Raw genomic sequence first — 71,356 nt, forward strand, 5'->3', positions numbered from 1 at the left:
CCATCTACAAGGCACAAGTCAGGAGTGTGATGGAATACTCTCCACTTGCCTGGATGAGTGCAGCTCCAACAACACTCAAGAAGCTTGACACCATTCAGGATAAAGCAGCCCGCTTGATTGGCACTCCATCCAGCACCGGCGCACTGCGGCTGCAGTGTGTACCATCTACAAGATGCACTGCAGCAACTCGCCAAAGCTCCTTCAACAGCACCTTCCAAACCCACGACCTCTACCACTTAGAAGGACAAGGGCAGCAGACGCATGGAAACATCACCACCTACAAGTTCCCCTCCAAGCCACACACCATCCTGACTTGGACCTGTATCGCCGTTCCAGGATTTTGGCCCAGCGACAGTGAAGGAAGTCCCTTCCTAACAGCATTGTGGGTGTACCTACACCATATGGACTGCAGCGGTTCAAGAAGGCAGCTCACCACCATCTTCTCAAGGGCAATAAGGAATGGGCACTAAATGCAGGCCTAGCCAGCCAGCAACGCCCACATCCCATCAACGAATTTTAAAAGAATGTGGAGGGGGTGGGTGTCGCTTGAAATGTGGAGGGGGTGGGTGTCCCTTGAAATGTGGAGGGGGTGGGTGTCCCTTGAAATGTGGAGGGGGTGGGTGTCCCTTGAAATGTGGAGGGGGTGGGTGTCCCTTGAAATGTGGAGGGGGTGGGTGTCCCTTGAAATGTGGAGGGGGTGGGTGTCCCTTGAAATGTGGAGGGGGTGGGTGTCCCTTGAAATGTGGAGGGGGTGGGTGTCCCTTGAAATGTGGAGGGGGTGGGTGTCCCTTGAAATGTGGAGGGGGTGGGTGTCCCTTGAAATGTGGAGGGGGTGGGTGTCCCTTGAAATGTGGAGGGGGTGGGTGTCCCTTGAAATGTGGAGGGGGTGGGTGTCCCTTGAAATGTGGAGGGGGTGGGTGTCCCTTGAAATGTGGAGGGGGTGGGTGTCCCTTGAAATGTGGAGGGGGTGGGTGTCCCTTGAAATGTGGAGGGGGTGGGTGTCCCTTGAAATGTGGAGGGGGTGGGTGTCCCTTGAAATGTGGAGGCGGTGGGTGTCCCTTGAAATGTGGAGGGGGTGGGTGTCCCTTGAAATGTGGAGGGGGTGGGTGTCCCTTGAAATGTGGAGGGGGCGGGTGTCCCTTGAAATGTGGAGGGGGCGGGTGTCCCTTGAAATGTGGAGGGGGCGGGTGTCCCTTGAAATGTGGAGGGGGCGGGTGTCCCTTGAAATGTGGAGGGGGTGGGTGTCCCTTGAAATGTGGAGGGGGTGGGTGTCCCTTGAAATGTGGAGGGCGCGGGTTTCCGTTTAAATGGAGGGGGCGGGTTTACCTTTAAATGTGGAGGTGGTGGGTGTCCCTTTAAATGTGGAGGGCGCGGGTTTCCGTTTAAATGGAGGGGGCGGGTTTACCTTTAAATGTGGAGGTGGTGGGTGTCCCTTTAAATGTGGAGGTGGTGGGTGTCCCTTTAAATATGGAGAGGCGGGGCCGCGCATGCTCATTCGGGCCTCACCGCAACACGAGGCTGCCAGTGCGCCTGCGCGGGGCCTCCGGGGAGCAAACGGAAGACGGGCCCGAGGAAGAGGCGGAATCAGCGGCCGGGGTAAAGTAAAGTGTTGGGGAATCGATTTAAATTGAAGTGAGGGGGGAACGGAGAGCGAGATTATAAAGTAAAATACGAGAAAAACCAAACCTGAGAGTCGGGCGGGCGGGACCTCCGCGGACACCGAACGGAAGGATTGATCCGCGCGGGGTGGCGGAGTGAGCCGGAGCAATGTGATTCTGACTGACGGGAGCTCTGACCAATAGGAAGAGGGCTGAGCTGGGAGGACTGAACTGGGCGGCCTGGTCCTCCAACCAATGGTGGCGTGGCAAGGGGGCGGGGCCTCCTCTCCAGCTCAGGTGCGCTGGGGCCGATTGTGACGCGCTGTCCCCAGGTGAGAGCAGCTCAGTCAGCACAGAGCTGGGGCTAGAATCTGGGAGAGGGGCCGCAGGCAGCGGGCCTGGCAAAGGGGCACAAGCTTCACAATACAAGCTGCTTTCAAATGCACAATTGTTTCCTACAGACAACCTGGGTCACTCTGCAAAAAAAAAAAAACTGTTTAACAATTCATCATAACTCCCCTGCTTTAGGAGAGGCGTAGAGTGCAAAAGCAAGGAAGTTATGATGAAACTGTGCAAAAGACTGGAGTCAGCTGTGGCTTAGTGGATAGCAGAGTCAGAAGGTTGTGGGTTCAAATCCTGCCCCAGGGACTTGAGCATATAAAGCGAGGCTGACACTCCAGTGCGGTGCTGAGGGAGCGCCACACTGTCGGAGGGGCAGTACTGAGGGAGCACCGCACTGTCGGAGGGGCAGTACTGAGGGAGCGCTGCAGTGTCGGAGGTGCCGTCCTACGGATGAGAAGTTAAACCGAGGCCCCCGTCTGCCCCCTCAGGTGGATGTAAAAGATCCCGTGGTGCTATTTCGAAGAAGTTATCCCCGGTGTTTTGAGCCCAATATTTATCCCTCAATCAACATGACGAAAAAACAGATTATCTGGTCATTATCACATTGCTGTTTGTGGGAGCTTGCTGTGTGCAAATTGGCTGCCACGTTTCCCACATTACAACAGTGACTACACTTCAAAAGTACTTCATTGGCTGTAAAGCGCTTTGGGACGTCTGGTGGTCGTGAAAGGCAGTTAAGAAGGCAAATGGTATGCTGGCCTTCATTACAAGAGGATTTGAGTACAGGAGTAAAGAAGTCTTACTCCAATTATATCTTCTTCTTCTTAGGCAGTCCCTCGGAACCGAGGATGACTTGCTTACACATTAAAAATGAGTTCTCAGGTGTAAGGGTAAACCAGGAGAGCTACTTCTCCCCAAGACAGACCCTCTGATATAAAGGGTCGACTGGATCCATGTTTATCTGCAATTTAAACAGAGGTCTGGTCGTCTTCCGAGCTCTTTCCCCTAGGGGAGAGGGTAGAATGGGGGTCTTTAGTGTTAAATGGTTTCACCTGGGTCCATTGCTTCCATCGCATACCCATCGGTTCCTGTAGACAAACACACGTATCACTTGTCATTAATACAGTACATGGCCCCATCCAACGGGCCCCATTCCCTTTCTTCCAATAACTTGCGTCATTACTTGTTGACCTATTCTAGGCAACTCATCTGGTTTAAGTCCAGCATTCTGCCTTTCTAGATCTTTAATCTGTTGTTGGTTCCTTACTACTTTATTTAGCGCTTGTACCTCCTGATTTAGTTGTACTAAGTATCGCCTTAATCTATCTTGTACTGGTCCTGGTCATAAATACATACTTTGGTTCTGTCTTCACAAAGGAGGACACAAATAACCTCCCAGAGATGTCGGGGGAACATAGGGTCTAATGAAAGGGAGGAACTGAATGAAATCAGTATTTGTAGGGAAATGGTGTTAGGGAAATTGATGGGATTGAAGGCTGATAAATCCCCAGGGCCTGATAATCTACATCCTAGGGTACTTAAGGAAGTGGCCCTAGAAATAGTAGATGCATTGCTGGTCATCTTCCAAAATTCGATAGACTCTGGAACAGTACCCATGGATTGGCAGGTAGCTAATGTTACCCCACTATTCAAAAAGGGTGGTAGAGAGAAAATGGGGAATTATAGACCGGTAAGCCTGACATCGGTAGTGGGGAAAATGCTAGAGTCCATTTTAAAGGATGTAATAGCAGAGCACTTGGAAAACAGTGACAGGATCGGACAAAGTCAACATGGAGGGTCCCTAAACTTACATAGAAACATAGAAGATAGGAGCAGGAGTAGGCCATTTGGCCCCTCGAGCCTGCTCCGCCATTCAATGTTCAAGTTTCTGGAGTGGGACTTGAACCCACAACTTTGTGCCTCAGAGGCGAGAGTGCGACCCACTGAGCCACTGGCTGACACTAAAGAACAAGCAGTTCTGACGAAAGGTCATTGACCTGAAATGTTAACTCTGTTTCTCTCGCCACAGATGCTGCCTGACCTGCTGAGTATTTCCAGCATTTTCTGTTTTTATTAAAGAAACGAGGGAGTGACTGCTGACAGGAGGAATGTTGGGTCGTCCTGCACATGCGCACCTCCTTGGCGGCTGAGGCGAAACATCGACTCGTCCCCACCTGAGCCGCGCACGCGTACCAGATGTTGCGGCTCCGCATGCGCGCCCGATGTTCCAACCGCGGGGTTTTTTGTGCTGATCATGCGCATTGTGGACCGATTGGGACGGGCGATTGTGGAGCAGGAGGGAGAGCGCGGGGGCCATGAGCACATGTGCGGGACTCAGCGTCAACAGAGCGCTTTCTGCAGCTTGTGGGTATTGCAGCCGCCATTACTGCTGATCCTTTCAACCAACCTGTGCAGCAGCTGGAGCCTGAAAATCAGCTTCACTGCCCCTAGGTTCGGAAAGGGGAAAATTAAACAACAGTTTGCCTCTGATCCTTTTCTGATCTCAATTTACAGGGTTATAGAAGTGGAGCAGTTACAGGCGGGAAGCTCAGACCAAACATTACGTCAACATCTGACAGAGTCGCTGGATTCATCAGGACCTGAATATCATCGGCCTTTGCACATGGAAGGAGAAAGCAGCGATCGCAGCGATGACAAACCGCACACGTGTTCGGTGTGTGGACGCGGATTCAGCCGATCGCCTGACCTGGCGAGACACATACACCATCACACCGGGGAGAAACCGGGTAAAGGTGGGGACGGTGGGAAGGGATTCAGTTCCCCGTCTATGTTGGAAGTTCAACGGCGCAGTAGCACCAGGGACAGTCCGTTCACCTGCTGCGTGTGTGGAAAGGGATTTGTTTGTTCATCCCACCTGCAAATACACCAGCGAGTTCACACTGGGGAGAGACCATTTCAGTGTTCTGACTGTGGGAAGAGCTTTAAAAGCCCCGGGGAACTGAAGGCACACCAGCTTGTTCACACTGATGAGAGACCATGTCAATGCTCTGACTGTGGGAAGAGCTTTAAAAGTGCCAGGGAACTGAAGGAACACCAGTTTGTTCACAAAGATGAGAGACCATTTCAGTGTCCTAACTGTGGGAAGAGCTTTAAAAGCCCCCAGTATCTGAAGCAACACCAGCGAGCTCACACTGATGAGAGGCCGTTTAAATGTTCTGACTGTGGGAAGAGCTTTAAAAGCTCCGGGGATCTGAAGCAACACCAGCGAGCTCACACTGATGAGAGACCCTTTAAATGTTCTGACTGTGGGAAGATCTTTAAAAGCTCCAGGGAGCTGAAGAGACACCAACACCTACACACTGGAGAGAGACCATTCACCTGCTCCGTGTGTGGGAAGGGATTCACTCAGTCATCCAACCTGCTGGCACACCAGCGAGTTCACACTGACGAGAGACCCTTTAAATGTTCTGACTGTGGGAAGAGCTTTAAAACCTCTGGGGATCTGAAGCAACACCAGCGAGTTCACACTGATGAGAGACCGTTTACATGTTCTGTCTGTGGGATGAGCTTTAAAAGCGCTGGGATTTTGAATGGACACCAGCGAGTTCACACTGGGGAGAGGGAGTTCACCTGCTCCGTGTGTGGGAAGGGATTCACTCAGTCATCCCACCTGCTGACACACCAGCAAGTTCACACTGATGAGAAACCATTTAAAAGTTCTGACTGGTAAGACATTTATATGTTCAAAGGGCCTGAAGAGACACCAGCTGGAGAGTGAAGGAAAGAGACTGTTCACCTGCTCAGTGTGTGGCAAAGGATTCACTCGGTCATCGCACCTACTGAGACACCAGCGAGTTCACATTGTTCTGTAGCGCAGAGCCCCGCAGACAGCTGGGGTGACATGAACATGGAATGGATGAATGTTTTATAAATCTTGTACTGCTGTTTAATCTTTAAGACTGTTGTGCTGATGATTCCCTTCGATTGACTGTTCATGGTGTTACATAGAATGTACAGCATAGAAACAGGCCATTCGGCCCAACTGGTCCATGCCAGTGTTTATGCCCCACACCCACCCTACTTCAGTTAACCCGATCAACATCTCCTCCCATTCCTTTCTCCCTTGTGTGGCTTCCCCATAAATCCATCTGTGCTGTTCACCTCAACTACTCCTTGTGGCAGCGAGTTCCCCATTCTCACCATTCTCTGGGTAAAAAAGTTTCTCCTGAATTCCCTCCTGGATTTATTAGTGACTTTTATATTTATAGCCACATAAATATGATGAGATTCTGTTAAGCTGACCAGTATGTTGTTGTACTTTGTCTTTTTCTGATGAATGAAACATTACTGAGCCCCTGTACCCGTGTTATGGGATGAAGTGCCAGACAAGTGAAGGCACAACGTCTGGGTGTGAATCTAATAATAACCTCACGGACCGTATAGGTGTGATAACCAGACGGGCTTGTGGTTATAGTCTGGTCACAGATGGACTAAATTCCCTGAATTATCAGGAGTTCAGGAGGTGGTCAACAGACGGGTCCAAACAATCCCATTTCCTGAGCGGTAACCAAGCTTGTGTATAAGAACAGGCCACTTAAGCCGTTATCGGTTGGAACAGACTCGAGAAGATCGCGCGCGAATCCACTGTACTTCTATTCTCCAGATTGAGGGAATTATCACCCGATCTGTGTTATGCAGCGACCTTAATAAAGTCTGGAGAGACAATTTGTGTTCTTGTGAGCTTGATTATCTGGTATCTGAAACCCTAGGACTCCGGATCATTAGAGTCAACCTCAGTGTGTGGAAAGGGATTCCCTGGTGTATCCCACCCGCTGACACACCAGAGTGTCCACATTGTGACTGCGGTGGGTCGATTACACTGTTTCCGATGCCTTTAATCACATCCAGGACTGAACCATGTTAATTCAGGCAACTGGGGATTGTTAATATTAAGAGCCCCCAATAACTGGGCTGGATTTAAAGATTATTCCCTGTTCTCTCAGTACTAGTGAGCAGAGAGAAGCTGATGTTATAGAATCATAGAGCACAGTAGGATGCCTTTCGGCCCATCGTGCTGGTGCTGGCTCTCTGAAAGAGCGATGCAATTAGTCCCACTGCCCTGCTCTTTCCCCACAGCCCTGCAAATTTCTGCTTTTAGTATATATCCAATTCCCTTTTGAAAGTTACGATTGAATCTGCTTCCACCTCCCATTCAGGCAGTGCATTCCAGATCATCACAATTCGCTGTGTAAAAAAAAGTCTCCTCATTTCCTCTCTAGATTCTTTTGCCAATGATCTGAAATCTGTGTCCTCTTGTTACCGACCCTCCTGCCAGTGACAACAGCTTCTCCTTGTTTGCTCGATCAAAACCCCACATAAGTTTCAGCACCTCGATCACAGCTCCACTTAACCGTCTCTGCTCCAAGTTATATTGCCGTTGTTTTGTGAATTTTTGCTGTGATCGAGGTGCTGGATGTCCGTGCCTGGGGAATGGGACATTCTATCCTCGTGAGCACCGAGTGTCAGCATCCAGCAATCTCTGGTCAGGGACTGTCTTTTTAAACTGCCTCACCTGAGCTTCTTGACTCCCTGATTTCATTATTAATCATTTCAGAGTTTTTGCAGAGTGACCAAGGCTGAACAGCTAAATGTGAGGTATTATATTTTGGTAGGAAGAATGGGGAGGTCACTTATCACTTGGAGGGTGCGACTCGAGGTGGGGTAGAGGAACAAAGGGATCTCGGAGTACAAATACACAAATCACTAAAAGTTGCGACACAGGTTAGCAAGGCCATAAAAAAGCAAACCAAGCACTAGGGTTTATTTCCAGAGGGATAGAATTGAAAAGTAGTGAAGTTATGCTAAACCTGTATCGAACATTGGTTAGACCACACTTAGAGTACTGCGTACAGTTCTGGTCACCATATTATAAAAAGGATATAGAGGCACTGGAGAGGGTGCAGAGAAGATTTACAAGGATGATACCAGAAATGCGAGGGTATACATATCAGGAAAGGATGAACAGGCTGGGTCTCTTTTCTCTTGAAAACAGAAGGCTGAGGGGTGACCTAATAGAGGTCTTTAAAATTATGAAAAACGTTGATAGAGTGGATACAGAGAGAATGTTTCCACTTGTGGGGAAGAGCATAACTAGAGGCCATCAATATAAGATAGTCACCAAGAAATCCAATAGGGAATTCAGAAGAAACTTCTTTACCCAGAGAGTGGTGAGAATGTGGAACTCGCTGCCACAGGGAGTGGTTGAAGCGAATAGTATCGATGCATTTAAGGGGAGGCTAGACAAACATATGAGGGAGAAGGGAATCGAGGGTTATGCTGATAGATTTAGATGAGGAAAGACGGGAGGAGGCTCGAGTGGAGCATAAACACTGGCATGGACTGGTTGGGCCGAATGGCCTGTTTCTGTGCCGTATATCCGATGTAATCCTATGTCAAGTATCCCAGCTGGCTTAGCTCCAGGCACTTTAGCTCAGTGGGCAGCACTCTCACCTCTGAGTCAGAAGGTCGTGGGTTCAAGTCCCAGTCCAGAGACTTGAGCATAAAAATCTAGGCTGACACTCCAGTACTGAGAGAGTGCTGCACTGTCAGAGGTGCCGTCTTTCGGATGAGATGTTAAACCGAGGTCCCCGTCTGCTCTTTCAGGTGGATGTAAAAGATCCCATGGCACGACATTGAAGAAGAGCAGGGGAGTTCTCCCCGGTGTCCTGGGGCCAATATTTATTCCTCAATCAACATCACTGAAATAGATTATCTGGTCATTGTCACATTGCTGTTTGTGGGAGCTTGCTGTGCGCCAGTTGGCTGCTGCGTTTCCTACATTACAACAGTGACTACACTTCAGAAGTACTTCATTGGCTGTAAAGCGCTCTGGGACATCCTGAGGTTGTGAAAGGTGCTATATAAATGCAAGTCTTTCTTTCTCAGCAAGAGGGCGAGTGTCAGTGGTTGGAGGGAGGAGCTCAGTGTTGTCACTGGGTGGACACAGACAGATTGAAGCTAAAAGACAGAGAATGCTGAAGTTTGGAATGATAACACCCAAAGTCAGGAGATGAGCCCTTTGCCTAGATAAGGGAGGTGGTTGCTAAGAGACCCACAGACCTAATAACACTGCAAACTGCTCAGGCAGTAGACTTGTTGCAACATGTGAGGTCCCGAGTGAGTTGGTGCCCAGACAACGGAGTCTTGGGCATTCCTGAGAGAGACAAACTGGTTCTGTAACCGGGAGAACAGGTTGAGGGAGTCACCCTGTGGGACAGCTCGTCTGAGGTGTTAACACAGAGTCAGCTTGGGAATGGGATGATCAATGAATCATAGAATCATAGAAATTTACAGCACAGAAGGAGGCCATTCGGCCCATCTTGTCCGTGCCGGCCGACAAAGAGCTATCCACCCTAATCCCACTTTCCAGCACTTGGTCCGTAGCCTTGTAGGTTATGGCACTTCAAGTACATATCTGTTAGGGTGAAAATTATATAGCTTAAAGCAGCAACATAAAGAATTAAAGAATGTATTGTAAGAAGTGAACTTGTAAATAAGAAACAAGACAAAACAAACTCAGCTTAAGAGGGGGCGGCTCAGCTCGGGACACAACCTGTAATTCCCCCTTAGGCTTTACAACATTCGCTGCCCTCATTTTGTGTTAAATTCACAAAGCTTCCATCTTTGTCCCATGAGGATTCCCCATAGTGTGTCTAAGTGCTGTTGTGGTGGGCAAGGGGCAGGAATTAACTGTTTCTGTCTGTTCCCATTAAAACCATTGTGCTTGACATTAATTGAATTGAGGAATAGTCGACATTTTTAAGTAGTTTCTTGCCAGATTGAGGGTAGGCAAGATAATTGATAGAAGGCCTCCAATCAAATTACATCAGTGCCCTTCAGCCAGTCAGATTAATGTGTTCAAATGAGGCAAAATAAAATTAACAGTTATTGAATGTGGGAAACACGAAATATTTCACATTTATTCAGTGGTGCAGCCTTCTGCAAACTATTTGCTGGAAGTCCTTTGGATGTATTAATGTAATTCTACTATTCTATGATGCAGAGTCGATGAATCAGAATTGTGTGTATTGATGAGTTACAGTAATTGGTAGCTGCAAAACTGCCCATTTTGTAATTAACCATTAAAAAGTGCCCAAAGTTCTGGAAGGTTCCATATCATTTAATGTTGCCAAACTAGTATCCTGTGAGGACCGGGGAGTTGTTGCTGGGGGAGCGAGATTGGTTGAAGACACCTGTGTGTAATATTTTGCGAGAATGTATAAAAGAAGTTTCAATACCTTGTTGCTAAGGGAACGTGATTGGGTGAGGACAAGAGAATTGTTGCTGGGGGAGAATGTTGTCAATTTCTGTCCTGGACTCTCAGTGATGGCTTTTGGAAACTCCTTTCACCGGCTGTGAGAAGGGCAGGATTGACAGACGGGGAAACTCAAACCAAACTTCACATCGAGATCTCAGAGAGTCACTCCATTCATCAGGACCTGAAATTCATCGGCCTTTTGAGTGCGGAAGGAGAAATGTTTGGGAGGTAAGTAGCACGGAGTCCAGTTCTATGGAGTACTGCGTCTACAGAGTACTTAACTCGGGAATTGGGTGAGTGAGCGAATTCGATGAGGTGGGGGTAAGAGGGGCTGCTTGATACGTGAAAAAATATAAACAACTGGGATTTAATTAGGACTGTGGGCGAAGTTACAGTAAAGACCTAAAGCATATAGCTAAATGTAATAAATTAAACAAGGTTATTACCTAGATTAAAAACTATTAATAGACAATTGGGTATTTCAAAACTTGAAAACCTAATTAGTTAAATAAAATACAATAGAGATGGCCGGGCAGGTGATGTGTTGCAGCTGTAGCATGTGGGAGCTGGTGGAGCCCAGTGTGATCCACAGCAACCACACAGAGTCATAGAGGCACAGAAGGAGGCCATTCGGCCCATCGAGTCCATGCCAGCTCTCTGTAGAGCAATCCAGTCAGTCCCACTCCCCCGCTCTATCCCCGTAGCCCTGCAAGTTTATTTCCCTCAAGTGTCTATCCAGTCTCCCCTTGAAAACATTGAGTGTCTCCGCTTCCACCACTTCCGTCGGCAGCGAGTTCCAGGTCCTCATCACTCGCTGCGTAAAAAAGTTTTTCCTCACATCCCGCCCTGTATCTCTTACCCAAAACCTTAAATCTGTGTCCCCTAGTCCTTGTACCATCAACTAGTGGGCACAGCCTTTCACCGTCTAGCCTATCCAAACCCGTCATAATCCTGTACACCTCTGTCAAATCACCCCTCAACCTCCTTTGCTCTAATGAAAACAAATCCAGCTTCTCCAACCTGTCCTTGTAGCTAAGATCCCCCATCCCCGGAACCATTCTGGTAAATCTCCTCTGCACCCACTCAAGGGCCTTCACATCCTTCCTAAAGTGTGGTGACCAGAAGTGTCTGCAACTCGAGGAACTTCGGCTCAGAGTTAGTCATAAAGTTATACAGCACAGAAAGAGGCCCTTCGGCCCATCGTGTCCGCGCCGGCCATCAAGCCCAGTCTATTCTAATCCCATTTTCCAGCACTGGGTCCGTAGCCTTGTATGCTATGGTGTTTCAAGTGCTCATCTAAATGCTTCTTGAATGTTGTTAGGGTTCCTGCCTCTACCACCCTTTCAGGCAGTGAGTTCCAGATTCCAACCACCCTCTGGGTGAAAAAGTTTTTCCTCAAATCCCCTCTAAACCTCCTGCCCCTTACTTTGAAACTATGCCCCCTGGTTATTGACCCCTCTACTAAGGGAAAAAGTTCCTTTCTATCTCCCCTATCTATAACCCTCATAATTTTGTACACCTCAATCAGGTCCCCCCTCAGCCTTCTCTGCTCCAATGAAAACAACCCCAGCCTGTCCAGTCTCTCTTCATATCTGAAGCGCTCCAGCCCAGGTAACATCCTGGTGAATCTCCTCTGCACCCTCTCCAATGCAATCGCATCCTTCCTATATTGTGGCTACCAGAACTGCACACAGTACTCCAGCTGTGGCCTAACTAGCATTTTGTACAGCTCCATCATAACCTCCCTGCTCTTATATTCTATGCCTCGGCTATTGAAACCAAGTATCCCATATGCCTTTTTAACCACCTTATCCACCTGTCCTGCTGCCTTCAGGGATCTATGTACATGCACACCAAGGTCCCTCTGATCCTCTGTCCTTCCTAGGGTCCTACCATTCATTGTGTATTCCCTTGCCTTGTTAGTCCTCCCAAAATGCATCACCTCACACTTTTCAGGGTTAAATTCCATTTGCCACTGTTCTGCCCATCTGACCAACCCATCTATATCGTCCTGTAGCCTGAGGCTTCTCTCCTTGCTATTTACCACTCCACCAATTTTTGTGTCATCTGCGAACTTACTGATCATACCGCCGACATTCATATCTAAATCATTAATGTACACGACAAACAGCAAAGGACCCAGCACCGATCCCTGCGGTACACCACTGGACACAGGCTTCCAGTCACAAAAACAACCTTCAACCATCACCCTCTACCTCCTGCCACTAAGCCAATTTTGGATCCAATGTGCCAAATTGCCCTGGATCCCATGGGTTCTTACCTTCTTGACCAATCTCCCATGTGGGACTTTGTCAAAAGCCTTACTAAAGTCCATGTAGACTACATCAACTGCACTACCCTCATCCACACACCTAGTCACCCCCTCTCAAAATTCAATCAAATTGGTTAGACATGATCTCCCCCTGACAAAGCCATGCTGACTATCCTTGATTAATCCTTGCCTCTCTAAGTGGAGACTAATTCTGTCCCTCAGAATTTTTTCCAATAATTTCCCTACCACTGATGTTAGGCTCACTGGCCTGTAATTCCCTGGTTTATCCCTACTACCCTTGTTGAATAATGGTACTACGTTAGCTGTCCTCCAGTCCTCCGGCACCTCCACTGTGGCCAGAGAGGTTCTGAAAATTTGTGTCAGTGCCCCTGCAATCTCCTCCCTTGCCTCACACAGCAGCCTGGGATACATCTCGTCTGGGCCTGGGGGTTTATCCACTTTTAAGCCCGCTAAAACCACTAGTACCTCCTCCCTCTCAATACTAATTTGTTCAAGTATATCACAATCCCCCCTGCCTGATTTCTATGCCTGCATCGTCCTTCTCCATAGTGAACACAGATGCAAAATATTAATTTAAAACCTCACCTTCATCTTCTGGCTCTACACACAGATTGCCACTTTGGTCCCTAATGGGCTCTACTCTTTCCCTGGTTATCCTCTTGCCCTTAATATACTAATAAAACACCTTGGGATTTTCCTTTATTTTGCCTGCCAGTGTTTTTTCATGACCCCTCTTCGTTCTCCTAATTTCTTTTTTAAGTACCCCCCTGCACTTTCTATACTCCTCTAGGGCTTCCAGTGTTTTTAGTCCTTTGTATCTGCCAAAAGCCCCCCTTTTTTTCCTAATCCATTCTTGTATGTCCCTTGACATCCAGGGTTCCCTGGGCTTGTTGGTCCCACCCTTGACCTTTACAGGAACATGTTGGCGTTGTACTCTCTCTATTTCCTTTCTGAAAGACTCCCACTGCTCTGATGTGGATTGTCCTACAAGTAGTTGATCCCAGTCCACTTTGGCCAGATCCTGCCTTATCATATTAAAAATCGGCCTTCCCCCAATTTAGATCCTTTATTTCCAGTCCATCTTTGTCCTTTTCCATAACTACTTTAAATCTCACCGAATTATGGTCACTGTCACCAAAATGCTCACCTACTAACCCTTCTACCACGTGCCCTGCTACATTCCCTCGAATTAGGTCCAGTACCGCCCCTCTCTTGTAGGACTTTCTACATGTTGGCTGAAAAAGCTCTCCTGGATGCACTTTAAGAATTCCACACCCTCTAAGCCTTTCACACTCTGACTATCCCAGTTAATATTGGGGAAGTTGAAATCCCCAACAATTACTACCCTATTATTTCTACACCTCTGAGATTTGCCGACATATCTGTTCCTCTATCTCCCCCTTACTGTATGGGGGCCTATAGTACACTCCCAGCAAAGTGCTTGCCCCCTTTTTGTTTTTAAGTTCTACCCATATGGCCTCATTAGAGGAACCTGCTAAGGTATCATCCCTCCTTATAGCAGAAATTGACTCCTTGATTAATATTACTAACCTGATTTTTGGTCAACTCTTGGCGTATTCACGTTTAATAAGTCTCCGGGAGAAGGAGTCGCTTCACTTGTACTGGTTCCTGGGGCCTGATCACCTTCCCCAGGAGCAGGGCCTTGACCCTGACTTTATTCACTTGTACTGGTTCCTGTGGCCTGTTCACCTTCCCCAGGAGCACGGCCTTGATTCTGGGGGTGTTTTATTGCACCGCATGGTGTACTTGAGAAGAGCCCCATCAGGGCGAGTGCGGGAGGGTCAGGGGGCGCGTGCGGGGGGGTCAGGGGGCGCGTGCGGGAGGGTCAGGGGGCGCGTGCGGGAGGGTCAGGGGGCGCGTGCGGGAGGGTCAGGGGGCGCGTGCGGGAGGGTCAGGGGGCGCGTGCGGGAGGGTCAGGGGCGAGTGCGGGAGGGTCAGGGGGCGAGTGTGGGAGGGTCAGGGGGCGAGTGCGGGAGGGTCAGGGGGCGAGTGCGGGAGGGTCAGGGGGCGAGTGCGGGAGCGTCCATCTCCAGGACATGTGTGTCTGAGTCAATGGGACTCTCTCTGACCTTTCTCCCCGGTCCATCTCCAGGACCAGTGTGTATCTGAGTCAATGGGACTCTCTCTGACCTTTCTCCACAGTCCATCTCCAGGACCAGTGTGTATCTGAGTCAACGGGACTCTCTCTGACCTATTTCCCCAGTCCATCTCCAGGACCAGTTTGTATCTGAGTCAATGGGACTCTCTCTGACCTTTCACCCCAGTCCATCTCCAGGACCAGTGTGTATCTGAGTCAATGGGGCTCTCTCTGACCTTTCTCCCCAGTCGATCTCCAGGACCAGTGTGCATCTGAGTCAATGGGACTCTCTCTGACCTTTCCCCCCAGTACATCTCCAGGACCAGTGTGTATCTGAGTCAATGGGACTCTGACCTTTCTCCCCAGTCCATCTCCAGGACCAGAGTGTATCTGAGTCAATGGGACTCTCTCTGACCTTTCTCCCCAGTCCATCTCCAGGACCAGTGTGTAGCTGAGTCAATGGGACTCTCTCTGACCTTTCTCCCCAGTCCATCACCAGGACCAGTGTGTATCTGAGTCAATGGGACTCTCTTTGACCTTGTTCCACAGTCGATCTCTGGAAGCTCTTTGAATCGGAAGGGTTCTCTCCGGTTGGTGCTCTCACAATCCTGTGCTGGTTCATCTGCTGTTGTTCCTCAGTCTACAATCCCTGTTTACTTCGAGCTGAGCACCTTCCTCAATCACACCATCTCTCACCGGGACATCTAATTGTGGCAAAGCAGAAAATAAGAACAATATTGAAAACGTGAAATAATATAATGTAGACTTTTAATCTGCTTACTAATAATTCAATTTCAAGGCCGAGTATTTGTTTGATTTTGTGCCTTTCCTCAGATCCCCAGTTGCGGGGCTGTGTGTTTAGTTTGGAGATTTTCCTCAGATCCCCAGTTGCGGGGCTGTGTGTTTAGTTTGGGGATTTTCCTCAGATCCCCAGTTGCGGGGCTGTGTGTGTAGTTTGGAGATTTTCCTCAGATCCCCAGTTGCGGGGCTGTGTGTTTAGTTTGGAGATTTTCCTCAGATCCCCAGTTGCGGGGCTGTGTGTTTAGTTTGGAGATTTTCCTCAGATCCCCAGTTGCGGGGCTGTGTGCTTAGTTTGGAGATTTTCCTCACTACATTTCCGGCCTCCTGAGACTCCCCCATTCTCACTGCTCTGGGCGGAAATGCTCCATTTTCTGTGCGGAGTTACTGCCCGGAGCGGTGACCCTGTGACCCTCCCTCGCTGTGATCTAAACTCGGGGCTGAGCAGCCGTTGTCGGGCCGGGTGCTGAATGGAGCCGAGTTCCCTCAGTCACAGAACAGGCCCTGTAACCCGGGCAACAAGCCTGTTTCTGACCGGCCCAGCACACAGCAAACCCATGATCAGCAGGGGAGCAGCACTGCGCCTGCGCGGGAGAGAGAGAGAGAGAGAGAAAGGGACGGCACTGCGCCTGTGCCGGAGGGCGAGAAAGGGAGCGGCACTGCGCCTGCACAGGAGGGCAGGGGAGCGGCACTGCGCCTGCGCGGGAGAGAGAGAGATAGAGAGAGCAAGGGCACGGCACTGCGCCTGCGCGGGAGTGCGTAAGGGAGCGGAACTGTGCCTGCGCCGGAGTGCAAGGAGCGGCACTGCGCCTGCATGGAAGAGAGAAAGGGAGCGGCACTGCGCCTGCGCGGGAAAGAGTAAGGGAGCGGCACTGCGCCTGCGCGGGAAAGAGTAAGGGAGCGGCACTGCGCCTGCGCCGGAGTGCAAGGAGCGGCACTGCGCCTGCGCGGGAGTGCAAGTCTGCGTCACAGCGCCTGCGCGGGAGAGAGAAAGGGAGTGGTACTGCACCTGCGCGGGAGAGCGATGTCGCACGAACGCATCACTATCGCTCCCAGTGGTGGGAGGACTACATCGGAACATATTGTCAGGAGGAGGCCATTCAGCCCCTCCAGCCTGTTCCACCAGCCCATTCCATTCACTCCACCTGATTTCAAGAAAGGGTTGAGCATACTGGATACAGCAAACACCTGACAACTAGCCGCGCCTCTAGCCAAGCTGTTCCAGTACAGCTACAACGCTGGCATCTATCCGACAATGTGGAAAACTGCCCAGGTATGTCCTGTCCACAAAAAGCAGGACAAATCTAACCTGGCCAATTACCGCCCCATCAGTCTACCCTCAATGATCAGCAAAGTGATAGAAGGTCTCATCGACAGTGCTGTCAAGCAGCACTTACTCACCAATAACCTGCTCAATGATGCCCAGTTTGGGTTCCGCCAAGACAGTTCGGCTCCCAACCTCATTACAGCCTTGGTCCAAACATGGACAAAGGAGCTGAATACCAGAGGTGAGGGGCAAATGTAAGAAGTCACACAACACCAGGTTATAGTCCAACAGTTTTATTTGAAATCACAAGCTTTCGGAGCGCTGCTCCTTCGTCAGGTGAAGGGGAGGTGAGGGGAGGTGAGAGTGACTGCCCTCGGCATCAAGGCTGCATTTGACCAACTGTGGCATCAAGGAGCCCTAGTAAAACTGAAGTCAATGGGAATCGGTTGGGGGGGGGCGGGGAGGAACCTCCACTGGCTGGAGTCATACCTAGCACAAAGGAAGATTGGCTGTGGTGATTGAAGGTCAATCATCTCAGCCCCAAGACATCGCTGCAGGAGTTCCTCAGGGCAGTGTCCTAGGCCCAACCATCTTCAGCTGCTTCATCAACGACCTTCCCTCCAACAAGAGGTCAGAAATGGGGATGTTCGCTGATGACTGCAGCGAGGTGATTTACTTCCTATGTTACCTTACACTGTACACACACAGCCCGAGAATGGCCTCTCCCTTCCCCCACTCACTCCATGTTCCGGAAATATTTCCTGCTTCAATCTGTCTCGTACAAACAGCCCCGACTGCCGCTGAACTTACCCGACACAAGGCCCATCTGCGGACACAGTCCTAGTGCGATGTGCTGCTGTGAGGAGGCTGCTGTTTGTTCCCTTACTCGGGCCCGTGCTATCTCCACTCCCTGATGTGGTCAGCGATCTTCAGCCTAGCACAGAGGAAACGGCCCCCGCTGGCAGAGCTTGGGGAGGGGAGCTTGCAGGATCCTTCCTGTCGCTTTAAACAGTGTGGAGAGAGGGGGAGGAGCAGGCAAGTGTTTATCACGCATGCTCAGACCTCTCTCCTGACGCAAATTAAAAGAAGCAACAGCAAAAAAAACACTTTGAACTTATATAGCACATTTAAATGAATAAATCGTCCCAATGAGCTTGAAAGGAGCGTTATCAAAGAAACATTGTCACCGAGACAGATAAGGAGATATTAGGAGAGGGGAAAGCAACCCTGGACACACGTCAGTTGCTGCCGGTGAGTGTGAGAGTGATGCGAATCCTGTCCCTCAGAGCGATTTGTTTCCCCATACTGTATGGAAGGATGGAGAGGAACAGGTTCTGTCAATCTCTGACACTGAACTGCTGCTGAGCGGGGAGTTTAATCAGTCTCTGCCTGTCTCCGGTGGGTGAGTAGGCGACAGATACCAGACAAGTTCCCGGGCCTGTGTGACTGTCACCCCCTGTGTCTTTCTCTGTGCCTTGTGTACAGGATCAATCCCCAGTCCCTCTATCCCCCAGCCCTGCCTGTTATATCTGGATCGACGCTGAACCTCTCAGTTTTCGGTCTATTGAAACCAAGTTCAAGGCATGTGTGGTGAACAGAATGTCTCACTATTTCTGTGAATAATACTATCATCTAAAAGCAGGCTAGGATCCACACAGCCAAACTGTGACACGTTCCTGCCCCGAAATCTCGGTAACAGACTGCGTGGACCGCTTGGCTCAGAGTACGACCATTCAGACTGATACAGTCTCTCTGTCTCTCTCTCTCTGGTTGCTGTCTCTGGGTGTTGAGAATGGAATGCACAGGACACCAGTTGCTCTGTTCTGTTCCTCAGTTTTGGGGAGAGAGAGACAGAGAGAGGCGGTGAGATCATCATTTCTATTTTCATATAAATCAAACTTATTCCTGCCTGCGAACAATATAATACCTTCAAACCAGATATGGGTGAACACAGCCAGAGCTGTGATTGGCTCCTGCCCCTGAATCTGGGGAACAGACACTGTGAGGAGCGCCGGCCTCAAGAGTGTTTAACACTGACTGAGCTGGGAAACTCCAACTAACCCCGAGAATCGGCAGCACAGGCCGAGCGGAGAGGAAAACCTGTCCTGTGAACTGTAAATCTGGGAACAGATTGTGCTGTGAATGAGCAGAGTGAACATTATGTCAGCGAGAGTGTGTTAAAGGGGCGGGCGGGTTAGACTAATGTCACTGTGTTTGTGTGCCCGCTCTCATCGCCGGATTTCAGAGACCCTCTTGTGTAAAATTCAAAGATTTCCCTGTCATAGGATCGCCCTGCTCCCCCCTGATGTGGGAATTAAATGTGAAGTTTTAGTTGATTTCAAATTTCAGTCGAAAAACAGTGAACATGTCCGCGATCGGGTGAGAGAGCGCGATCAGTGCAGCAAAGAAACGGTTTTAAATCGAAATTGCTGTCTTGAATTCTGATGAAACTTTCTCGACAGCAAACATCCCGGTCTTCGAGACAGAAAGAGACCAATCTGGGAATGTGGAGTGCCCGAGTTTAATTGTAATCGGAGAGTTAATGAGGAGAGAGAAACAGAGAGAGGCTGGAGGGGCCGGGAGCTGACAGCAGGATGTCTCCGCCCCGTCCGCTCGCTGCCTTTAAGTTGCTCTGTGCCGCCGCCTCTCGTTTCATTTCTGACCCAGCTCTGACTGTCAGAGAGATTTTCTACAGAGTCGCCGACATGACCGAGACTGCAGCCGCCAAAATGGCTCCTCCTGCCGCCGCTCAAACCAAGGCCCCCAGCAAGAAGAAGAAGGCGGCTCCCCACTCCAAGCCAGCCGGTCTCACGTTGGGCGAACAGAAACTCAAGGTTGTGGCGAGTGGCAGCGATCGCAAGGGGATGTCCCTGGTTGCGATAAAGAAGGCTCTGGCTGCCAACGGCGCCGACGTGCTGAAGCTCCGGTCCCAGATCAGGTTAAGTATCAAGATGAAAGTGGGAAACGGCTCCCTGGAGCAGAACAAGGGCACGGGCGCCACGGGTTCCTTCAGGCTTGCTAAGAAGGAATCCCAGCGGAAAGAGGGAAAGAAGGTGAAGAAACCAGCAGCCAAGAAATCTGCAGTAAAGAAACCGGCAGCCAAGAAATCTCCAGCCAAGAAACCAGCAGCCAAGAAATCTCCAGCCAAGAAACCAGCAGCCAAGAAATCTCCAGCCAAGAAACCAGCAGCCAAGAAATCTCCAGCCAAGAAACCAGCAGCCAAGAAATCTCCAGCCAAGAAACCAGCAGCCAAGAAAACAATCACCAAGAAGGCAGCAACGTCTAAAAAGACAGCGAAAGCGGCGGCTGGGAAGAAGGTGGTGGTGAAGAAGCCCAAGAGCCCCAAGAAGGCCACAGGCAGAAAGGTGAAGGCGGCCAAGAAGGTGGAAAAACCCAAGGCCAAGCCCAAATCAGCAAAGTCTCAGAAAGCAGCGAGCAAAATAAAATAAAAAGGACAACTGTAGTGTATGTACCTTTAAGAGGAACTATGTTTTTGAAGCCCCTGTATACTGTAGTACCAGTAGTAACCACTCGGGTATATAAGCCTGTATAGCGTCTTGTGTAGTTAGTTCACCTCCAGACTTTGTTCAGTAAACACTTGTTAAATCAACTCCTGCATTCCGTGTCTCCATTAACACATGGATCTAACAACAACTTGTAAACATCTGAACCCAAAGGCTCTTCTCAGAGCCACCCATATCTTTCCAAAAAGAGGTGATCGCGGAATCATATGATCCATGTCCCGGGGCCGGGCTCAGATTCCAGATTGAAATCATTTCAAATGAACCCCGGCTCCCTGGTGACTCGCTGATTTTCGCTGCACCCACCCCTCCCCCAGTGTTTGCAATAAAACAGAGAGAGAATGGGATGTCCGGGCCGGGCCTCACTCTAACTGGGGGGGTGTTCGACTCCAGTCTCAGTTCATGGTCATTTTCAGTTCACAGGTTCAGGGTGAAAGTCTCTGAGACGCTGACACTGGCGGAGATACCCCACATCACAACTCGAACCCCAACACATGAGATTCTCCAAATCAACTGGAATAAGGTGTTTGTAAACTGCTGAACCCGTCTGTGAGGGGAAGTGTGGGGAGATAGAATAAGGTCAGAGATTGACATGGAAGGAGACGGGTCGACTTGTGATCGAAGGGACTGTATATAGGCGGGAATATTACCGATTGTTAATTGTAACAGGATCTTACTTAAAATATTCTGGTTTCAGGGAACCCTTGAATATGAAGCCCGAGTCTGTAAGGGTTTGTGCGGAGCGCTGTGTTTCGGTTCTACTGTCAATAAACGGTTTGAAATTGGCGGTTGCAGATAGCTGGAGGTGGATAATTGCTTTACAAATAGATTCAGTCCCACACTCTGATACAGTAGCAGATACTAGCAGAAATGGAATTAATTTCAAACTAACATCAAGTGCCAGAGTCTGATAGATGCAGTAAGAATCCCACTTTCATAAACCGAGTAAGTAGCAGATACATGCGGAATTCTTCGGTGAAAGACAGTCCGAGAGACTGACAGATTCAGCACTAATATGACACTAACATGCAGTCCCAGAGACTGAAAAATACAGAATGAAACTCACACTCAGTACCAGGGACTGACATCTTAGACTTAGACTTGCACAACATCCCAGTGAATGACAGATACGGAATGAATCCCACACTACACTCAGTACCAGAGACTGACAGATCCAGAATTAATCTTAGACATGCACACCATCCCAGTGAATGACAGATACAGAATGAATCTCAAACTCGCACATCCCAGTGACAGACAGATACAAAATTAATGTCACACACACATACACTACCAGAGAATGACAGATTCTGAATGAATTCCAACACTGACACACGGTACCAGAGTCTGACGGATACAGATGGAATCCCACCCTGACACATGGTATCAGTGACGGACAGGAAATGAATGGATCCCACACGCACATACTGTAACAGAGACTGAGATTGGTAATGATTCCAACACTTACATAAATCACCAGAGACTGAATAATACAGAACTATTCCAATACACACACTCACAGTACTAGAGACGGGCAGATACTGAACTAAAGTGGTGGAGACCACACTGCAAGACATGAATATAGTGCACTGGTTGGAGGAAGTACATCTAAATTGCTGTCTCGTCCGGAAGAAGTGCTTGGGACCCCAGATAATGGTCTGGGAATTGGTGCATGGATATATGCTCTTGCAATTACCTTTCTGACTACAGGGGGCGTGCTGGTGACAAAATCTCAATCTGATTGGATACATAAAGAAGCCAATCATAGAGATGCAGAACAACGGAATTTGACATCACTCTTCAGCAGCCAATCACAACCATTGCCTTCACCCATCCCTCATTAGCATAGGACTGTGGGGCTGCCTATATATTCCGAGCCCGGCGCGGGTTTGCGTCGTTTTGTGTTTGAAATCGAGTTTGAGAATGGTTGATGAAAAGAAACCAGTTGCCAAGAAGGGCGCCAAGAAAACCGTCAGTAAACCGGCAGCGAAGGGCGGCAAGAAGCGCAGAAAGTCGAGGAAGGAGAGTTACTCCATCTACATCTACAAAGTGATGAAGCAGGTTCACCCCGACACCGGCATCTCCTCCAAGGCCATGGGCATCATGAACTCGTTTGTGAATGAGATTTTTGAGCGCATCGCGGGTGAGGTTTCCCGCCTGGCCCATTACAACAAGTGGCACACCATCAGCTCCCGGGAGATCCAGACCGCCGTGCGCCTGCTGCTGCCCGGGGAGCTGGCCAAGCACGCCGTGTCGGAAGGGACAAAGGCGGTGACCAAATACACCAGCTCCAAGTAAAACTCCACGCTGTCCTGAAAGAACAAACCCAAAACACAACGGCTCTTTTAAGAGCTACCCAAAATCTCTCTGAAAGAGCTACACAAACTCATCTCTCTTTAGACACAATTTACTGTAATTATTTCCGTAACAAGTGTGTTTTGAGAACGTTTGAAGTTCCAGCCGTAGATTTAGTTTTGAATTCTCAGATAAGCACTTTCACTGCCCGGATCAACCTTAGCGTCGCTGTTGTATTTCCCGTCCAGTAAAGTACAAACACGGTCCCTGATCGCTCTTTCCCTTTGATCTCAGACCCATTCACTTGCAGCGCCTTCCGACAAATTAAAAGCTTGTTTTCGAGATGAGACTCTGATTTCAGTCACCTCAATCTCTGCAAAAACATTTTCATTTTTTTCAATGCCAGTTGGGAGTCAATCCTTTTATTAACCAGAGAATTCCTGCAGTGTAACAACCCAGAATGGGGTTTCTTAGAGACCAGAACGCGGTCAGTTTGAACACTCTGTCCCTCTTCTCCTCTCACAGCAGGACTCCCAGATTTGGTTTCACTCCCGCAGCAGCGCCTGTGCAAAGGATCACTCGATAATCTGAATCCTCACTTTTACAGAGATTGAGCTGGAATGTGTCCCGTTACAGAATCAATGGGGATTTAATCCCACCCGTTAAAGTTCGATATTGAACCCGGAATTAATCCTGATTGTAACAGCCTGGAATTTGCAAGGGAGAGATGGAAGAAGACAAAAGGAATAAAAAACTGTCTGGAAATCTTTGGCTAATAGTTAATTTATTAACTTAATTCGCTGGGTTAGGAAAATATTGGCGAGCTTTTTGAAATTAAAAATCGTTGGCAGTCTGACTGTTGAGGACAGTTATTTCCACACACTTGCCATTGGCGGAAAAACAGACTGTGATTGGTCACCGGAGAACACCAATGGAATTCACCACAGAGCGACCAATCACAAGTTTGCTGTCTGCATTCCTCCAGAAGGTAGAAGGGCGGCAGATGTGGGCGGAGTTTATCATTATTTCTTTCAACGAGTGGATTTTGGAAATGTCTGGAAGAGGAAAAACCAGCGGTAAAGCTCGGGCCAAGACCAAATCCCGCTCATCCTGGGCCGGACTGCAGTTCCCTGTGGGCCGTGTTCACAGGCTCCTGCGAAAGGGCAACTACGCTGAACGTGTGGGTGCCGGAGCTCTGGTCTACATGGCTGCTGTGCTCGAGTATCTGACCGCTGAAATCCTGGAGCTGGCCGGCAACGCGGCCCGCGACAACAAGACCACCCGCATCATCCCCAGACACCTGCAGCTGGCCATCCGCAACGACAAGAAGCTCAACAAGCTGCTGGGAAAGGTGACCATCGCTCAGGGCGGGGTACTGCCTAATATCCAGGCGGTGCTGCTTCCCAAGAAAACCAGCACTGCCAGCTCCAAGAGCAAGTAAAGTGGACAAGGTTCAATCTAATAACCCAAAGGCTCTTTTCAGAGCCACCCACTGTATCTGTGAAAGGGCTGCTTACTATTTAGCCATTTTCGGTAAACTGTCTGTCCAACATGTAGAAATCCAGATCCAGAAACACTGCAGCGGGCTTGCTGTGAGCGAATATTCAGATCAGTGATTCAATATAGATGAGGACTGGCTTCAGAGAAAAACAAAACACACGGAACCCTAACGTGAGCGCAGCACTCAATGAACACGTTGTTAGGAGAGCCGAATATGAACGGATGTTAAGAACCGAGTATAAAGTGAGTGAGCGGCTACCATTCCTTATTGGGACAATAATTCCATAGGGAGAACGATATACACCCTGACCCATACAAACATTCCCTTTTTATTTGGGAGACAGGATCTAACCAGAATTGCAGCTCTGGTTAATTTTTAAATATTTCAAATAGTAACTGAAGTTCCCACCTGTCCCTGCATTAAGAGCTGGTTTTAAAGGTGAGTATCAGACTTCAGGCACCTCGTTCTCTCTCTCGGATCGATCCCGGTATGTGGAGTTGGATCAATTCTCTCTCTCCCGCACAGTCGCAGTGACGCTCCCTTGCTCTCACGCAGGCGCAGTGCCGCTCCTTGCCCTCTCACGCAGGCGCAGTGCCGCCCCTTGCGCTCCCGCGCAGGCGCAGTGCCGCTCCCTTGCCTCTTTCTCCCGCGCAGGCGCAGTGCCGCTCCCTTGCCCTCCCGCGCAGGCGCAGTGCCGCTACCTTTCTCGCTCCCTCCGGCGCAGGCGCAGTGCCGCTCCCGTTCTCCAATTCCAATTCCAATTCAAATGCTTTATTGGCATGAAAGTTTACAGAGAACCATATTGCCAAAGCTTACATAGCAAAAAGGTACAGTTTTCCAACATTCTGTAGGTGTCAATCGATTTGACATTTGTTGGGTACATACAATATTATTTTTAAACAATATTAATTTTAAACAGTCTTTCTACTTCATTTGGTACGTTCAATATTAATTTTAAACAGTCTTAATTTTAAACAGTCCTCAGGTTGTGACATGTTGTTACATATTTGGCCCCAAGGTCTCCTTCTCCCAGGACTAATCTCAATTTTGACAGGTCATCCAATTCCTTGAAATCTGGGGTTGTTTGGCTTAGCTTGTTGAATAATATATTTCTTGATGTGTTGAATTTTTCGCATTTTAGGAGGAAATGCATTTCTGTTTCAACCTCGCCGGCCAGACATTGGTCGCATATTCTATTCTCTCTAGGCTGCCAGGATTTCTTGTATCTGCCTTTTTCAATTTCCAGTTGGTGGTCGCTTAGTCTGTACCTGGTGAGGGTCTGTCTCTGTTTTGTGTCTCTGATGGTCGTGAGGTAGTCTGCCAGTTTATATTCTCTTTTTAGGGCCCGGTAACATTCTAATCTGCTTTGGCTTTCGGTTATTTTGTTCCAATGTTCCAGGTAGGTTTCTTTGCATTGTTTAATGATTTGGTTCACTCGGATTGGTGTTTGGACGGCTGTGTTGGTCTGGGGCTGGTCAGGGTCCGGCTGAGTATTTAGTTTCTCTCTCTCTCTCTCTCTCCCGCACAGTCGCAGTGACGCTCCCTTGCTCTCACTCCGGCGCAGGCGCAGTGCCGCTCCTTGCCTTCTCACGCAGGCGCAGTGCCGCTCCTTGCGCTCCCACGCAGGCGCAGTGCCGCTCCTTGCCCTCCCACGCAGGCGCAGTGCCGCTCCCTTGCCTCTTTCTCCCGCGCAGGCGCAGTGCCGCTCCCTTTCTCGCTCCCTCCGGCGCAGGCGCAGTGCCGCTCCCTTTCTCTCTCTCTCTCTCTCTCCCTCCCGAGCAGGCGCAGTGCCGCTCCCTTTCTCTCTCTCTCTCTCTCTCTCTCCCGAGCAGGCGCAGTGCCGCTCCACTGCTGATCCTGGGTTTGCTGTGTGCTGGGCCGGGCGGCGCCGGCCGCTCGGAAACAGGCTGGTTGCCCGGATTACAGGGCCCGCTCTGTGACTGAGGGAACTCGGCCCGACAGAGGCTGCTCAGCCCCGAGTTTAGATCACAGCGAGGGAGGCTCACAGGGTCACCGCTCCGGTTAGTAACTCCGCACAGAAAATGGCGCATTTCCGCCCAGAGCAGTGAGAATGGGGGAGTCTCAGGAGGCCGGAAATTCACAGTGAGTAAAATCTCCAAACTAAACACACAGCCCCGCAACTGGGGATCTGAGGAAAATCTCCAAACTGAACACACAGCCCCGCAACTGGGGATCTGAGGAAAATCTCCAAACTAAACACACAGCCCCGCAACTGGGGATCTGAGGAAAATCTCCAAACTAAACACACAGCCCCGCAACTGGGGATCTGAGGAAAATCCCCAAACTAAACACACAGCCCCGCAACTGGGGATCTGAGGAAAATCTCCAAACTAAACACACAGCCCCGCAACTGGGGATCTGAGGAAAATCTCCAAACTGAACACACAGCCCTGCAACTGGGGATCTGAGGAAAATCTCCAAACTAAACACACAGCCCCGCAACTGGGGATCTGAGGAAAATCTCCAAACTAAACACACAACCCCGCAACTGGGGATCTGAGGAAAATCTCCAAACTAAACACACAGCCCCGCAACTGGGGATCTGAGGAAAATCTCCAAACTAAACACACAGCCCGGCAACTGGGGATCTGAGCAAAATCTCCAAACTGAACACACAGCCCCGCAACTGGGGATCTGAGGAAAGGCACAAAATCAAACAAATACTCGGCCTTGAAATTGAATTATTAGTAAGCAGATTGAAAGTCTACATTATATTATTTCACGCTTTCAATATTGTTCTTATTTTCTGCTTTGTCACAATTAGATGTCCCGGTGAGAGATGGTGTGATTGAGGAAGGTGCTCAGCTCGAAGTAAACAGGGATTGTAGACTGAGGAACGACAGCAGGTGAACCAGCACAGTATTGTGAGAGCACCAACCGGAGAGAACCCTTCCGATTCAAAGAGCTTCCAGAGATCGACTGTGGAACAAGGTAAGAGAAAGTCCCATTGACTCAGATACACACTGGTCCTGGTGATGGACTGGGGAGAAAGGTCAGAGATTCCCATTGACTCAGATACACACTGGTCCTGGAGATGGACTGGGGAGAAAGGTCAGAGAGAGTCCTATTGACTCAGATACATACTGGTCCTGGAGATGGACTGGGGAGAAAGGTCAGAGAGAGTCCCATTGACTCAGATACACACTGGTCCTTGAGATGGACTGGGGAGAAAGGTCAGAGAGAGTCCCATTGACTCAGATACGCACTGGTCCTGGAGATGTACTGGGAGAAAGGTCAGAGAGAGTCCTATTGACTCAGATACACTCTGGTCCTGGAGATGGACTGGGGAGAAAGGTCAGAGAGAGTCCCATTGACTCAGATACACACTGGTCCTTGAGATGGACTGGGGAGAAAGGTCAGAGAGAGTCCCATTGACTCAGATACGCACTGGTCCTGGAGATGTACTGGGAGAAAGGTCAGAGAGAGTCCTATTGACTCAGATACACACTGGTCCTGGAGATGGAACGGGGAGAAAGGTCAGAGAGAGCCCCATTGACTCAGATACACACTGGTCCTGGAGATGGACTGGGGAGAAAGGTCAGAGAGAGTCCCATTGACTCAGATACACACTGGTCCTGGAGATGGACTGGGGAGAAAGGTCAGAGAGAGTCCCATTGACTCAGATACACACTGGTCCTGGAGATGGACTGGGGAGAAAGGTCAGAGAGAGTCCCATTGACTCAGATACACACTGGTCCTGGAGATGGACTGGGGAGAAAGGTCAGAGAGAGTGCCATTGACTCAGATACATACTGGTCCTGGAGATGGACTGGAGAGAAAGGTCAGAGAGAGTCCCATTGACTCAGATACACACTGGTCCTTGAGATGGACTGGGGAGAAAGGTCAGAGAGAGCCCCATTGACTCAGATACACACTGGTCCTGGAGATGGACTGGGGAGAAAGGTCAGAGAGAGTCCCATTGACTCAGATACACACTAGTTCTGTAGATGGACTGGAGAGAAAGGTCAGAGAGAGTCCCATTGACCCAGATACACACTGGTCCTGGAGATGGACTGGGGACAAAGGTCAGAGAGAGTCCCATTGACTCAGATACACACTGGTCCTGGAGATGGACTGGGGAGAAAGGTCAGAGAGAGTCCCATTGACTCAGATACACTCTGGTCCTGGAGATGGACTGGGGAGAAAGGTCAGAGAGAGTCCCATTGACTCAGATACACACTGGTCCTGGAGATGGACTGGGGAGAAAGGTCAGAGAGAGTCCCATTGACTCAGATACGCACTGGTCCTGGAGATGTACTGGGAGAAAGGTCAGAGAGAGTCCTATTGACTCAGATACACACTGGTCCTGGAGATGGACTGGGGAGAAAGGTCAGAGAGAGTCCCATTGACTCAGATACGCACTGGTCCTGGAGATGTACTGGGAGAAAGGTCAGAGAGAGTCCCATTGACTCAGATACACTCTGGTCCTGGAGATGGACTGGGGAGAAAGGTCAGAGAGAGTCCCATTGACTCAGATACACACTGGTCCTGGAGATGGACTGGGGAGAAAGGTCAGAGAGAGTCCCATTGACTCAGATACGCACTGGTCCTGGAGATGTACTGGGAGAAAGGTCAGAGAGAGTCCCATTGACTCAGATACACTCTGGTCCTGGAGATGGACTGGGGAGAAAGGTCAGAGAGAGCCCCATTGACTCAGATACACACTGGTCCTGGAGATGGACTGGGGAGAAAGGTCAGAGAGTCCCATTGACTCAGATACACACTGGTCCTGGAGATGGACTTGGGAGAAAGGTCAGAGAGAGTCCCATTGACTCAGATACACACTGGTCCTGGAGATGGACGCTCCCGCACTCGCCCCCTGACCCTCCCGCACTCGCCCCCTGACCCTCCCGCACTCGCCCCCTGACCCTCCCGCACTCGCCCCCTGACCCTCCTGCACTCGCCCTGATGGGGCTCTTCTCAAGTACACCATGCGGTGCAATAAAACACCCCCAGAATCAAGGCCCTGCTCCTGGGGAAGGTGATCAGGAACCAGTACAAGTGAATAAAGTCAGGGTCAAGGCCCTGCTCCTGGGGAAGGTGATCAGGCCCCAGGAACCAGTTCAAGTGAAGCGACTCCTTCTCCCGGAGACTTATTAAACGTGAATACGCCAAGAGTTGACCAAAAATCAGGTTTGTAATATTAATCAAGGAGTCAATTTCTGCTATAAGGAGGGATGATACCTTAGCAGGTTCCTCTAATGAGGCCATATGGGTAGAACTTAAAAACAAAAAGGGGGCAAGCACTTTGCTGGGAGTGTACTATAGGCCCCCATACAGTAAGGGGGAGATAGAGGAACAGATATGTAGGCAAATCTCAGAGGTGTAGAAATAATAGGGTAGTAATTGTTGGGGATTTCAACTTCCCCAATATTAACTGGGATAGTCAGAGTGTGAAAGGCTTAGAGGGTGTGGAATTCTTAAAGTGCATCCAGGAGAGCTTTTTCAGCCAACATGTAGAAAGTCCTACAAGAGAGGGGCGGTACTGGACCTAATTCGAGGGAATGTAGCAGGGCACGTGGTAGAAGGGTTAGTAGGAGAGCATTTTGGTGACAGTGACCATAATTCGGTGAGATTTAAAGTAGTTATGGAAAAGGACAAAGATGGACTGGAAATAAAGGATCTAAATTGGGGGAAGGCCGATTTTAATATGATAAGGCAGGATCTGGCCAAAGTGGACTGGGATCAACTACTTGTAGGAAAATCCACATCAGAGCAGTGGGAGTCTTTCAGAAAGGAAATAGAGAGAGTACAACGCCAACATGTTCCTGTAAAGGTCAAGGGTGGGACCAACAAGCCCAGGGAACCCTGGATGTCAAGGGACATACAAGAATGGATTAGGAAAAAAAGGGAGGCTTTTGGCAGATACAAAGGACTAAAAACACGAGAAGCCCTAGAGGAGAATAGAAAGTGCAGGGGGGTACTTAAAAAAGAAATTAGGAGAACGAAGAGGGGTCATGAAAAAACACTGGCAGGCAAAATAAAGGAAAATCCCAAGGTGTTTTATTAGTATATTAAGGGCAAGAGGATAACCAGGGAAAGAGTAGAGCCCATTAGGGACCAAAGTGGCAATCTGTGTGTAGAGCCAGAAGATGAAGGTGAGGTTTTAAATTAATATTTTGCATCTGTGTTCACTATGGAGAAGGACGATGCAGGCATAGAAATCAGGCAGGGGGGATTGTGATATACTTGAACAAATTAGTATTGAGAGGGAGGAGGTACTAGTGGTTTTAGCAGGCTTAAAAGTGGATAAACCCCCAGGCCCAGACGAGATGTATCCCAGCCTGCTGTGTGAGGCAAGGGAGGAGATTGCAGGGGCTCTGACACAAATTTTCAGAACCTCTCTGACCACAGGGGAGGTGCCAGAGGACTGGAGAACAGCTAACGTAGTACCATTATTCAAGAAGGGTAGTAGTAGGGATAAACCAGGGAATTACAGGCCAGTGAGCCGAACATCAGTGGTAGGGAAATTATTGGAAAAAATTCTGAGGGACAGAATTAGTCTCCACTTGGAGAGGCAAGGATTAATCAAGGATAGTCAGCATGGCATTGTCAGGGGGAGATCATGTCTAACCAATTTGACTGAATTTTTCAATGGGGGTGACTAGGTGTGTGGATGAGGGCAGTCCAGTTGATGTAGTCTACATGGACTTCAGTCAGGCTTTTGACAAAGTCCCACATGGGAGACTGGTCAAGAAGGTAAGAGCCCATGGGATCCAGGGCAATTTGGCACATTGGATCCAAAATTGGCTTAGTGGCAGGAGGCAGAGGGTGATGGTCGAAGGCTGTTTTTGTGACTGGAAGCCTGTGTCCACTGGTGTAACGCAGGGATCGGTGCTCGGTCCCTTGCTGTTTGTAGTGTACATTAAGGATTTAGATATGAATGTAGGCGGTATGATCAGTAAGTTCGCAGATGACATGAAAATTGGTGGAGTGGTAAATAGCGAGGAGGGAAGCCTCAGGCTACAGGAGAATATAGATGGGTTGGTTGGATGGGCAGCACAGTGGCAAATGGAATTTAACCCTGAAAAGTGTGAGGTGATGCATTTTGGGAGGACTAACAAGGGAATACACAATGAATGGTAGAACCCTAGGAAGGACAGAGGATCAGAGGGACCTTGGTGTGCATGTACATAGATCCTTGAGGGCAGCAGGACAGCGAGAAGGCATATGGGATACTTGCCTTCATTAGCCGAGGCATAGAATATAAGAGCAGGGGGGTTATGATGGAGCTGTACAAAATGCTAGTTAGGCCACAGCTTGAATACTGTGTGCAGTTCTGCTCACCACACTATAGGAAGGATGTGATTGCATTGGAGAGGGTGCAGAGGAGATTCACCAGGATGTTACCTGGGCTGGAGCGCTTCAGCTATGAAGAGAGACTGGGGTTGTTTTCCTTAGAGCAGAGAAGGCTGAGGGGGACCTGATTGAGGTGTACAAAATTATGAGGGGAATAGATAGGGTAGATAGAAAAGAACATTTCCCCTTAGTAGAGGGGTCAATAGCCAGGGGGCATAGATTCAAGGTAAGGGGCAGGAGGTTTAGAGGGGATTGGAGGAAAAGCTTTTTCACCCAGAGGGTGGTTGGAATCTGGAACTCACTGCCTGAAAGGGTGGTAGAGGCAGGAACCCTCACAACATTCAAGAAGCATTTAGATGAGCACTTGAAACGCCATAGCATACAAGGCTATGGACCAAGTGCTGGAAAATGGGATTAGAATAGACAGGGCTTGGTGGCCGGCGTGGGCACGATGGGCCGAAGGGCCTCTTTCTGTGCTGTATAAATCAATGACTCTATGGTAGCACTCTTGCCTCTGAGGCGTAAGGTTGTGGGTTCAAGTCCCACTCCAGAGACTTGAGCACAAAAATCCAGGCTGACACTCCAGTGCAGTACTGAGGCAGTGTCAGAGGTGGCGTCTTTCGGATGAGACATTAAACTGAGGCCCTGTCTGCTCTCTCAGGTGGATGTAAAAGATCCCATGACATTATTTTGAGAAAGAAAGACTTGCATTTATATAATGCTTTCATGACCAGCAGACGTCTTGAAGTGCTTTACAGCCAATGAAGTACTTTTGAGGTGTAGTCACTGTTGTAATGTGGGAAAGAGCAGGGGAAATATCCCCGGTGTCCGAGCCAATGTTTATCTCTCAATCAATGTAACAAAAGGATAATAGCAAAATACTGCGGATGCTGGAAGTCTGAAATAACAACAGGAAATGCTGGAAACACTCAGCAGGCCAGGCAACATCCGTAGAGAGAGAAACAGAGTTAACAAAAAGATAGATTATCTGGTCATTATCACATTGCTGTTTGTGGGAGCTTGCTGTGCGCTATTTGACTGCTGCATTTCTTACATTACAACAGTGACTACACTTCAAAAGTACTTCATTGGCTGTAAAGCACTTTGGGTCGTCCGGTGGTGGTGCAAGGCGCTATAGAAATGCAAGTCTTTCTTTCTTCACTGGTCTCACCAGCGACCTCTTCTGGCTGATGGTTGATTGACAGACGGGCTGGAGGAGCGAGCCGGCGGCGGGTCCTCCAACCAATCGGGTAGCCCGAGGGGCGGCACTAGCGGCGGCTGATTGTCTGATCCGCAGGGCAGCGAGTTTCTCCAGTCCCTTGTTCGGGGCCCGGGGAGGCTGTGGGCCTTTATTCCCCGCATTGGACACAAGGCTCTTTGGCTCACAACACACTTGGTCAGGTTTTAATAGAGACTTTTTAAATTCATCAATAAAAGCAGATAAACCTGGTGCTTCTGTGGAACAAACTTTCTAATATTTTACAGAATCATAGAATGGTTACAGCACAGAAGGAGGCCATTCGGCCCGTCGAGCCTGTGCCGGCTCTCTGCAAGACCACTTCAGCTAGTCCCACTCCCCGCCCTTTCCCCGTAACCCTGCAATTCTTTTTCATTCAGGTACTTATCCAATTCCCTTTTGAAAGCGGTGATTGAATCTGCCTCCACCACCCTTTCAGGCAGTGCATTCCAGATCCTAACCACTCGCTGCGTAAATTTTTTTTTCCTCATAGAGTCATAGTCATAGAGTTTTACAGCACAGAAAGAGGCCCTTCGGCCCATCGTGCCTGCGCTGCCCATCCATCCCTGTCCAGTCTAATCCCATTTTCCAGCATTTGGTCCATAGCCTTGTATGCATTGGCATTCCAAGTGCTCATCCAAATGCTTCTTGAATGTTGTGAGGGTTCCTGCCTCTACCACCCTTTCAGGCAGTGAGTTCCAGATTCCAACCACCCTCTGGGTGAAAAAGTTCCTCCTCAAATCCCCTCTAAATCTCCTGCCCCTTACCCTGAATCTATGCCCCCTTGTTATTGACCCCCCTACTAAGGGGAAAAGTTCCTCTTTGTCTACCCTATCTATGCCCCTCATCATTTTGTATACCTCAATCAGGTCCCCCCTCAGCCTTCTTTGCTCCAAGGAAAACAACCCCAGCCTGTTTAGTCTTTCTTCATAGCTGAGGCGCTCCATCCCAGGTAACATCCTGGTGAATCTTCTCTGCACCCTCTCCAAAGCAATCACATCCTTCCTATAGTGAGGCGACCAGAACTGCACACAGTACTCCAGCTGTGGCCTCACCAGCGTTTTGTACAGCTCCATCATAACCTCCCTGCTCTTATATTCTATGCCTCGGCTAATGAAGGCAAGTATCCCATATGCCTTTTTAACCACCTTATCTACCTGTTCCGCTGCCTTCAGGGATCTATGTACATGTACACCAAGGTCCCTCTGACCCTCTGTACTTCCTAGGGTCCTACCACTCATTGTGTATTCCCTTGCCTTATTTGTCCGTCCAAAATGCATCACCTCGCACTTTTCAGGGTTAAATTCCATTTGCCACTTTTCCGCCCATCTGACCAACCCGTTTATATCGTCCTGTAGCCTGAGGCTTTCCTCCTCGCAATTGACCACCCCACCAATTTTCGTGTCATCTGCGAACTTGCTGATCATACCTTTTACATTCTCATCCAAATCATCTATGTAGATCACAAACAACAAGGGACCCAGCACCGATCCCTGAGGTACCCCACTGGACACAGGCTTCCAGTCACAAAAGCAACCTTCGACCATCACCCTCTGCCTCCTGCCACTCAGCCAGTTTAGGATCCAACGCGCCAAGGCACCCTGGATCCCATGGGCTCTTACCTTCTTGACCAGTCTCCTGTGCGGGACTTTGTCAAAGACTTTACTGAAGTCCATGTAAACCACATCCACAGCATTTCCCTCATCCACCCCCCTAGTCACCCCCTCGAAAAATTCAATCAGATTTGTCAGACATGATTTACCCTTGACAAAGCCATGCTGACTATCCCCGATTAATCCTTGCCTCTCCAAGTGGAGACTAATTTTGTCCCTCAGAATTTTTTCCAATAATTTCCCTACCACAGATGTTAGGCTCACTGGCCTGTAATTCCCTGGTTTATCCCTGCTACCCTTCTTGTATAATGGTACTACATTAGCTGTTCTCCAGTCCTCTGGTACATCCCCTGTGGCCAGAGAGGTTCTGAAAATTTGTGTCAGAGCCCCTGCAATCTCCTCCTTTGCCTCCCACAGCAGCCTGGGATACATCTCGTCCGGGCCTGGGGATTTATCCACTTTTTGGCCTGCTAAAACCGCTAGCACCTCCTCCCTCTCGATGCTAATATGTTCAAGTATGTCACAGTCCCCTTGCCCGATTTCTATGTCTGCATCGTCTTTCTCCATAGTGAACACAGATGCAAAAAATTCATTTAAAACCCCGCCTACATCATCTGGCTCTACACACAGATTGCCACTTTGGTCCCTAATGGGCCCTACCCTTTCCCTGGTTATCCTCTTGCCCTTAATATACTTATAAAACATCTTAGGATTTTCCTTTATTTTGCTCGCCAGTGTTATTTCATGGCCCCTCCTCGCCCTCCTAATTTCTTTTTTAAGTATGCCCCTGCACTTTTTATACTCCTCTAGGGCTTCTTCCGTCTTTAGTTTTTTGTAACTGCCAAAAGCCCCCCTTTTATTCCTAATGCATTTTTGTATATCCCTTGTCATCCAAGGTTCCCTTTGCTTGTTGGTCCTACCCTTGACCTTTACAGGAACATGTTGGCGCTGTACTCTCTCTATTTCCCTTCTGAAAGTCTCCCACTGTTTTGATGTGGATTTTCCTATAAGTAGCTGCTCCCAGTCCACTTTGGCCAGATCCTGCCTTATCATATTAAAATCGGCCTTCCCCCAATTTAGAACCCTTATTTCCGGGCCGTCTTTGTCTTTTTCCATGACCACCTTAAATCTCACCGAATTATGGTCACTGTCGCCAAAATGCTCTCCTACTGATACTTCCACCACTTGCCCGGCTACATTCCCCAGAATTAGGTCCAGTACCGCCCCCTCTCTTGTAGGACTTTCTACATGTTGGCTCAAAAAGCTCTCCTGGATGCACTTTAAGAATTCTGCACCCTCTAAGCCTTTCACACTCTGACTATCCCAATTTATATTGGGGAAGTTGAAATCCCCCACTATTATTACCCTATTATTTTCGCACTTCTCTGAGATTTGCCTACATATCTGTTCCTCTATCTCCCCCTGACTGTTTGGGGGCCTATAGTACACTCCCAGCAAAGTGCTTGCCCCCTTTTTGTTTTTAAGTTCTACCCATATGGCCTCATTAGAGGAACCCGCTAATATATCGTCCCTCCTTACAGCAGTAATTGACTCTTTAATTAATATTGCAACACCCCCTCCCCTTTTACACCCCCCTCTGTCTCGCCTGAAGATTCTATACCCCGGAATATTGAGCTGCCAGTCCTGACCCTCCCTCAACCATGTCTCCGTGATAGCAACAATATCGTACTCCCATGTGTTCAACAACAACTTCAGTTCATCCACCTTATTTGCAAGACTCCTTGCATTAAAATAAATGCCTTCCAGCTCTGCCATATTCCCTTTTGCCTTCACATATTTGCTCTGCCTTCCCAGCTGACTTGTTTTTTCCTCTGTATTTGGCTGTAAATCACCCCCTACTATAGCTCCACTCTGTACCCCATCCCCCTGCCAAGTTAGTTTAAACCCCCCCCAGCAGTGCTAGCAAACCTCCCCGCAAGGATATTGGTTCCCCTCTGGTTCAGGTGTAAACCGTCCGACTTGTACAAGTCCCACCTTTCCCAGAAGCAGACCCAGTGATCCAGGAAACTAAAGCCCTCCCCCCTGCACCATCCCTTTAGCCACGCATTCATCTGTTCTATCTTCCTATTCCTATACCCACTAGCACGTGGCACGGGGAGTAATCCAGAGATTACAACCTTTGAGGTCCTGCTCTTTAATCCTTCACCTAGCTCCTTAAATTCTTGCTGCAGGACCTCATCCCTCTTTTTACCTATGTCGTTGGTACCAATGTGGACCACGACCTCTGGCTGTTCACCCTCCCCCTCCAGAATGCCCTGCAGCCGCTCAGTGATATCCTTGACCCTGGCACCAGGGAGGCAACAAACCATCCTGGATTCACGTCTACGGCCACAGAAACGCCTATCTGTTCCCCTTACTATAGAATCCCCTACCACTATTGCTCTCCCACTCTTTTTCCCCCCTTCCTGGGCAGCAGGAGCACCCCCAGTGCCAGCAAGTTGGCTGCTGCTGCCTTCCCCTGGTGAGTCATCCCCCCCAACAGTATCCAAAGCGGTATACTTGTTTGAGAGGGGAATGGTCACAGGGGTCTCCTGCACTACCTGCCTGCTTCTATTGCTCCGCCTGGTGGTCACCCATTTCCTGTCTTCCTGTGCAGCCCTTCCCTGCGGTGTGACCAACTCACTAAACGTGCTATCCACGACCCTCTCAGCATCGTGAATGCTCAACAACCCATCCACCCGCAGCTCCAGCGCCTCAATGCGGTCTGCTAGTAGCTGCAGATGGATGCATCTCTGGCACACGTGGTCATCAGGGGCACCGGGGTCCCTGAATTCCCACATAGAGCAAGAGGAGCATATCACGGGGCTGGGCTCACCTGGCATGACCTTCCCTTTACTTAATTTAAATTAATTTACTACCACCAATTAAAAATATCTCTAAGGCGCTTGTATAGTCTACCAACAGTCCCTGCTACACCAGAAAAGACCCTAGTAACTATAAACTACAGAGTTAAAGTTTAAAAAAGAGAAATACTCACCAACCAATCACTTACCTGCTCCCTGGTGACGTCACACTCTGATTACTTTTTACCTCTCTCCTCTGCTGTTGATTTGGTCGGGCCTCACCTCGCACTGCCGCCGATTTTAAGCTCTGCCGGTCACTGCCCCTTCACAGGTCCGATGCTCTGATCGGGCCTCACCTTGCACTGCCGCCGCTTTTAAGCTCTGCCGGTCACTGCCCCTTCACAGGTCCGATGCTCTGATCGGGCCTCACCTCGCAACTTCGTTCTTTCGTTCTTCTGCCAATCACCTTAAATCTGTGTCCTCTGGTTCGCGACCCTACCGCCAGTGGGAACAGTTTCTACTCTGTCCAGACCCATCATGATTTTGAACACCTCTATCAAATCTCCTCTCTACCTTCTCTGCTGTAAGGAGAACCACCCCAGCTTCTCGAGTCTATCCACATAACTGAAGTCCCTCATCCCTTATCCCTGGAACCACTCTTGTAAATCTTTTCTGCACCATCTCTAAGGCCTTCACATCCTTCCTAAAGTGCGGTGCCCAGAATTGAACACAATACTCCAGATGAGACCGAACAAGTGTTTTATAAAGGTTCATCATAACTTCCTTGCCTTTGGACTCTGCCTCTATTTATAAAGTCCAGGATCCCATATGCTTTTTTAACTGCTTTCTCAACCTGCCCTGCCACCTTCAACGATTTGTGCACACATACCCCCAGGTCTCTCTGTTCATGCACCCACTTTAGAATTGTACCCTTTAGTTTATATTGCCTCACTTGGTTCTTCCTACCAAAATGTATCACTTTGCACTTTTCTGCATTAAATTTCAGCTCCCATGTGTCTGCCCATTCCACCAACCTGTCTATGTCTTCTTGAAATCTATCACTATCCTCCTCACTGTTCACTACACTTCCAAGTTTTCTGTCATCTGCAAATTTTGAAATTGTGCCCTGTACCCCAAGTCTAAGTCATTAATATATATCAAGTAAAGCAGTGGTCCTAGTACCGATCCCTGGGGAACACCACTGTATACCTTCCTCCAGTCCGAAAAACAACCATTCACCACTACTCTCTGTTTCCTGTCACTTTGCCAATTTTGTATCCATGTTGCCACTGTCCCTTTTATTCCATGGGCTTCAACTTTGCTGGCAAGCCTATCATGTGGCACTTGTTGAACGCCTTTTGGAAATCCATGTGCACCACGTTAACCGCATTGCCCTCATCAACCCTCTCTGTTACCTCATCAAAAACCTCAATCAGAATCAGAGCGGCCGGGCCCAGCGGACGTGCGGCCAGAGCCCCGGCACCAGGAAACCCAGAGTGCAGCGCCTCCCCCATCCGAGCCGCCGCTTCCCGGTTTCTTCAGCCGGTTCCACCAAGTCCGACTCGGGCCAAAGGACAGGAGCCAGGCTCCCAGAATGGCCCACGGCCCCGGGCGGCATGCGCACTCTCAGCGGGGAAATCAGCGCATTGGATAGAGCGGTTTCTGGGGCACGGGGGATTGTGGGTGCTGCGGCCGCCATTAGTCAGCGGCTGTCGGGAAGGGTTTTATTTCAGGCTGACGGAAGGTAGGTCCCTGGCCGCCTGTGGAGGTCTTTTTGTTGCTTCATTGTTGAGGATGTAACTGGGAAAATAGATAAGGGAGAACCAGTGGATGTGATGTATTTGGACTTTCAGAAGGCTTTCGATAAGGTCCCGCATAAGAGATTAGCGTGTAAAGTTAAGGCACATGGGATTGGGGGCAAGGTATTGACTTGGATAGAGAACTGGTTGGCAGACAGAAAGCAAAGAGTTGGAATAAACGGGTCTTTTTCCGAGCGGCAGGCAGTGACTAGTGGGGTACCGCAGGGATCGGTCCTTGGACCCCAGCTATTCACAATATATATATTAATGATCTAGACAAGGGAACTAGATGTAATATCTCCAAATTTGCAGACGACACAAAGCTGGGTGGGCGTGTGTGCTGTGAGGAGGATGCCGAGAAACTACAGGATGATTTGGACAGGTTGGGTGATTGGGCAGAAGCATGGCAGATGCAATATAACGTGGATAAATGTGAGGTTATCCACTTTGGTGGCCAAAACAGGAAGGCAGATTATCATCTGAATGGCAATAGATTGGGAGAAGGGGAAGTGCAACGAGACCTGGGTGTCCTTGTGCACCAGTCACTGAAGGTAAGCATGCAGGTGCAGTAGGCGGTTAAGAAGGCAAATGGTATGTTGGCCTTCATAGCGAGAGGGTTTGAGTACAGGAACAAGGATGTCTTGCTGCAATTGTACAGGGCCTTGGTGAGACCACATCTTGAGTATTGTGTGGAGTTTTGGTCGCCTTATCTGAGGAAGGATGTTCCTCCCGTGGAAGGAGTTCAGTGAAGATTCACCAGGCTGATACCTGGGATGGCAGGAATGACGTATGAGGAGAGATTGGGACGATTGGGCTTGTACTCGCTGGAGTTTAGAAGAATGAGAGGGGATCTCATTGAAACTTATAAAATTCTGACAGGACTGGACAGACTAGATGCAGGAAGGATGTTCCCGATGGTCGGGGAGTCCAGAACCAGGGGTCACAGTCTAAGGATAAGGGGTAGGCCATTTAGGACAGAAATGAGGAGGAATTTCTTCACCCAGAGAGTGGTGAACCTGTGGAATTCTCTACCACAGAAGGCAGTAGAGGCCAATACATTAAATATAGTCAAGAAGGAGTTGGATATATTTCTTAAGGCTAAAGGGATCAAGGGGTATGGGGAGAAAGCAGGGACCGGGTACTGAACTTGGATGATCAGCCATGATCGCATTGAATGGTGGAGCAGGCTCAAGGGGCCGAATGGCCTACTCCTGCTCCTATCTTCTGTGTTTCTATGCTTCAGTTTGAGCTGGAGTGGAGATGGAGGAGAAGCTGCTGGGTTTAACCCCCAGTACTTCTGAGCCCAGGAGGACCCAACAATTTCCAATGTGAGACTGTCAAAGGAGGTGGATTCTAGGGGAGATCAGGTTGTTACACAGACACTGTCCGTACAATGTAAAAGAGTATTGTTTTAGGAACAAGTATTTCTGTACAGGCTTTTAATCCAGTTTACATCTACAGATTTATTTTAATTCATTCTTGGGATGTGGGCGTAGCTCGCAAGAGCAGCAAATATGGCCAATCCCCAGTTTCCCGTTGAGAAGGGGGTGGTGAGTCACCTTCTTGAACTACTGCAGTCCGTGTGGTGAAGGTATTCCCACAAAGTTGTTCGGTAAGGAGTTCCAGGATTATGACCCAGCAACGATGAATATATCTGAGTCAGGATGATGTGTGACTTGGCGGGGAACTTGGATGTGATGGTGCTCCCATACAACAGCTGCCCTTGTCCTTCGAGGTTGTGGGTTTTGGAGGTTCTATCAAAGTTCTGGTCGAGTTGCAGATGTATAATGTTCCTTTCCTTCGCCCCCCTCCCCCTCCCCCTCCCACCTCTCCCTCTCTCTCTCCTCCCATAGAGGCCAGAGTCTTGTGTAGGCCCAGACCAGGTGGCGGATTCCCTTCCCTGAGGGACATCAGTGAACCAGTTGGGTTTTTATGACAATCTGGCAGCTTTCATGGTCACTTTTTTCTAGTGCCGGCCCCACAATTGACCAGGTTCATTGAGCTCAGTTTCACAACCTGCCTTTGATTTCTTGTGGGTTGTCTCTCACGCTCCCTGTTTTAAATTAATTTTACAGGGCACTGGAAGGGGAGGATTTACAGACGGTAAGCTCAAACCAAACATCACATCAAGATCTGACAGAGTCAGTCGACTCATCGGATCTGAATATCACCGGCCTCTGAACATGGAAGCAAAAAGCACCGTTCACAGCGGGGAGAAACCGTACACGTGTTCTGTGTGTGGACGAGGCTTCAGACGATCTTCTGGCCTATCGAGACACAAGCGCATTCACACTGGGGAGAGGCCGTTCACCTGCTCTGAGTGTGGGAAGGGATTCACTCAGTCATCCCACCTACTGACACACCAGCAAGTTCACACAGAGGAGAGGCCGTTCACCTGCTCTGAGTGTGGGAAGGGATTCACTGGGTCATCCACCCTGCTGATACACCAGCGAGTTCACACTGGGGAGAGGCCGTTCACCTGCTCTGAGTGTGGGAAGGGATTCACTGAGTCATCCACCCTGCTGATACACCAGCGAATTCACACTGGGGAGAGGCCGTTCACCTGCCCTGAGTGTGGGAAGGGATTCACTAATTCATCCCACCGGCTGAGACACCAGCGAGTTCACACTGGGGAGAGGCCATTCACCTGCTCTGAGTGTGGGAAGGGATTCACTGAGTCATCCACCCTGCTGATACACCAGCGAATTCACACTGGGGAGAGGCCGTTCACCTGCCCTGAGTGTGGGAAGGGATTCACTGAGTCATCCACCCTGCTGAGACACCAGCGAGTTCACACTGGGGAGAGGCCATTCACCTGCTCTGAGTGTGGGAAGGGATTCACCGAGTCATCCACCCTGCTGATACACCAGCGAATTCACACTGGGGAGAGGCCGTTCACCTGCCCTGAGTGTGGGAAGGGATTCACTGAGTCATCCACCCTGCTGAGACACCAGCGAGTTCACACTGGGGAGAGGGCGTTCACCTGCTCTGAGTGTGGGAAGGGATTCACCGAGTCATCCACCCTGCTGATACACCAGCGAATTCACACTGGGGAGAGGCCGTTCACCTGCCCTGAGTGTGGGAAGGGATTCACTAATTCATCCCACCGGCTGAGACACCAGCGAGTTCACACTGGGGAGAGGCCGTTCAGCTGCTCCGTGTGTGGGAAGGGATTCACTAATTCATCCCACCGGCTGAGACACCAGCGAGTTCACACTGGGGAGAGGCCGTTCAGCTGCTCCGTGTGTGGGAAGGGATTCATTAATTCATCCAACCTGCTGAATCACCAGCGAGTTCACACTGGGGAGAGGCCGTTCACCTGCCCTGAGTGTGGGAAGGGATTCACTCAGTCATCCAACCTGCTGAGACACCAGCGAGTTCACAAGTGACTGCAGGGGGTGGATTCTGCTGTTGTTGCTGCTGTTAATCACATCCAGGACTGAACCATGTTCATTCTGACAGTTGGGGATTGTTTCTGCTGATGTTAATAACTCCGGGAACTGGGCTGGAGTTTAATATTCTGGATATATGTCAAATAAATCAACTTTGTTTTAAACACATTGTTGTAGATTTTTGTCTTTCCCACCTGAGTGTTTCGCATCACCTGGCTGGAGCTCAGAAAGGACAATGTGGGGGAGGATCGTACGGTGGGAACAGAACTCCAGCCTGGACACAGTCCTTCAGGGCCACACTGAGAGGGGCAAACGGCACTTTGGTCTTTCTTGTCTCTCTTCACTGACAGCAAAGTTGCCGTGCGGGTTAATCTCGAGGCGTGTGAGAAACGTGTCCCAGCCGCTCTCTGCCATGGTTCAGAGCTCCTAGGCACGGAACAGAAGGCTCCTTTAGGAATGTACCCAGTGCTTTTCTTTTAATGGCCTTATTAACCTGTGTCGCTACTTTTAGTGATTTGTGTATCTGTATCCCTGGATCCCTCTGCTCCTCCAGCCCATTTAGACTCTTAGGGGGAAATTCGGTGGCGCCCCCTTTGGGTCGCTAATGTCGCCGGGGCTAATTTTAGCCCCCCGAAAAAGTTAGCGCCCCTGTGCATTAAATTCAGTGGTAGCGCCCCAGGCAGGAGGCAGGGTGCTACTGGAAGCACTCCCCTCCCTCTTGAGGCGCTACCAGTGAATTTCCCGGCACTTCGTGTAACAGCGCCACGCCCGTCGGCACATAGCACTGCGTCATAGCAGACCTCCCTCCCTGATTAAAGGGGAGGGGCCTAGCACTGTGCACACCGGGGCCCTGCTGGACCACCAGGGAGCGGGGTGTCGGATCAAGAGGAGCGCGGGGCTGAGCGATTGCAGCTGACACCCTGAAGAAGGGGAAGGGGGCAGGTGCTGGCACAAGGCCAAAATAAAAAGTTGCCGCCCGACACCTGCCCTTTAAGTGACGCCGCCGCGGCTGCAGGAACGACCCCTGACCCTGTCAGACATATTGTCCGGCGATAGGTCAGGGGTCACAACCCAAGGTTGCAGCCGGGGTGCTGCACATGGTGATGACATCATTGCCGGCGGTGCAGTGCCACAGGGAGCTACCGACTACCTCTGCCACTAACCTCCCGCTGAATATCGTGGGAGGCACAAAGCAACCCAATTTCACCCCCTTGTCCAAGTAGTGAGTGGCCTCCTTATTCTTCCCACCAAAACACACCACCTCACACTGACCTATAGTGAAATTCATTAACACACCACCTCACACTGACCTATAGTGAAATTCATTAACACACCACCTCACACTGATCTATAGTGAAATTCATTAACACACCACCTCACACTGATCTATAGTGAAATTCATTAACACACCACCTCACACTGATCTACAGTGAAATTCATTAACACACCACCTCACACTAATCTATAGTGAAATTCATTAACAAACCCCCTCGCACTGATCTACAGTGAAATTAATTAACACACCCCCTCACACTGATCTACAGTGAAATTAATTAACACAGCACCTCACACTGATCTACAGTGAAATTAATTAACACAGCACCTCACACTGATCAATAATGAAATTCATTAGCACACCACCTCACACTGATCTATAGTGACATTCATTAACACACCACCTCACACTGATCTACAGTGAAATTCATTAACACACCACCTCACACTGATCTATAGTGAAATTCATTTGCCAATTACAGATCCATTCTGCAATGTATTAATGTCTTCTTGCGTTTTGTCTTCCTCAGTATTAATTGTACTTCTGATTCCCGAGTCCAAATCATTTATGAACCACAGTGGTCCCACCACCAATCCCTGTGGAACACCACTTCCCACCTTTTGCCAGTCTGAGTAGCTACTCCCAACCCCTACTCTCGGTTTTCTGTTCTGTAACCAGCTTGTTATCCATAAGCAGTATGTAAGATCGACAAGATGACCAAGGTCAGGCCATGTGGAGTGAATCCCTCCATGGCCTCGCCCCTCCCTATTTCTTTCAGCCCCACACCCCCCGAGTTATCTGCGCTCCTCTATTTCCAGCCTCTTGAGCATCCCCGATTTTAATTGCTCCACCATTGGCAGCCGTGCCTTCAGCTGCCTGGGCCCTAAGCTCTGGAATTCCTTCCCTAAACCTCTCCATCTCTCTCTCCTTCTTTAAGATGCTCCTTAAAACCTACTTCTTTGACCAAGCTTTTGGTCATCTGCCCTAATGTCTTCTTACGTGGCTCGGTGTCACATTTTGTTTTATAACGATCCTGTGAACAGCCTTGGGACGTTTTACTACATTAAAGGCGCATTATAAATACAAGTGGTTGTTGTTGTTTCCTGAAACTAATAAATTCCCCAGAGGGAAAAAAAGTGTACTTTTACTCCCAAATATTAAAAAGTTTGTGCCACAGAAGCATAAGGTTTATCTGCTTTTATTCATGTATTTAAAAAGTTTGTATTGCAATCTGAGCCCGTGTGTTGTGAGCCAAACAGCCTTGTGTCCAATGAGGGGAATAAAGGCCCACAGCCTCCCCTGGCCCCGGGCCTTGAACAAGGGACTGGAGAAACTCGCTGCCCTGCGGATCAGACAATCAGCCGGCGCAAGTCCCGCCCCTCAGGCTCCCCGATTGGTTGGAGGACCCGCCGCCGGCTCGCTCCTCCAGCCCCGCCCCGCTCGCACCCTATTGGTCGGAAGCTCCCGTCAATCAGGCCGTGGGCCCGAGTCACGTGTCCCTCACCAACTTTACAAAGAAAGTCCTGCGCGGTCGCCGGGCGGAGCAGCTGGTCGGCAGGAGCGGGGTCGGGAGGTTAATAAACTGCGGGTAGGCCATGCCGCAGGGTTTATAAAGTTGGAGAATGGCCTTAGGCCCGAATGAGATCCAGCGGCCTGGTCTATGTTCCACCGGACAGCAGCGGTGAGGCTTTTTCTCGGGGACAGGCCCGGGTTACGCACCGCCATCTTGGTGGAGGAAAGACCGACCGGTTCCACCTGCAGCATGGCGCATGCGTGGCCATCTTGGTACAGGAGCAACGAGTGGGGGGGGCTTCAGGGTCCCCGTGACCAGGAGAGACAATCATTGACTCATTGATTTTATTCTCACTCTGCACACAGCGGGTGTAGAACTGAACCCAACCAGAGTAGAGGGAGGGGGAAAACTGGGAGTGGAGGAAAGAAATGTTGGCGATGGTGTGATGGGTTTGGATTTCAGCACAGGGAGGAGGGAGAGTGTGTGGGACGGGGATTTACAGCTTTGGGGAAACGAGAGGAAAGAATGTTCAATAGAAACTAGAATTGCCTGTTCTGAATTTCTATCCTGTATTTACAGTGATGGCTTTTGTAAACTCCTTTTACAGGGTGTGAGAATGGGAGGATTTACAGATGGGAAACTCAAACCAAACATCACATCAAGATCTGACAGGGTCACTCCATTCATCAGGACCTGAATATCATTGACCTTTGAATATGGAAGGACAAATGTTTGTCTGTTCTGTCTGTGGGAAAAGATTTCAAACATCCGTGTGACTGGAAAACACACACCCGAGTGAATGTTCCAGTGCACTGACTGTGGAAAGAGGTTTAACCAGTTACACAGCCTGAAAAAACATCGCACCATTCACAGTGGGGAGAAACCGTACACGTGTTCTGTGTGTGGACGAGGCTTCAACTGATCGTCCAACCTGGAGAAACGCAAGGACACCCGCACCACGGAGAAACGGTGGAAATGTGGGGACTGTGGGAAGGGATTCGATTGCCCATCTCACAGTCCTGGGATGGCAGGAATGACGCATGAGGAGAGATTGTGTTGATTGGGCTTATACTCACTGGAGTTTAGAAGATTGAGAGGGGATCTCATCAAAATCTATAAAATTCTGTCAGGCCTGGACAGACTAGATGCTGGAAGGATGTTCCTGATGGTCGGGGAGTCCAGAACCAGGGGTCATAGTCTAAGGATAAGGGGTAGGACATTTAGGACTGAAATGAGGAGGAATTTCTTCACCCAGAGAGTGGTGAACCTGTGGAACTCTCTGCCACAGAGGGCGGTGGAGGCCAGTTCATTAAATATATTCAAGAAAGAGTTGGATATATTTCTTGAGGCTAAAGGGATCAAGGGACATGGGGAGAAGGTAGGGACAGGGTACTGAATTTCAATGATCAGCCATGATCTCATTGAATGGCGGAGCAGGCTCGAAGGGCCGAATGGCCCACTCCTGCTCCTATCTTCTATGTGTCTATGTTTCTATCCCATCTGGAAACTCATCGACACTGTCACACCGGGGAGAGGCCGTTCACCTGCTCCGTGTGTGGGAAGGGATTCGCAGAGTTATCCAAACTCCAGATACACCAGTGAGTTCACACTGGGGAGAGGCCGTTCACGTGTATTGAATGTGGGAAGGGATTCACTCAGTCATCCAGCCTTCATACACACCAGCGAGTTCACACTGGGGAGAAACCGTTCTCCTGCTCCGTGTGTGGGAAGGGATTTGCAGAGTCATCCAAGCTCCAGATACAGCAGAGAGTTCACACTGGGGAGGGCCCATTCACCTGCTCTGTGTGTGGGAAGGGATTCACTGCTTCATCCACCCTGCTGAGACACCAGCTTGCTCACACTGATAAGAGACCATTTAAATGTTCCCACTGTGGGATGAGCTTTAAAAGCTCTGGGGAGCTGAAGGGACACCAGCGAGCTCACACTGGTGAGAGACCGTTCACCTTCTCTGTCTGTGGGAAGGGATTCGCTCGGTCCTCCAACCTGCTGGCACATCAGCGAGTTCACACTGACGAGAGACCCTTTAAATGTTCTGACTGTGGGAAAAGCTTTAAACACTCCCGGGAGCTGAATGGACACCAACGATTTCACACTGGGGAGAGACCGTTCACCTGCACTGTGTGTGGGAAGGGATTCACTCGGTCCTCCAACCTGCTGGCACACCAGCTTGTTCACACTGACAAGAGACCCTTTAAATGTTCTGACTGTGGGAAAAGCTTTAAACACTCCCGGGAGCTGAATGGACACCAACGATTTCACACTGGGGAGAGACCGTTCACCTGCACTGTGTGTAGGAAGGGATTCACTCGGTCCTCCAACCTGCTGGCACACCAGCTTGTTCACACTGACGAGAGATCCGTCAAATGTTCTGACTGTGGGAAGAGCTTTAAAAGTTCTAAGAGCCTTAAAAGACACCAGCGTCTTCACACTGATCATAGAATCTAACAGCATAGAAGGAGGTGATTCGGCCCATCGTGTCTGTGCCAGCTCTTTGAAAGAGCTGTCCAATTTAGTCCCAAACCCCAGCTTTATCCCCAGAACTCTGCAAACTAGTCCTCTTCAACTACATGTCCAATCACCGTTTGAAAGTTCCTGTGGAACCTGATTCCAGCATCCTTTCAGATGGTGCGTTCCAGATCTTAACAACCCTCTGTGTGAAAACAATTCTCCTCATTTCCCTCTAGTTCTTTTAGCAACTATTTTAAATCTGTGACCTTTGGTTACCGACCCACTTGCCAGAGGAGACAGTTTGTTCCTACTTGCTCGATCAAAACCCCTCATCATTTTGAACACCTCTATTAGGTCTCCTCTTAACCTTCTCTGCTCTAAGGAGAACAATCCCAGCTTCTCCAATCTCTCCACATATCTGAAGTCCCTCATCCCTGGTACCATCCTGGTCAACCTCCTCTGTACCCTCTCCAAGGCCTTGACATCCTTCCTAAAGTGTGGTGCCCAGAACTGTACACAAGACTCCAGCTGAGGCCAAAACCCTGCAGCTGTACAAAACCCTGGTTAGACCACACCTGGAGTACTGTGAGCAGTTCTGGGCACCACACCTTAGGAAAGATATATTGGCCTTGGAGGGAGTGCAGCGTAGGTTTACCAGAATGATACCCGGAACCCAAGGGTTAAGTTACGAGGAGAGGTTATACAAATTAGAGTTGTAGTCCCTAGAATTTAGAAAGTTAAGGGGTCGTCTGATCGAAGTTTTCAGGATATTAAGGGGAACAGATAGGGTAGATAGAGAGAAACTATTTCCGCTGGTTGGGGATTCTAGGACTTGGGGCATAGTCTAAAAATAGAGCCAGACCTTTCAGGAGTGAAATTAGGAAACACTTCTACACACAAAGGGTGGTAGAAGTTTGGAACTCTCTTCAGCAAATGGCAATTGATGCTAGATCAATTGTTAATTTTAAATCTGAGATTGATAGGTTTTTGTTACCCAAAGGTATTAAGGGATATGGGCCAAAGGCGGGTGTATGGAGTTAGGTCGCAGATCAGCCATGATCTCATTGAATGGTGGAACAGGCTCGAGGGGCTGAATGGCCTCCTCCTGTCCTATGTTCCTAACTAGTGATTTGTAAAGGTTTAGTGTAACTTCCTTGTTTTTGTATTCAATGGCACTATTTACAAAGCCAAGTATCCCACACGCTTTCTGAACCACCTCACCAACTTGCCGTGGCACTTTCTAAGATTTGTGAACATGGACCCCCAGGTCCCTCTGCTCTTGCACCCCCTCAAAATAGTCCCATTTAGATTATACGGCCTCTCCCTGTTGTTTCTCCCAAAGTGCATCACTTCACACTTATCCTCATTTAATTTCATCTGCCTTGTGTCTGCTCATTTCACAGTCTGTCTCTGTCCTCCTGAAGTCTGCTACTACTATGCTCACTATTTACTACGTTGCCAAGTTTTGTATCATCTGTAAACTTCAAACTTGTTCACCTATACCCAAGTCCAGGTCAGTTATATATAACAAGAAAAGCAATGGTCCTAATCCCGACCCCTGGGGGAACCCCACTGCATACTTCCCTCCAGTCAGAAAAACATCCCTCAGCACTGCTCACTGTCTCCTATCCCTCGTCCAATTATATACCCAAATTACCATCAGCCCTTTAATACCATGTGCTTCTATTTTCCAAGTAGGTCTCTCGTGTGGTACTTTATCAAATGCCTTTTGAAAGTCCATAAGAACATAAGAAATAGGAGCAGGAGTCGGCCATACGGCCCCTCGAGCCTGCTCCACCATTCAATAAGATCATGGCTGATCATCGACCTCAACTCCACTTTCCCGCCCGATCTCCATATCCCTTGATTCCCCTAGAGTCCAAAAGTCTATCGATCTCAGCCTTGAATATACTCAAAGACTCAGCATTCACAGCCCTCTGGGGCAGAGAATTCCAAAGATTCACCACCCTCTGAGTGAAGAAATTCCTCCTCATCTCAGTCCTAAATGGCCGACCCCTTATCCTGAGACTATGCCCCCTAGTTCTAGACACTCCAGCCAGGGGAAACAACCTCTCAGCATCTACCCTGTCAATCCCCTTCAGAATCTTGTATGTTTCAATGAGATCACCTCTCATTCTTCTAAACTCCAGAGAGTATCGGCCCATTCTACACAATCTCTCATCATAGGACAGCCCTCTCATCCCAGGAATCAATCTAGTGAACCTTCGTTGCACCGCCTCCAAGGCAAGTATATCCTTCCTTAGATAAGGAGACCAAAACTGTGCACAGTACTCCAGGTGTGGTCTCACCAAGGCCCTGTACAATTGTAGCAAGACTTCCTTACTCTTATACTCCAACCCCCTTGCAATAAAGGCCAACATGCCATTTGCCTTCCTTATTGCTTGCTGTACCTGCACGCTAGCTTTCTGTGTTTCTTGCACGAGGACACCCAAATCTCTCTGAACACCAACATTTGAAAGTTTCTCACCATTTAAAAAAGATTCTGTTTTTCTATTCTTCCTACCAAAGTGAATAACCTCACATTTCCCCACATTATACTCCATCTGCCACCTTACTGCCCACTCACTCAGTCTATCTATATCCCTTTACAGACTCTCTGTGTTCTCCTCACAGCTTACTGTCACACCTAGCTTTGTATCATCAGCAAACTTGGATACATGACACTCGGTCCCTTCATCTGGGTCATTAATATAGATTGTAAATAGCTGAGGCCCCAACACTGATCCTTGCGGCACCCCACTAGTTACAGCCTGCCAACCTGAAAAAGATCCATTTATCCCTACTCTCTGTTTTCTGCCTGTTAACCAATCCTCTATCCATGCTACTATATTACCCCCAACACCGTGAGCCCGAATCTTGTGTAATAACCTTTTATGTGGCACCTTATCGAATGCCCTTTGGAAATCCAAATATACTACATCCACTGGTTCCCCTTTATCTACCCTGCTAGTTACATCCTCAGATAACTCTAATAAATTTGTCAAACACGATTTCCCTTCCATAAAACCATGTTGACTCTGCCTACCCATGTTAGGATTTTCTAAGTGCCCTGATACAACTTCCGTAACAATGGATTCCAGCATTTTCCCAACGACTGATGTCAGGCTAACTGGCCTGTCGTTTCCTGTTTTTTCTCTCCCTCCTTTCTTGAATAGCGGTGTTACATTTGCGACCTTCCAATCCGCTGGGACCGTTCTAGAATCTCGGGAATTTTGGAAGATCAAAACCAATGCATCCGCTATCTCTTCAGCCACCTCTTTTAGAACCCGAGGATGTAGGCCGTCAGGTCCAGGGGATTTGTCGGCTTTTAGTCCCATTAGTTTCTCTAGTACTTTACATTAAATTCCTCACCCTCATTAAACCCTCGGTTCCCCACCATCTTTGGTTTGCTTTTGTGTCTTCTACTGTGAAGAGATACAAAATATTTGTTTTATCGTTTCTGCCATTTCCTTATTCCCCATAATAATTTCTCCTGTCTCTACCTCTAAGGGACCAACGTTGTCAGCTGTGGCTCAGTGGGCAGCTCACTCGCCTCTGGGTCAAAGGGTGGTGGGTTCAAGTCCCACTCCAGAGACTCGAGCACATAAAGCTAGGCTGACACTCCAGTGCAGTGCTGAGGGAGTGCGGCACTGTTGGAGGGGCCGTCTTTCAGATGAGACGTTAAACCGAGGCCCCGTCTGCTCTCTCGGGTGGATGTAAAAGATCCCATGGCAGTATTTTGAAGAAGAGCAGGGGAGTTATCCCCGATGTCCTGGGGCCAATATTTATCCCTCAACCAACATAACAAAAACCGATTATCTGGTCATTATCACATTGCTGTTTGTGGGAGCTTGCTGAGTGAAAATTGGCTGCTGCACTTCCCACATTACAACAGTGACTACACTTCAAAAAGTAAAGTGCTTTGAGACGTCCAGTGGTCGTGAGTGGCGCTATAGAAATGCAAGTCTTTCTTTACTTTTGCTACTCTCTTCCTTTTTGATGCTTTTGATTTAATGATTAAACATTTAAGAAATTATTGCAGTGACAAAGGCTGTCTGTGAAACTGGAGGAAATTTGTCTTTAAATAATGTTATTTTAAAAAAAAATTTTAATGTAAGATTGAACATTTTATTTACAGTAAATGACATTTACAGAGCTCAGGTCTCAGCTCTTTGTACAAAGTCACAAGCCCTCATGCCTACAAGGCAGGGGTCCCAGTCTCTACAAGCTTCTTGGTCATCTTCACTTGTTCATCTGGATAATGGGTCTCCAGGAATTCACACAGTTGAGGGTCGGCGCTCCCAGTGGAGAGTTTGTGCAGATCCAGCAGACTCTGGTTGACATTCTTCTCCATCGCCGAGCGGAGCCTCTCGCTCTCCCGGCCGAACAAGTGGACTGTAATGAAACTTAAAAACTTAAATTCATTTTTGAAACTTATCAAATTAAATTAAATTCACCCCGGCCAGGGTGACAATGCACTCCAGTCCTCGCGGCACCCACCGGTCTCGGAAGGTCTCAAGTGTGCCGGCAGACACCGCGTGCTCCATCTCCAGGGCCACCCGGGCATGAACATGGCCGCGGAAGAGAGGCAGGCAATCGGGCCGAACGACCCCCTCGACTGCCCGCTGCCTGGACCTGTTTATTGCCATTTTGGCCAGGCTCAGGAGCAGTCCTACAAGGAGGTCCTCTGATCTGCCTGCTCCCCTTCACACCGGGTGGCCATAGATCAGGAGCGTGGGACTGAAGTGCAACGAAAAATCGAGGAGCAGCCCCTTCAAAAAATGGAACAGGGGCTGCAACCTCTCACATTCCACATAAACATGGAACACAGACTCCTCTAGGCTGCAGAAAAGGCAGGCAGCCTGGGAGTCTGTGAACCTACTTAACATTTTATTGCAAGGGACGGCTCCGTGCAACACCCTCCAGGCCAAGTCCCCAATAGAACAAGGGAGGACTCCCGCATAGAGAGCCCTCCATTGGGGACCTCCGCCTCCACCAGATGGCAAGATGGCACGCCAAGGCGTGTACGGACGGCAGACGATGATGGCAAAGTGGAAAGTGTGCAGCAGCAGCCCGTACAGGAAACCCCTCCATGCAGAGCTCAAGGGCACGGAGGACATTTCCCCGAGGCGGCTCAAGTTGTGAGGCGCCATTTCCTGAGAGGGGTTTCAGGGTCGTGCGCCGATGAGGAATTCTGTCCGAACGGGGGTCAGTTCGGACGGGATCACCCCATGTGCTTGAGCCTCCTCGATACACCTAGTGGAGTCAGGGCCCACTGCCGCTTTCAGCAACTCGATGGCTTTGGCCGTGCGCCAGACGTTGGCCAAGGACAGGCGCTGTGCCAGCTCTTCTGGCACCATCCAGCCCACTCCTCCACCATATAGCAGGTCCCTGATTCTAGTCACCTTGCCAGGCACAGCCCTGCTCTCCGCCAGCCACCCGATCCAGCAGTCACGGAGGTGCGGATTCCTGAGCAGCGGCTCCCGAAGGAGAACCGCCACTCCTGATGGGGGAGAACTCCGCCTGGAGGCGACGCTGTTCCAGACCCATAGCAGTTCCTGGTAGAAGACAGGCAGCTCCCGCAGGTAGGCATGTGTACCACCCAATTTCACAAACAGGAGCTGCGTGTCGTAATTGAGGCTATGCAGCTGACAGAAGAAATACGTCGCCAGCACACACCATCGAGGAGGATTCTCGATGTACAGGTATCTCTGCAGGATCCGAGTGGGTTTGCGAGGCGCTGCTGAAGAAGTCTTGGTGAGTTGCTGCAGTGCATCTTGTAGATGGAACACACTGCAGCCACAGTGCGCTGGTGGTGCAGCGAGTGAATATTTAAGGTGGTGGATGGGGTGCCAATCAAGCGGGCTGCTTTGTCCTGGATGGTGTCGAGCTTCTTGAGTGCTGTTGGAGCTGCACTCATCCAGGCAAGTGGAGAATATTCTGTCACACTCCTGACTTGTGCCTTGTAAATGGTGGAAAGGCTTTGGGGAGTCAGGAGGTGAGACACTTGCCACAGGATACCCAGCCTCTGACCTTTGGAATTCTCTTCCCCAGAGAGCTGTGGAGGCTGGGTCATTGAATGTGTTTAAGGTGGAGATAGACAGATTTTTGAACGATAAGGGAGTCAAGGGTTATGGGGAGCGGGCAGGGAAGTGGAGTTGAGGCCAAGATCAGATCAGCCATGATCTTATTGAATGGCGGAGCAGGCTCGAGGGGCCAAGTGACCTACTCCTGCTCCTACGTCTTATGTTCTTGTGTCTCTCATCAGCTCCGGCCGCTGAGTTGTGTCTGACACCGCGCATCCGTCCCATGGCCTCACCCTCTCCTGCTCCACAGGTGCCCGGCCCACACCGCGCATGCTCAGCAGACACCCTGGGCCCCTGTCAATCATCCTCTCCTGTGCCTGCGCGCTGGGCCCGAGCTCCAGGCTGCCGCGCGGGGCTTTCTTTGTAAAGATGGTGTTGGTGAAGAGCCGCAATCAGTGAGGGACAGTGAGTTTTGCGAGGGGGCGGAGTGAACCGCAGCACGTGATCGCGGGGCCTGTGACTGACAGGAGCTCTGACCAATAGGAAGAGCGCGGGCGGAGCTGACTGGCGGCGGGTCCTCCAACCAATGGCGGCGCGGCAAGGGGGCGGGACCTCCTCTCCAGCTCAGGTGCGCTGGGGCCGATTGTGACGCGCTGTCCCCAGGTGAGAGCAGCTCAGTCAGCACAGAGCTGGGGCTGGAATCTGGGAGAGGGGCTGCAAGCAGCGGGCCTGGCAAAGGAGCAATCACTGATTGAATAATAAACAGGGGTAAGGGGACACTAACCTAACATCAGATATATATTAATGAATACTTTACATCTGTTTTCACAAAAGAGAGGGACGATGCTGACATCACAATCAGGGAGGAGGAGTGTGAAATATTAGATGAAATAAACACAGTGAAAGAGGAAGTATTAAGGGGTTTAGCATCTTTGAAAGTGGATAAATCCCCAGGCCCGGATGAAATGTATCCCAGACTGTTAAGAGAAGCAAGAGAGGAAATAGCAGAGGCTCTGACCATCATTTTCCAATCCTCTCTGGCTACAGGGGTGGTGCCGGAGGACTGCTAACGTGGTACCGTTGATTAAAAAGGGAGAAAGGGATAGACTGAGTAATTACAGGCCAGTCAGCCTAACCTCGGTGGTGGGAAAATTATTGGGAAAAATTCTGAGGGCCAGGATAAATCTTCATTTAGAAAGACACGGATTAATCAGGGACAGTCAGCATAGATTTGTTAAGGGAAGGTCGTGTCTGACTAACCTGATTGCATTTTTTGAGGAGGTAAGAAGGAGGGTCGATGAGGGTAGTGTGTTTGATGTAGTCTATATGGATTTTAGCAAGGCTTTTGATAAGGTCCCGCACGGCAGACTGGTCACAAAAGTAAAAGCCCGTGGGATCCAAGGCAAAGTGTCAAGTTGGATCCAAAATTGGATCAGAGGCAGGAAACAAAGGGTAAAGGTCGAAGGGTGTTTTTGTGACTGGAAGGCTGTTTCCAGTGGGGTTCCACAGGGCTCAGTACTGGGTCATTTGCTTTTTGTGGTATAAATCAATGATTTGGACTTGAATGTAGGAAGTATGATTAAGAAGTTTGCAGATGATGCAAAAGTTGGCCGTGTGGTTGATAATGAAGAAGAAAGCTGCAGACTGCAGGAAGATATCAATGGACTGGTCAGGTGGGCAGAACAGTGGCAAATGGAATTGAATCTGGAGAAGTGTGAGGTAATACATTTGGGGAGGGCTAACAAGGCAAGAGAATAGACTATAAATGGTAGGACACTGAGAAGTGCAGAGGATCAGAGGGACCTTGGAGTGCCTGTCCACAGATCCCTGAAGGTAGCAGGACAGGTAGATAAGGTGGTTAAGAAGGCACACGGAATGCTTGCCTTTATTAGCCGAGGCATAGAATGTAAGAGCAGGGAGGTTATGCTTGAACTGTATAAAACACTAGTTAGGCCACAGCTAGAACACTGCGTGCAGTTCTGGTCACCACATTACAGGAAGGATGTGATTGCACTAGAGGGAGTGCAGAGGAGATTTACGAGGATGTTGCCTGGGCTGGGGAATTTTAGCTACCAGGAAAGATTGGAGAGGCTCGGGTTATTTTCTTTGGAACAGAGGAGGCTGAGGGGAGACTTAATTGAGGTGTATAAAATTATGAGGGGCCTAGATAGAGTGGATAGGAAGGACCTATTTCCCTTAGCAGAAGGGTCAATAACCAGAGGGCACAGATTTAAAGTAATTGGTCGGAAGGTTAGAGGGGATTTGAGGAGAATTTTTTTCACCCAGAGGGTGGTGAGGGTCTGGAACTCACTGCCTGAAAGGGTGGTAGAGCCAGAGACCCTCATCACATTAAAAAGTACTTGGATATGCACTTGAAGTGCCGTAACCTACAAGGCTACGGACCAAGTGCTGGAAAGTGGGATGAGGGTGGATAGCTTTTTGTCGGCCGGCACGGACAAGATGGGCTGAATGGCCTCCTTCTGTGCTGTAAATTTCTATGATACATTGATCATCCCATTCCCAAGCTGACTCTGTGTTAACACCTCAGACGAGCCGTCCCACGTAGGGTGACTCCCTCAACCTGTTCTCCTGGTTACAGAACCAGTTTGTGTCTCTCAGGAATGCCCAAGGCTCTGTTGTCTGGGCACCAACTCACTCGTGACCTCACATGTTGCAACAAGTCTGCTGCCTGAGCAGTTTGCAGTGTTATTAGGTCTGTGGGTCTCTTAGCAACCAGCTCCCTTATCTAGGACAAAGGGCTCATCTCCTGACTTTGGGTGTTATCATTCGAAACTTCAGCATTCTCTGTCTTTTAGCTTCAATCTGTCTGTGTCCACCCAGTGACAACACTGAGCTCCTCCCTCCAACCACTGACACTCGCCCTCTTGCTGAGAAAGAAAGACTTGCATTTATATAGCGCTTTTCACAACCTCAGGATGTTCCAGAGCGCTTTACAGCCAATGATGTACTTCTGAAGTGTAGTCACTGTTGTAATGTAGGAAATGCAGCAGCCAATTGGTGCACAGCAAGCTCCCACAAACAGCAATGTGACAATGACCAGATAATCTATTTCAGTGATGTTGATTGAGGGATAAATATTGGCCCCAGGACACCGGGGAGAACTCCCCTGCTCTTCTTCAATGTCGTGCCATGGGATCTTTTACATCCACCTGAAAGAGCAGACGGGGGCCTCGGTTTAACATTTCATCCGAAAGACGGCACCTCTGACAGTGCAGCACTCTCAGTACTGGAGCGTCAACCTAGATTTTTATGCTCAAGTCTCTGGACTGGGACTTGAACCCACGACCTTCTGACTCAGAGGTGAGAGTGCTGCCCACTGAGCTAAAGTGCCTGGAGCGAAGCCAGCTGGGATACTTGACATAGGATGACATCGGATATACGGCACAGAAACAGGCCATTCGGCCCAACCAGTCCATGCCGGTGTTTATGCTCCACTCGAGCCTCCTCCCGTCTTTCCTCATCTAAATCTATCAGCATAACCCTCGATTCCCTTCTCCCTCATATGCTTGTCTAGCCTCCCCTTAAATGCATCGATACTATTCGCTTCAACCACTCCCTGTGGCAGCGAGTTCCACATTCTCACCACTCTCTGGGTAAAGAAGTTTCTTCTGAATTCCCTATTGGATTTCTTGGTGACTATCTTATATTGATGGCCTCTAGTTACGCTCTTCCCCACAAGTGGAAACATTCTCTCTGTATCCACTCTATCAACATTTTTCATAATTGTAAAGACCTCTATTAGGTCACCCCTCGGCCTTCTGTTTTCAAGAGAAAAGAGACCCAGCCTGTTCATCCTTTCCTGATATGTATACCCTCGCATTTCTGGTATCATCCTTGTAAATCTTCTCTGCACCCTCTCCAGTGCCTCTATATCCTTTTTATAACATGGCGACCAGAACTGTACGCAGTACTCTAAGTGTGGTCTAATCAAGGTTCGATACAGGTTTAGCATAACTTCACTACTTTTCAATTCTATCCCTCGAGAAATAAACCCTAGTGCTTGGTTTACTTTTTTTTATGGCCTTGCTAACCTGTGTCGCAACTTTTAGTGATTTGTGTATTTGTACTCCGAGATCCCTTTGTTCCTCTACCCCACCTAGACTCGCACCCTCCAAGTGATAAGTGACCTCCCCATTCTTCCTACCAAAATGTAATACCTCACATTTATCTGTCAGCCTTGGTCACTCTGCAAAAACTCTGAAATGTTTAATAATGAAATCAGGGAGTCAAAAAACTCAGGTGAGGCAGTTTAAAAAGACAGTCCCTGACCAGAGATTGCTGGATGCTGACACTCGGAGCTCACGAGGATAGAATGTCCCATTCCCCAGGCACGGACATCCAGCACCTCGTTCACAGCAACAATTCACAAAACACTTGCAATATAACTTGGAGCAGAGACGGTTAAGTGGAGCTGTGATCGAGGTGCTCAAAATTATGAGGGGTTTTGATTGAGCAAACAAGGAGAAGCTGTTGTCACTGGCAGGAGGGTCGGTAACGAGAGGACACAGATTTCAGATCATTGGCAAAATAATCTAGAGAGGAAATGAGGAGACTTTTTTTACCCAGCGAATTGTGATGATCTGGAATGCACTGCCTGAATGGGAGGTGGAAGCAGATTCAATAGTAACTTTCAAAAGGGAATTGGATATATACTAAAAGCAGAAATTTGCAGGGCTGTGGGGAAAGAGCGGGGCAGTGGGACTAATTGCATCGCTCTTTCAGAGAGCCGGCACCAGCGCGATGGGCCGAAAGGCATCCCACTGTGCTCTATGATTCTATAACATCAGCTTCTCTCTGCCCACTAGCACTGAGAGAACAGGGAATAATCTTTAAATCCAGCCCAGTTATTGGGGGCTCTTAACATTAACAAGCCCCAGTTGCCTGAATTAACATGGTTCAGTCCTGGATGTGATTAAAGGCATCGGAAACAGTGGAATCGACCCACCGCAGTCACAATGTGGACACTCTGGTGTGTCAGCGGGTGGGATAAACCAGGGAATCCCTTTCCACACACTGAGGTTGACTCTAATGATCGGGAGTCCCAGGGTTTCAGATACCAGATAATCAAGCTCACAAGAACACAAATTGTCTCTCCAGGCTTTATTAAGAGCGCTGCATAACACAGATCAGGTGATAATGCCCTCAATCTGGAGAATAGAAGTACAGTGGATTCACGCGCGATCTTAAGAACATAAGAAATAGGAGCAGGAGTAGGCCAATCGGCCCCTCGAGCCTGCTCCGCCATTCAATAAGATCATGGCTGATCTGATCCTAACTGCCAATCCACTATCACAGAACCATCTCCTGAATCTAACAGAATTAGGAGCAGGATCAGGCTACATGGCCCCTGGGCCCACTCCACTACCCACAGGGCCATGACCGATCCGAACCTAGACTCATGTCCAAATTCCTGCCCGCTCCCCATAACCCTTTATTCCCTTTACTTCTAGGAAACTGTCTATTTCTGTTTTAAATTTATGTAATGATGTAGCTTCTACAGCTTTTTGGGGCAGCATATTCCATGGATCTACCACCCTCTGAGTGAAGTAGTTCCTCCTCATCTCAGTTTTGAAAGAGCAGCCCCTTATTCTAAGACTATGCCCCCTAGTTCTAGTTTCACCCATCATCGGGAACATCCTCCCCGCATCCACCCGATCCAACCCCTTCACAATCTTATATGTTTCAATAAGATCGCCTCTCATCCTTCTGAACTCCAATGAGTAGAGTCCCAATCTACTCAACCTCTCCTCATATGTCCATCCCCTCATCCCCGGGATTAACCGAGTGAACCTTCTTTGTACTGACTCGAGAGCAAGTATGTCTTTTCTTAAGTATGGACACCAAAACTGTATGCAGTATTCCAGGTGCGGTCTCACCAATACCTTGTACAACTGAAGCAATACCTCCCTATTTTTATATTCTATCCCCCTAGCAATGAAAGCCAACATTCCATTGGCCTTCTTAATCACTTGCTGCACCTGCATACTAACCTTTTGAGTTTCGTGCACCAGGACCCCCAGATCCCTTTGTACTTCAGTACTTTCCAGTTTCTTGCCATTAAGATAATAACTTGCTCTACGATTTTTCCTGCCAAAGTGCATAACCTCACACTTTCCAGTATTGTATTCCATCTGCCAAATCTCTGCCCACTTACTTAGCCTGTCTATGTCCCCTTGCAGGTTTTTTATGTCCTCCTCACTCACTACTTTCCCTCCCATCTTAGTATCATCTGCAAACTTTGATATGTTACACTCGGTCCCCTCCTCCAATTCGTTAATATAGATTGTAAAGAGTTGGGGACCCAGCACTGAACCCTGTGGAACACCACTAGTTACTGATTGCCAGTCCGAGAATGAACCATTCATCCCAACTCTCTGCCTTCTGTTAGATAGCCAATCCTCGATCCATGCCAGAATATTACCCCCAATCCCATGATTTTTTATTTTAAGCAATAATCCTTAGTGTGGCACCTTGTCAAATGCCTTTTGGAAGTCTAAATACACTACGTCCACTGGTTCACCTTTATCCACCCTATATGTTACTTCCTCAAAGAACTCCAGCAAATTTGTCAAACATGACTTCCCCTTCATAAAACCATGCTGACTTTGTCCTATTAAATTATGATTATCCAAATGTCCTGTTACTGTCTCCTTAATAATGGACTCCAATATTTTACCTACCACAGATGTTAGGCTATAGTTTCCAGCCTTCCGTCTACTGCCCTTTTTAAATAAGGGCGTTACATTAGCAGTTTTCCAGTCTGCCGGGACCTTTGGAAAATTAATACCAATGCATCCACAATCCCTACCGCCACTTCCCTCAAGACCCTAGGATGTAAGCCATCAGGTCCAGGTGATTTATCCGCCTTGAGTCCCATTATTTTACCGAGTACCACTTCCTTAGTGATTTTGATCGTGTTTAGCTCCTTCCCCCCTATAGCCCCCTGTTTGTCCAGTGTTGGGATATTCTTAGTGTCTTCTACTGTAAAGACTGATACAAAATTTTCATTCAGTGTTTTTGCCATCTCCATATTTCCCACCATTAATTTCCCGGTCTCATCCTCTAAGGGACCAACATTTACTTTAGCCACCCTTTTTCTTTTTATATAACTATAAAAACTCTTACTATCTGTTTTTATATTTTTTGCTAATTTACTTTCATAATCTATCTTCCCTTTCTTAATCAATCTTTTTGTTATTTTTTGCTGTCTTTTAAAGTTTTCTCAATCCTCGATCCTCCCACTAGATTTGGCTACCTTATATGCCCTTGTTTTTAGTCGAATACTATCCTTAATTTCTTTACTTATCCATGGATGGCTGTCTTTTCTTTTACACCCTTTTCTTCTCAGTGGAATATATATTTTTTGGAAGTTGTAAAATAACTCCTTAAATGTACACCACTGATCATGTACCGTCTTACCCTTTAATCTATTTTCCCAATCCACTCTACTCAATTCCGCTCTCATACCTTCATAGTCTCCTTTATTCAAGCTTAGCACACTTGTTTGAGATCCAACCTTCTCACCCTCTAATTGAATATGGAATTCAACCATGTTATGGTCACTCATTCCAAGGGGATCCTTTACTAGGACATTTTCTAGGTCCTTTACTAGGACCTTCTCGAGTCTGTTCCAACTGACAATGGCTTAAGTGGCCTGTTCTTATACACAAGCTTGGTTACCGCTCAGGAAATGGGATTGTTTGGACCCGTCTGTTGACTGCCTCCTGAACTCCTGCTAATTCAGGGAATTTAGTCCATCTGTGACCAGACTATAACCACAAGACCGTCGGGTTATCACAACTATACGGTCCGTGAGGTTATTATTAGATTCAAACCCAGACGTTGTGCCTTCACTTGTCTGGCACTTCATCCCATAACACGGGTACAGGGGCTCAGTAATGTTTCATCCATCAGAAAAAGACAAAGTACAACAACATACTGGTCAGCTTAACAGAATCTCATCATATTTAAGGGGTCATCAATATAAAATAGTCTCTGACAGATCAAGTAGGGAATTCAGGAGAAATGTCTTTACCTAGAGAGTGGTGAGAATGGGGAACTCGCTACCACAGGGAGTAGTTGAGGTGAACAGCACAGATGGATTTATGGGGAAGCCACACAAGGGAGAAAGGAATGGGAGGATGTGTTGATCGGGTTAATTGAAGTAGGGTGGGTGTGGAGCATAAACACTGGTATGGACCAGTTGGGCCGAATGGCCTGTTTCTGTGCTGTACATTCTATGTAACACCACGAACAGTCAAACAAAGGGAATCATCAGCACAACAGTCTTAAAGATTAAACAGCAGTCCAAGAATTTCTAAAACATTCATCCATTCCATGTTCATGTCGCCCCAGCTACAGAACAGTGTGAACTCGTTGGTGTGTCAGCAGGTGGGATGACTGAGTGAATCCCTTCCCACACACAGAGCAGGTGAAAGGCCTTTCATTAGTGTGAACTCGCTGGTGTGTCAGCAGGTGGGATGAATGAGTGAATCCCTTCCCACACACAGAGCAGGTGAAAGGCCTCTCCCCAGTGTGAACTCGTTGGTGTGTCAGCAGGTGGGATAACTGAGTGAATCCCTTCCCACACACAGAGCAGGTGAACTGCCTCTCCCCAGTGTGAACTCGCTGGTGTGTCAGCAGGTGGGATGGCTGAGTGAATCCCTTCCCACACACAGAGCAGGTGAAAGGCCTTTCATTAGTGTGACCTCGCTGGTGTCTCAGCAGGTGGGATGACTGAGTGAATCCCTTCCCACACACAGAGCAGGTGAACGGCCTCTCCCCAGTGTGAACTCGCTGGTGTGGCAGCAGGTGGGATGACTGAGTGAATCCCTTCCCACACACAGAGCAGGTGAAAGGCCGCTCCCCGGTGTGAACTTGTTGGTGTTCTAGCAGTGTTGAGGACCGAGTGAATCCCTGCCCACACACGGAGCAGGTGAACAGTCGCTCCCCAGTGTGAACTCGCTGGTGTGCCGTCAAATGTCCAGAGCGTTTAAAGCTCTTCCCACAGTCAGAACATTTAAATAGTCTCTCATCAGTGTGAGCTCGCTGGTGTTCTTTCAGATCCCCAGAGCTTTTAAAGCTCTTCCCACAGTCAGAACACTTAAATGGTCTCTCATCAGTGTGAACTTGCTGGTGTCTCAGCAGATTGAATGACCGAGTGAATCCCATCCCACACACGCAGCAGGTGAATGGCCTCTTTCCTGCTCTCTCCAGCTGGTGTCCCTTCAGCTCCTGGGAGATTTTAAAGCTTTTCCCACAGTCAGAATGTTTCACCAGCCTCTCCCCAGTGTGAACTCGCTGGTGTGCCAGCAGATTTGAGGACCGAGTGAATTCCTTCCCACACACTGAGCAGGTGAACATAATCTCTCCTGCTCTCTCCAGCTGGTGCCTGTTCAGGCCCTGGGACCTTTTAAATCTCTTCCCACACTCAGAACATTTAAAAGGTCTCTCATTAGTGTGAACAAGCTGGTGTGCCAGCAGATTGGAGGAGCGACTGAATCAGGTCCTGATGAATCGAGTGACTGTCTGATCTTGAAGTGATGTTTGGTCTGAGCTTCCTGTCTGTAAATGCTCCACTTCTAAAACCCTGTAAAAGAAGTGTAGAAAGGGGTAAGAGGGAGAATGTTACCTCATGTCCCCCTTTCCCAGCCCAGGGGCAGTGAAGCTGATTTTCAGGCCACAGCTGCTGCACAGGTTACATACGAACATACGAATTAGGAGCAGGAGTAGGCCACTCGGCCCCTCGAGCCTGCTCCACCATTCAATAAGATCATGGCTGATCTGATTACTCCACATTCCCACCTACCCCCGATAACGTTTCACCCCCTTCCTTACCAAGAATCTATCTACCTCTGCCTTAAAAATATTCAAAGACTCTGCTTCCACCGCCCTCTGAGGAAGAGAGTTCGAAATACTCACGACCCTCTGAGAAAAAATTTCTCCTCATCTCTGTCTTAAATGGGCGACCCCTTATTTTTAAACAGTGACCCCTAGTTCTAGATTCTCCCACAAGAGGAAACATCCTCTCCACATCCACCCTGTCCAGACCCCTCAGGATCTTATATGTTTCAATCAAGTCACCTCTTACTCTTCTAAACTCCAGCGGATACAAGCCTAGCCTGTCCAACCTTTCCTCATAAGACAACCCGCCCATTCCAGGTATTAGTCTAGTAAACCTTCTCTGAACTGCTTCCAACGCATTTACATCCTTCCTTAAATAAGGAGACCAATACTGTACACAGTGCTCCAGATGTGGTCTCACCAATGCCCTGTATAACTGAAGCATAACCTCCCTACTTTTGTATTCAGTTTCCCTCGCAATAAACAATAACATTCTATTAGCTTTCCTGATTACTTGTTGTACCTGAATACTAACCTTTTGCGATTCATGCATTAGGACACCCAGATCCCTCTGCATCTCAGAGCTCTGCAATCTCTCACCATTTAGATAATATGCTTCTTTTTAATTCTTCCTGCCAAAATGGACAACTTCACATTTTCCCACATTATACCCCATTTGCCAGATCTTTACCCACTCACTTAACTTATCTATATCCCTTTGTAGCCTCCTCATGTCCTCTTCACAATTTACTTTCCTACCTATCTTTGTGTCATCAGCAAATTTAGCAACCATGCCTTCGGTCCCTTCATCCAAGTCATTTATATAAATTGTAAAAAGTTGAGGTCCCAGCACTGATCTCTGTGGCACACCACTCGTTACATCTTGCCAACCAGAAAATGACCCATTTATGCCTACTCTCTGTTTCCTATTAGCTAGCCAATCTTCTATCCATGCCAACATGTTACCCCATACAACATGAGCTTTTATTTTCCGCAATAGTCTTTGATGTGGCACCTTATCAAATGCCTTCTGGAAATCTAAGTACAGTACATCCACCGGTTCCCCTTTATCCACAGCACATGTTACTTCCTCAAAGAACTCCAATAAATTGGTTAAACATGATTTCCCTTTCACAAAACCATGTTGACTCTGCCTGATTACCTTGAACTTTTCCAAGTGCCCTGCTATAACGTTTTTAATAATAGCTTCTAACATCTTCCCTGTGACAGATGTTAAGCTAACTGGCCTGTAGTTTCCTGCTTTCTGTCTCCCTCCCTTTGAGTAAAGGAGTTACATTCACTATTTTCCAATCTAATGGAACCTTCCCCAAATCACGGGAATTTTGAAAAATTAAAACCAATGCATCAACTATCTCACTAGCCACTTCTTTTAAGACCCTAGGATGAAGTCCATCAGGACCTGGGGACTTGTCAGCCCACAGCTCCAACAATTTGCTCAGTACCACTTCCCTGGTGATTGTAATTTTCTTGAGTTCCTCCCTCCCTTCCATTTCCTGATTTACAGTTATTTCTGGGATGTTACTTGAATCCTCTATAGTGAAGACCGATGCAAAATACCTGTTCAATTCAACTGCCATCTCCTTATTTTCCATTATTAATTCCCCAGTCTCACTTTCTATAGGACCAATGCTCACTTTGTTAACTCTTTTCTTTTTAAAATATCTATAGAAACTCTTACTATCAGTGTTTATATTTCTAGCTAGCTTTCTCTGGTACTCTCATTTTTCTCTCCTTATTAATCTTTTAGTCATTCTTTGCTGTTTTTTATATTCTGTCCAATCTTCTGACCTGCCAGCCATCTTTGCACAATTATATGCTTTTGCTTTAAGTTTGATACTATCTTTAACTTCTTTAGTTAACCACAGATGGTGGGTCCTCCTCTTGGAATTTTTCTTTCTCGTTGGAATGTATCTATTCTGTGTATTCTGAAATATCCCCTTAAATGTCTGCCACTGCGATTCTATTGACCTATCCCTTAACCTAATTTGCCTGTTCACTTTAGCTAGCTCTGCTTTCATGCCCTCTTAATTGCCCTTATTTAAGTTTAAAATACTAGTCTTGGACCCATTCTTCTCTCCCTCAAACTGAATGTAAAATTCAATCATATTATGATCGCTGCTACCTAGGGGTGCCTTCACTATGAAGTCATTAATTAATCCTATCTCACTGCACAATACCAGGTCTAGTATAGCCTGCTCTCTGGTTGGCTCCAGAACGTGCTGTTCTAAGAAACTATCCCGAAAACATTCTATGAACTCCTCATCTAGGTTACCTTTGCCCATCTGATTTTTCCCGTTTATATGTAGATTAAAATCCCCCATGATTATTGCCATACCTTTCTGACAAGCTCCCATTATTTCTTCCTTTATACTCCATCCTACCGTGTGGTTACTGTCAGGGGGCCTGTACACCACTCCCACAAGTGACTTCTTGCCTTTATCATTTCTCATCTTAACACGTTGGTGCAGCAAGCAATTAGGAAAGCAAATGGTACGTTAGTCTTTATTACAAAAGGATTGTAGGGACTGAAGGCGGATAAATCCTCCGGACCTGATGGCCTACATCCTAGGGTCTTGAGAGAAGTGGCGGTAGGGATTGTGGATGCATTGGTGATTATTTTCCAGAACTCCCTGGACTCAGGAAAGGTCCCGGCAGATTGGAAAACTGCTAATGTAACACCCTTATTTAAGAAGGGAAGTAGACAAAAAGCTGGAAACTATAGACCAGTTAGCCTAACATCTGTGGTTGGCAAAATGTTGGAGTCCATTATTAAGGAAACAGTAACAGAGCATTTGGATAAGCATAATTTAATAGGACAGAGTCAGCATGGTTTTATGAAGGGGAAGTCATGTTTGACAAATTTGCTTGAATTCTTTGAGGGTGTAACATACAGGGTGGATAAAGGGGAACCAGTGGATGTGGTGTATTTGGACTTCCAAAAGGCATTTGACAAGGTTCCACACAAAAGATTACTGATCAAGATAAGAAATCACGGGATTGGGGGTAATATACTGGCATGGGTGGAAGATTGGCTATCTAACAGATAACAAAGAGTTGGGATAAATGGTTCATTCTCGGGCTGGCAATCAGTAACTAGTGGTGTTCCGCAGGGGTCAGTGCTGGGACCCCAACTCTTTACAATCTATATTAACGATTTGGAGGAAGGGACCGAGTGCAACATATCCAAGTTTGCCGACAATACAAAGATGGGAGGGAAAGCAATGAGTGAGGATGAGATAAAAAACCTGCAAAAGGACATAGACAGGCTAAGTGAGTGGGCAGAGATTTGGCAGATGCAACATAATGTTGGAAAGTGTGAGGTTATGCACTTTGGCAGAAAAAATCAAAGAGCAAGTTATTATCTAAATGGAGAGAAACTGCAAAGTGCTACAGTACAAAGGGATCTGGGGGTCCTGGTGCATGAAACACAAAAAGTTAGTATGCAGGTGCAGCAGGTGATCAGGAAGGCCAATGGAATCTTGGCTTTTATTGCGAGGGGGATGGAGTATAAAAACAGGGAGGTCTTGCTGCAGTTATACAGGGTATTGGTGAGGCCACACCTGGAATACTGCGTGCAGTTTTGGTTTCCATATTTAAGAAAAGATATACTTGCTCTCGAGGTGGTTCAGAGAAGGTTCACTCGGTTGATTCCGGAGATGAGGGGGTTGACGTATGAGGAAAGGTTGAGTAGGTTGGGACTCTACTCATTGGAGTTCAGAAGAATGAGAGGCGATCTTATCGAAACATATAAGATTGTGAGGGGGCTTGATCGGGTGGATGCGGGGAGGATGTTTCCACTGATGGGTGAGATTAGAACTAGGGGGCATAATCTAAGAATAAGGGGCTGCCCTTTCAAAACTGAGATGAGGAGAAACTTCTTCACTCAGGAGGGTAGTAAATCTATGGAATTTGCTACCCCAGAGAGCTGCGGAAGCTGCAACATTAAATAAATTTAAAATGGAGATAGACAGTTTCCTAGCAGATAAGGGAATTAGGGGTTACGGGGAGAAGGCAGGGAAGTGGACGTGAGTCTCGATTCGTATCAGCCATAATCTTATTGAATGGCGGAGCAGGCCCGAGGGGCCGTATGGCCTACTCCTGCTCCTACTTCTTATGATTGGAGTATAAGAGTAAAGTATTACTGCAATTATATAGGGCCTTGGTGAGACCACACCTGGAGTATTGTGTACAGTTTTGGTCTCCTTACCTAAGGAAGGATATACTTGCCTCAGAGGGAGTGCAACAAAGATTCACCAGACTGATTCCTGGGATGGGGGGATTGTCCTGTGAGGAGAGATTGAGGAGACTGGGCCTATATTCCCAGGAATTTTGAAGAATGAGAGGTGATCTCATTGAAACATCTACAATTCTTACAGGGTTTGACAGGGTAGATGCTGGGAGACGGTTTCCCCTGGCTGGGGAGTCTAGAACCAGGGGTCACAGTCTCAGAATAAGGGGTCGGCCATTTAGGACTGAGATGAGGAGACATTTCTTCATTCAGAGGGTGGTGAATCTTTGGAATTCTCTGCCCCAGAGGGCTGTGGAGTCTCAGTCATTGAGTATAATCAAGGCTGAGATCGATAGATTTTGGGACTCATGGGGAATCAAGGGATTTGGGGATCGGGCGGGAAGGTGGAGATGAGGTAGAAGATCAGCCATGATCTTATTGAATGGCGGAGCAGGCTCGAAGGGCCGAATGGCCTGCTCCTGCTCCTATTTCTTATGTTCTTAAGAAAGCTATTTGCTATAGCCTGCTGCGCCACGACAAATACACAGAGGATTTCAGTTACGTGGAGAGACTGGAGAAGCTGGGATTGTTCTCCTTGGAGCAGAGAAGGTGCAGCGGAGATTTAATAGAGGTGTTCAAAACATGAAGGGTTTTGATAGAGTAAATAGGAGCATGGGAACAGGAGGAGGCCATTCAGCCCCTCCAGCCTGTTCCACCATTCAATGAGATCATGGCTGATCTGTGTCTTAACTCCACCCACCTGCCTTGGCTCCATATCCCTTTGCTCCCTCGTCTAGCAAAAATCTATGGCTCTCGGATTTAAAATGATTAATTGAGCTGGCATCGACTGCTTTCTGCGGGAGAGGGTTCCACACTTCTACCACCCTTTGTGTGAAGAAGTGTTTCCCAACTTCTCTCCTGAATGGCCTGGCTCTGATTTTAAGGTGATGTCCCCTTGTCCTCGACTCCCCCACCGGCAGAAAAAGTTTCTCTCTATCTACTCTACCAATTCCTTTCAAAATCCTAAAATCCTCAATCACTCCTTAACCTTCTAGATTCCAGGGAACACAAGCCTAGTTTATGTAATCTCTCCCTCATAATCTAACCCTTGGAGCCCGGGTAACATTCTGGTGAATCTGTGCTGCACTCCTTCCAAGGCCAGTATATCCTTTCTGAGGTGCGGTGCCCAGAACTGTACACAGTGCTCCAGGGAGTTCCTGAGAGTTAATGTGCGTAGGTCCCTGAAGGTGGCGGGACATATTGAGAGAGTGGTTAACAAAGCATATGGGATCTTGGGCTTCATAAATAGAGGTATTGAGTACAAAAGTAGAGAAGTTATGCTGAACCTTTATAAAGCGCTGGTTAGGCCACAACTGGAGTATTGCGTCCAGTTCTGGTCACCACACTTTAGGAAGGATGTGAAGGCCCTTGAGAGGGTGCAGAGGAGATTTACCAGAATGGTTCTGGGGATGGGGGATCTTAGCTACAAGGACAGGTTGGAGAAGCTGGATTTGCTTTCATTAGAGCAAAGGAGGTTGAGGGGTGATTTGACAGAGGTGTACAAGATTATGACAGGTGTGGATGGGCTAGACGGGGAAAGGCTGTTCCCACTAGTTGATGGTACAAGGACTAGGGGACACAGATTTAAGGTTTTGGGCAAGAGATACAGGGGGGAAGTGAGGAAAAACTTTTTTACGCAGCGAGTGATGAGGACCTGGAACTCGCTGCCGACAGAAGTGGTGGAAGCGGAGACACTCAATGTTTTCAAGGGGAGACTGGATAGGCACTTGAGGGAAATAAACTTGCAGGGCTACGGGGATAGAGCGGGGGAGTGGGACTGACTGGATTGTTCTACAGGGAGCCAGCATGGACTCGATGGGCCTGTTAGAACCGGGTTTTCCTGGTCCTCGTCTTGAGTTCCGTAGTACGAAGAATGATTTCAGGCTCGAGGGTTCGGAGAGTTAAAACAACATTTTATTACTTCCAACTGTTCGCAGTGGTCACACAGTATATTGAGGTCTTTTACAGTACATTCGTGTCCCGAGAGTCACACCGGGTTAGGCACGTGTTGCCAGCATTTACGTCCCCGGGAGGTGTCTGACTCTCTTGATGATCCACACGTCTTCTGGCTAAGAGCGAATGCCGGTAGGGAAGCCCCTTTTATACAGTGGGACAAGGGTCATTACATCACTTCCCTGGCAACAAGCGTTCTCCAATGGGGATCACTTAAGCCCTTTCAGTTTGGCCATGATCTGGTCTTCAGTCTGGCGGGCAAGTCCTGACTTGTCTCACTGCTGCATATGCCTTCCTGAAGTAGCGGATCGTGATTGGGCACCGCACAATAGCTAGTCAATCATCTTCTAGCTAGCAGTTAAGGCCTTTCAGTGACCTTTATTGCTCGTTAACACTTGGCCGCAGGCTGGGGCAGGTGTCTCTCTTTTCTGCTAGCTTTGCACTTTGCAAAGTTGGGGCTGCTCTTTAATCTAATCTAGACTTTCCTTGTGCGAAGCCATTTTTGTAAGCCAATTCATCGTCCATTTTATTCACATTTCCACAGGCCGAATGGCCTCCTGTTGTGCCGTTATGACTCTCTTGGGGTCTAACCAGGGCTTTGTATAGCTGTAGCTTATAAGCAGAAACTGTTTCCAGTGGCAGGAGGGTCGGTAACCAGAGGACACAGATATAAGGTCATTGACAAAAGAACCAGAGGCGAGGTGAGGAGAATTTTATTGACGCAGCGAGTTGTTGTGATCTGGAATGCGCTGCCTGAAAGGGCGGTGGAAGCAGAGTCAATAATAACGTTCACTGGGGAATTGGATAAATACTTGAAGGGGAAACATTTTCAGGGCTATGGGGAAAGAGCAGGGGAGTGGGACTAAATGGAGAGCTCGTTCAAAGAGCCAGCACAGGCACGATGGGCTGAATGGCCTCCTTCTGTGCTGTCTGATTCTAGGAGCCACTCCTAGAGTGGAGTGGTGCCCGCAGGGATCGCTTGGCAGGAAATTGGGAGGAGGTGGTTCACACGCAGACAGCACCTGATTTCGAGACGCTGTCCTTTTAAAATTGGTCCTCCACAGGCAAGGAGGGACTCGGACCCTTTAATGAATACCACTTTGAAAAGAAGAGTCCCTGTCCCTTTAAGAGCCCTCCGCCCACCACTCCCACCTTTTTCTTAAAGTCTTTGAAATTAATAATAAAAGTTAATGCAGAAAAAATGTGTGTGTGTCTGACTGTATTTTAGTGAGTATCTGTGTCTGTGTGTCTGTCTGACTGTATGTGTGTGTGTCTGTGTAGAATAGCATCATAGAATGATACAGCACAGAAGAAGGCCATTCGGCCCATCGTGCCTGTGCCGGCTCTTTGAAAGAGCGATCCAATTAATCCCACTCCCCCTGCTCTTTCCCCAAAGTCCTGTAAATGTTTTCCCTTCAAGTATTTATCTCAATCTCTTTTGAATTATAATATTGAATCTGCTTCCACCGCCCTTTCAGGCAGTGCATTCCAGATCACAACAACTTGGTGTGAAAATCTGTTTCCTCATGTTTCCTCTGGTTCTTTTGCCAATCGCCTTAAATCTGGTTTCTGTCCCTTCAGCCATTGGAAACGGTTTCTCCTTATTTACTCTCTCAAAATCCATCCTGATTTTGAACAACTCTATCAAATCTCCTCTTAATCTTCTTTGCTTAAGGAGAACAACCCCAGCTTCTCCCGTCTCTCCACGTAACTCAAGTCCCTCATCCCTGGTCCCATTCTAGTAAATTTCTTCTGCACCCTCTCTAAGGCCTTGACATCCTTCCTAAAGT

At 48.5% G+C, this 71,356-nt stretch overlaps 3 protein-coding genes across 5 annotated transcripts; all 3 read left to right on the plus strand.

Moving 5' to 3' along the window:
• The first annotated feature begins 19,364 nt into the window (after positions 1-19,364).
• LOC147083958 (histone H1.4-like) lies at positions 19,365-20,280 on the plus strand. Its single transcript, XM_085980033.1, has 2 exons — positions 19,365-19,757; positions 19,809-20,280. The coding sequence occupies exons 1-2, from the start codon at positions 19,380-19,382 to the stop codon at positions 20,121-20,123; spliced, it is 693 nt and encodes a 230-aa protein (XP_085836159.1). The 5' UTR covers positions 19,365-19,379; the 3' UTR covers positions 20,124-20,280.
• Positions 20,281-22,333: 2,053 nt separating this feature from the next.
• LOC147083959 (histone H2A type 2-C-like) lies at positions 22,334-23,931 on the plus strand. The gene has a single exon (XM_085980034.1). The coding sequence runs from the start codon at positions 23,422-23,424 to the stop codon at positions 23,929-23,931; it is 510 nt and encodes a 169-aa protein (XP_085836160.1). The 5' UTR covers positions 22,334-23,421.
• Positions 23,932-25,792: 1,861 nt separating this feature from the next.
• On the plus strand, positions 25,793-42,320 carry LOC147083960 (uncharacterized). Of its 3 annotated transcripts, none has more exons than XM_085980032.1 (3): positions 25,793-26,012; positions 26,777-26,943; positions 40,840-42,320. In XM_085980032.1, exon 3 carries the CDS (start codon positions 40,948-40,950, stop codon positions 42,151-42,153), a length of 1,206 nt encoding a protein of 401 aa, XP_085836158.1. In that variant the 5' UTR covers positions 25,793-26,012; positions 26,777-26,943; positions 40,840-40,947; the 3' UTR covers positions 42,154-42,320. The 3 variants fall into 3 exon arrangements, 2 of the variants coding, with proteins under 2 accessions (XP_085836158.1, XP_085836157.1); XM_085980031.1 differs by having other exon boundaries at positions 25,795-26,094; XR_015075949.1 differs by lacking the exon at positions 40,840-42,320 and adding an exon at positions 32,376-32,568 and having other exon boundaries at positions 25,810-26,094.
• The last annotated feature ends 29,036 nt before the right edge of the window (positions 42,321-71,356 follow it).

This window comes from Somniosus microcephalus, unplaced genomic scaffold (assembly GCF_052327205.1).
Source record: "Somniosus microcephalus isolate GS21.2 unplaced genomic scaffold, FLI_Smic_1.0 scaffold13, whole genome shotgun sequence".
Classification (NCBI taxonomy): Eukaryota; Metazoa; Chordata; class Chondrichthyes; order Squaliformes; family Somniosidae; genus Somniosus; species Somniosus microcephalus.

Excerpts from the sequence above, each read along its gene's own strand:
- LOC147083958 (XM_085980033.1), top strand. The coding sequence starts at position 19,380 with ATGACCGAGACTGCAGCCGCCAAAATGGCTCCTCCTGCCGCCGCTCAA. Across the intron at positions 19,758-19,808 it reads CAGCAGCCAAGAAATCTGCA|AAATCTCCAGCCAAGAAACC; the intron begins GTAAAGAAACCG and ends CCAGCAGCCAAG.
- LOC147083959 (XM_085980034.1), top strand. The coding sequence starts at position 23,422 with ATGGAATTCACCACAGAGCGACCAATCACAAGTTTGCTGTCTGCATTC.
- LOC147083960 (XM_085980032.1), top strand. The coding sequence starts at position 40,948 with ATGGAAGCAAAAAGCACCGTTCACAGCGGGGAGAAACCGTACACGTGT.